This window comes from Molossus molossus, unplaced genomic scaffold (genome assembly GCF_014108415.1).
Source record: "Molossus molossus isolate mMolMol1 unplaced genomic scaffold, mMolMol1.p scaffold_m16_p_8, whole genome shotgun sequence".
Lineage (NCBI taxonomy): Eukaryota > Metazoa > Chordata > Mammalia > Chiroptera > Molossidae > Molossus > Molossus molossus.
Window position 1 is genome coordinate 77804824 of NW_023425402.1, and position 66918 is coordinate 77871741.

Below are 66918 nucleotides of genomic sequence, written 5' to 3' on the forward strand. Positions count from 1 at the left end.
CACTGGGGTATCCTTAGCCCCTAGCAACCGTGCTTTATGTCGAGCATACAACTTATGTTTATCCAATGTTTGTAAAAATAATTGATGCAAGATTGTTGCCTAAGATTCTTATCAGAAGAACAATATTATATTGTATAATCTCTAAATTTTATTCCATGGATAATGTAAAAATAATATAGAAAATATGTAATGACACCTTTAAAAAGAGAGAAGATGTTTGTTTTTTATAGATACAATTCTCATAGCTAAAGCCAACAGTCAGGGTTATAACTTTATAGCCCTCTAATTGAAAATAGACTAAATCACAAACTCTTTAATTACGCTAGTTTTCAGTTTAGGAAGGTTGACTGTAAGCAGTCAACCATGAATGCCATTGACAGGAACTTTTTGGCACAGATGTGGTTTTCTACAAAGAAAGGTTAAAAAAAATCACCTGGCCTTATCTCTTCCTTGCTGATAATGATTTTTCTTGTTAAGTTTAAAATGGTTTCAGAGTAATTGGTTGTGTTTGTTAATTTAATTTAAGTAAACCACTTATCTATCTCATCATTAGCATAATGGAGTTTCCCCATAGCTCTGTAGAAATTGAACTAAATGGGTTGGGGCAGGGAGTGTTTTTAGGAGGAAACAGAGGCAATACATTGCAAGAGAGCTGAAAAATTACACTTCCTGATTAAATTACCTTGTTTTTAAAGACATTAGTAGAAAAAATGCTTCGCCTTGGCACCTGTTTCTTAGAAAGGGTAGCAGAGACAAAAGAATGTAGCATCTTCAGAAGTTAAAAAGAAAAAGAATGTTAAGTACCAAACAGGGATGTATGGGACTGGATTGATTCTTTCAGGGAATTCTTGAACTGACTAGGAGGAGTACTTTCTCCAACCTAAACCTAAAGCTGATTACACTACTCTGAAAGTTAAAGTCTGAGTAGGAAAGAATTAGTGGAATATATTTTCAACTACTTATCTTTTTGTAAAACAATCTCTAAGGCCCAATAAGAATGTGTTTTTGTTGCTGTCTCTCCACATCCCTTTGGTTTTTTACATCAGGAGGCTCTATTGCTGCCACAGCTTAAGCTCTTAGGAGCACTGTTGCTAGAGTCTAAATCTGCTTCCTTGAAACAAGGAACTCTTTCAAGAAACAGGCCTCTTCAGAAGGAAGCTGAGTCAAGACTGCTTAAGTTGGGTTATTACTGGAACGTAGGTAAACTGCCTTCATTCAAATAATTTATTCTTCCTGGGTTTGATGCTTGGCAGAGTCCTTAATTTTAGCTCTGGGGAAAAATACAAATAATCTCTAAGAGAAAATCTCCTTAGCATTTTCCTCCGTTGTCACCCAATGTCAAAACAATAATTGTGGAGGGTAGAGTCAAGAATGAAAGGGGGCATTAGAGCATGAAGAGGACCCTGTGAGCAGAGAAATGGGCAGGTGTGAACACTGCCTAGGGCCCAGGAAAACCTGGAAGGTGGTACTGGATGATGGGAGTCTCATGACCAGTTAGTCAGAGTGCTTATAAGAATTGGATGGCTGAAGAATATTAATGGGTCAAATAGCAATTGATGGACTTAAACCCTGAAAACCAAGGCAAGGTGGCCAGAGCTCTTGGACCAACAAGAGGAAATAAAGGGTAGGGGTAAAAGAAACTAGCTTTACCGAATACATATAATGTGTTATACTGCTTTTCTCATTTAATCTGCACTATAAACCAGTGAGTTATAGATATACATACCAGTTTTACATAAGAAAACTATTATTCAAAGAGATTAAGTAAATTTCCCAAAGTCAAAGGCTAATAAGATTCAGAACCGGAATTCAAACATTGAAAATGTTTGACCTCAAGCCAAGTGATTTTTGAAGTAATTGGGATATATATTTTCAAGTAGGATAAAAGTCCATGATGAGGCGTAGCCCATCTCAGGCCTACATGTATAAATGAGTCCACTTCACTAAAGGAAAAGAATAGAGTAAGAGGAGATTCAGCAATTATTCCCACAGTGTGAATAAATGATACTTCAGGTCATTAGATCAAATACTGGCAATTGATAAAAAAGGATGAAGACATGGATCAAGTGAGATGAGGAGAAGTGAAACACACACACACACACACACACACACTGAAGTAAACTGTTCAATTATTCCAAAAAGTCATCAGAATATTAGGAATAGCCTCATTCCTGTTATTATTACAGATATACATATACATACATGTATATACAAACATTATATATGGATATAGATATAGATGATATAGATAGATATAGATATAGGTATAGGTATAGGTATAGGTATAGGTATAGGTATAGATATATATGTTGGAAACTAAGCATTATATACTTAATAAAATAAACTACAGAAGATGCTAGCTGTTCTCTTCACTAACTATGCCCCAGAAGGGTCTGTGTACTTATTATTATTATTATTTTTTTTCATCCTCACCTGAGGACATTTTTCCATTTTTTTGTACAGATAGAGTGGGAGGGAGAGAGAGGAAGAGAGATAGAGAAACATCGATGTGAAAGGGACACATCGAGTGGCTGCCACCGGCACAACCAACCAGGGCCGGGGACAAACTGCAACCGAGGTACATGCCTTTAGCGGGAACCGAACCCGGGTCTCTCCAGACCGCAGGCCGACGCTCTAACCGCTGAGCCAAACCGGCCAGGGCAGGTCTGTGTACTTACACTCACAGCCTTCTTCAGCCTGGAGATGCTGGCCTATGTCATGTTTGGATTTTGATCTAACACTTTTGGATAGTTGATCAAATCATTTCTTCCCCTGGGTATCTTCTGTCTAGTGTGCATCCATAAAAGTTTTTTTGTAATTTTTTTCTTTATTGATTTTAGAGAGAGAAGAAAGAAGAAGGAGAAAGAGATAGTAACATCAATGAGAGAGAACATCAATTGGCCGCCTCCTGCATGCCTCACAATGGGGATTTGGCCCACAACCTGGGCATATGCCCTAACCAGGAATTGAACCGGCGACCTCTTGTGTCGATGCTCAACCACTGAGCCACACTGGCCGGGCTATAAGACTTTTATTACTCAATTTATTATCCCAAATAAAAGCAGCAGTAGATACATTCAAAACATAGCACCACTTAGAAAGTGTTTTTCACAAAATTTTATATCAAGCCAATTACTTTTCATTTCTATTGCACATTGAATTATAATAAAAGTTATTATATTTTTTGTTTAGCATTCTAATTTCTATAAACTCTTGCTAATTAAGCTATTTTTATTAAACTAATATGCTTTTAATTGACAATAAATATATCTCAAGGTACAGATAGTTATCCCCAAGTGACTTTATCCCTAAATTTTTATTATTTCCCTATAAAAATATTTTAATATGTTTACTTATATATTTGCTTCTAGTCTACTCATACATACCCCACACTAAACCTTTAAGCTATTGTATGAATGAGAATCCATTTTCACCTCAATTTACTCTTATACCTTAATGACATATAATCTCAGCACCAAAAACAGAGTACCTTGACTACCTCCCTGGCCCTTATGTCCTCTTATACTCAAACCTCATACCACTTCCTTTTTGTGACCCTGTTAATCAAGTCACTTTTTCCTGATTCACAGGGCTAGGACAAAAGAAATTTAGGCCTGAATAGACTGGTGGTGCTGATAGATGCTCTATGTGAATAGGTTTTGAGGATTTTGGCTTCCAAACATAATGCTGTAACTGGTGACATGCTTGCTCTTACAACCTAAGCAACTAGAAAACTGATTTTAAAAATGGTATAACTATCTTTGGAAATTAGAGAACAAACTGACAGGACACTGATTCATGAGAGAAAGGAAGCAAATAATAAGAAGAATGAGCACCATGCCATTCTGTCTAGAGGGATTTTTCAAACAATGTTTATGCAAGGGGAACTCAAGAAAAACAGCAGGCTTGCTGCATTAAGGATAGAGAGCAGGTTCAGGTTGACTGAAATGACACACTGTGCACAGTAGAGCATCAGGGAGAAGGAGGTATAGAGAAAAAGAGTTTCAATAAATATGCATAGAGTCATTTGCTGAATATTACTCTGTGGTTACCTACAATAGAATTCCATGATGCAAGAGAAATAACTGCAGCATTATAACCTGAGCAATTCCCGAGCATTTTCAGTGGATTCTGAAGAATGGAGACTCTTCATTGAACACCAACGTATTCATGAAAACTAAAAAGGGTAGAAAAATGGGTAAAACAATGGGTAATGAAGGTTAAGGATAAGCCTTAGAGGAAAAAACTCATCCATCAATAACTTGATTTCCAGAAAAAACCTGAATGCTCTTATTTAAAGGAAGACAAGAATTACAGCAATAAACATTGTAAAAAAATGTCCAACATTAATTAAAAATTACCAGACATGCATGGAAACAGAAAATGTTTCCCATAAAGATCAGTCAAAGATCCAGAAATGGCAGAGATGATGGGATTAGCAGAAATGGACTTTACCTCAGAGGAGGGGGGAGGGGAGGAAAGATGAGATAAACCAAAGAACTTATATGCATGTATGTGTAACCAATGGAAGTAGAAAACAACGCTGGTGGGAGAGGGACCGGATCGGGAGGAGGGTGTCAATGGGGGAAAAAGGAAGAACATCTGTAACAAAAATAAGTTATTAAAATAAAATAGCTATTATAAATATGTTAAAGGATTTTTTAAAAGCCATGAGCACAAAGAGGAAGAAAATGTGGAAGATAAAAAAAAATAACAAAAGGGTGGGTACACTTAGAGAAACGTTGTAAAATATCTAAAATGAAAAACAATAAAATGCCATATTTAAAATACTTAAAGAAAAAAATTAAACACTAAAAAAAAACAAATTGAAATTTTATGTTCAGTGACTAAATTTCTTATATCATAAGGCAGAGCAAAGAATTTTTTAAACAAATAAAATCTAAGAGGATTTGTTGCCAGTGATTAACACCTAAACAAAATTCTTCAGCTTGGCTGATGTGGCTCAGTGGATTGAGCATCGACCCATGGACTGGGAGGTCCTAGTTCCATTTCCAGTCAGGGCACGTGCCTGGGTTGTGGGCTCTGTCACCAGTAGGAGACATACAGGAGGCAGTTGATCGATGTTTCTCTCTCACCTCAATGTTTCTCTCTCTTTCCCTTAAAAAATCCATTAAAAAAAGAAGAAGAAAGTTCTTCAGATAGAGGAAAAATAATAAAAGCTGGAAATGTGTTGGCTGTTTTTTCTTTCTTTCTTTTAAATATAAAGAAAAATGAATGGATAAACAGGTTGCAGTAAAGTTAAACAATGGAATATTGCAATGAAAATGAATGGACTACTGGTGAAATACTATGGAACAATCACAAAAACTAAACATTTCCTAACTTTCTTATGTCACAGAGCCAGTATTGTCTGTCATTTATTCATGGTCTTAGGTCAAAAGAAATACATAAAGGTTTGATTATGTAGATAGAAATGATTCATAAGTATTTAAGTGCTAACAATTTAGTGGTGTTTGAAAAATTATATACATTCATCAAAAGAAAAATAATATTTTTATTTCACTCTTTTAAAAACACAATTATTTACTGATTGAATTTATGTACCTGTTGGCACTGCATAACTTTTTATAACAGAATCAGATTGGACCCCACCATCCTCACTGACTTTTCTAAATAAAGTATCATGCAGTACTTACCTTTTTCTCCTCACACAAGAACATGTTTTTATTCATTTTAGAGAGAGAGAGAGGGAGAAAGAGAAACATTGATGTGAGAGAGAAGCATCTATCAGTTGCCTCCATATGCACCCCAAGTGGGGATCAAACCTGCAACCTGAGTGTACACTCTGACCGGGAATCAAACCCAGGAATCTTTGGTGCATGGGACAACACTCCAACCAACTGAGCTACACCGACCAGGGCAGTACTTACTTTTTTATCACAGCTATAAATCCAACCTCACAAAGATTTGGTGTTATCAATAGGAATCTGACACAATTTAATGTTGAAATTGTGCATTACTTCAAACTAGTAGTCCAGATAGTTTTTTGTGGACACCACTTTTCCCTCAAAAATCTAAAATATGTGATGGTCCTGTGAATTCTCCAGTCTCCCTGTGAGACTCTGTGCATAGTTTTAAAACTATGATAAAAAATTATGTCAGGACATTCTTGAATGCACCGTATGATTCTATGTATATGAATTTCTAGAAAAGGCAAAACTCAACTATAGTGACAGAAATAGAACATCTTTACTAGAAGCTAAAGATAGGCAGATATTTCACAACAAAGAGGCTTGAAAGACTGTTTTTTTGAATAATGTTGATGTTCTTTATCTTGAGTATGGAGGTGGTTATACTAGTGTATACATTTGAGCTGTACTTTTCTTTATTGATATTAGAGAGAGAGAGATAGAGAAAAGGAAAGGGAGAGATAGAAACATAGATGAGAGAGAACATCAATTGGACACCTCCTGCACGCCCCTCACTGGGGATTTAGCTTACAACCTAGGCATGTACCCTGACCGGAAATCAAACTGGTGACCTCTTGGTGCATGGGTCTACGCTCAGCCACTGAGCCATATCAGCTGGGCTTGAGCTGTGCTTTTAAAGAGTGTGCTATATTGTATGTATATTATATCTCAATAAAGTTGATTTTTAAAAAGCAAAAGTTACTCTTTTGAGAAAACGTATACAATGTCATTGGAAGGCAATTCCTTCTAGAAGAGCCAAAGATAGGTTAGAAATCAAGATGACAGATATACAAGACATATATATGATCTTTTTCTTTTCTCTAAGAAAATAGGAAGGATGGAAGTAAAAGTAAAATAGCCATGCTGTCTTCCTCTGTAGCTTGTAAAGGATACAGAAATATTACTATCATGTAAAGTTTAAACCTATTTCTTTTACCTTAATCACACTAATTTTTTTTTATCAAAGCCAATAAAAATCAGTATGAAATATCATTTCAAAAGAGAACTTATTTTGTAAACCTTGATAGAACATTTCCTGATTTTGTAATGAGTTTTAGAAAACTTTAACTTTCATCATAAGTAGATTATTAGATAGCATAGTTATCATCCTTATACTTTGCCTACTGCAAAAATTTATTTAAGAAAAAAATCTTTAATTTGTGGCCAATTAAAAACAAGGTGTTGTTACTTTAAAGATTAAAATGAGGAACACATCATTTAAATTATTTAATATAAGGTAACAAAAAATTTTTTAAGTATTTTTTTTTTATTATTTTAGAAAGAAGAAGGGAGAGAGAGGGAGAGATGCTTCTTTCCTAAGCAAAAACATAGGCTAAATGTTTTGAGATACTATCATTGCTATTTATTTCAACACTATCTTCACTTACTTTGCTGAAACACCTTTAGACCTTTTAGTGAATGTTCAATTCTGTGACAGTGTCTTGAGGTACATGAGCCACTTGGCATTCCATTTCAGCTTCAAATTCAGAGTAGTACTTTCCACAGGCATCTTACAAACTCTGTGTATTCTGATTCAGTGGTTTGATGGATATCTGTCATTGATTTATAGGAGCTCCACGAAAATGACACAGATTGTTTTTGTTACAGGCCATGTTCTCATGTTTGTGTTTGGCTCAAACAGGTCTGACTTCCATTTGCTGCTTTGACTTATGCCACTTAGCAACATTAGGTCTTCAGTGCATGGCACAGTGGGATCATTTAATAACAAAACCAGAAGGGAATTTGAAAGATCTTAACAATAACATCACCTTACAAGGTAATTTCCCATAATTTTTCTCACCAAAATGAACTTTTGCCACAGAAACATTTATTTTCATTTAGAGATAAAGAGCCAAGAACAGACTCCCTCTAAATGACCAGGGCTACATACTCCTAGAATTAGAGTCTGACCTTTGGTTTGAGGGACCCTAGTCCACTGAGCTTACCGCCACAGCATACTTGTCCTGAAAACACATTTGAAAACACCTTGCAACTCTACTTAGAGGTATGAAGTATAAGCCTGACCTTTATATTAAGTTATTTGGGAGAGCTTTGGCTGTGGTAGGGAAAAAAAGTAATATGATTTGATGCAAGCAGTTAGTTCTCACTACAAGTTCAACACAGATTATAGACATAGGAATTGACAGTCTTGCAGAGGGCATGTGGCTGGAGCTTAACGTGGCTGTGTAGGAAACCAAAACTTTCTTTCTTTGCTATTACTATTTTACTAACGTGTGCTTCTTTCTGGAATTGCATGCCTCTTAAATAATAATATACACTAATTCTCTTCATTATTTACTCTGAGCTTTCCTTTAAAGTCTAAATGTGCTTTTGTAAGCATCTGTTCTTCTAACTTATTTTATTAACCCATGTCTTTGGATGTGTTGTGATTAAGTTAGAGGTGTTGTGTGTTTTCTTTGTATTTGGACAAATATTTGGGGTCTTTCAGTGACTTAATGGCATTAGTTACAGTTGAATAATATGAAAAAATAAAGCTATTTAATTTTGTATACAAAGAAAAGTATCTGTAGCATGTTTTATGGACCTAAAGGATTAATGAGAGGAAAGGTCCAGGGTAGCAGCATTGTCCTGAAAGGAGTACAACAAAGAGTCAGAGGGTCAGTTCCTAGAATGTTGTGCTGACTTTCTACGTGTTCATGAGCTTGCAAACTACAGAGGGAAGCTTATGATGGTGGAGACATCACATGCAGTTGCAGGGGGTAGGGAATATACAGATTAGAAAACAGATTTGAGTTCTCAATCTAGATTTGTTACTAACTAGGAATTTGACTCTGGGCATGTCACCTAACCTCTCTGAGATTCATGTTTTATCTCTAAAAGCAAGTGAATATAGCTCACTCTTAAGGCCCTTTTTAGCTCTCAAGAAACAAACAAATAAATAAAACAAACAAATAAATAAAATCAAGTCTTTTCACATAGGGTTACATTTCTGACACTGATTGTAATTCAAAAAATTACAAAATTCAAAAAATTCAAAATTTCGAGATGCTGGATAAATTAGCCAAAGTATGTAATAACACACAGAGAGTATAATTTTAAGGGCATTTGAGAGCTAGCAGACAAATGTTCTAGGCCTGGCTTTGATGCAATTGGCGACTTTGACAAATTTATGCATTTCTCTGGGGATTAGGTTCATTTTCTGTAAATGCAGTTGAGCTAGAGGTCCCTGAATTTTCTATTGGCAATAATATTCCTTGTTTTCTTGCCTTTTTTCCTAATGAAATAACTCAAGGACAATCTAAGTCCTTAGATATATAATCTCAGTTTCCAAGACATTTCTATGAAGAGTTTTAACAAGGATATACCAGAATGAATCAGTATACAGATGCTCTTCAAGGTCATTGTTTCAAAAAAAGCTTTACCCTATTTGAATAATTTATCAGACTTTATAAAAACTAAACATAAATAAAAACTTTAGGTAGTTATTTATTTTCTACAGACCTTCATCTATTAAGAGGAGGTGAAGTGTGGGGGAGGGGGAGGGTCTGTCTATGCAGCTCATATCACTTGGACGAAATGGAGAACTAACAGAATTATTAAGTGCTTATATATCGTGACCTATATGACATGAATTATGGGATGGCTATTGAAAGCAAAGAGTTTTGTCCAACCATTTATCTTTTTCTTTTAAAATGTAAAGCACAAACTTGAAAGAACCAGAAATACTTTATTTGGTGGAACCATACAAACAGATGAGAGTTTAGTTAATATTTTTCAAGTGCTATCATCATTGTAAATTTAAGCAGATAAACATTAACAATTATTGTTAACAATTAATCATGATTGGTTTGCTTAAATTCTAAATATAATAAGTTATCATATTTTACTTTTTATCAAATAATGAAAAAAAATTCATAATGAAAGTGAAACAATAATATAATGTAGAAAAGCACTCAGAGAAAAAACATCCAAAAATATTATTTTAGAAATTAATGTTGATGTCATATTCATAATAAGATATTTTGTCAGTGTTCATAGTACATCTGTGTATCAGGTTGATGGTCTTGAAATTCCTATTTTACACATAAGAAAACAAGCATGGTGTGTTTGGTAAAATTTCCAAGGCCACACATTGTATCAGGTTAATACTGGTAATATAAATTGTCTCTAATATTTTTCTTATACACTCTAGTGCCTATTACAATACAATGCTCTAGAAAGAGTAAGTGCTCAATAAATAATCATTTAATATGAGAATTTATGAATAAATCATTCTGTTCTATACAATTAAAAAAACAATTATATTTCCTCTCTATTTCTTTTACTCACTAAATTGTAAAAGCTGTAGGGGCAGTTGAGCAATAAACTCTATCCACTGCCCTACCACCAACTTCCATTGCTACATGAAGGAGTTTTGAGGCTGTACCATGTGGTCAGTCCTGACAGGACACATTTCCAGGCCCCCATTAAGGAGTGTCATCAATCTTGGTTCATTGTAATGTTAGCTTTTGTGGTGTGAGCTAGGTCTACCAGCATGTGGCTAAGACCAACTTCTTTCACAAAAGTCACTGAAAATCCATTATTAATAATGATCATGTTACTCATACCCTAGCCTAATGATATTTTAGTAAGACAGTGTTCCACATCTTGGAATTAAAGAACTTAGTTTGTTGCAGTCCTTGAAAATAAATCACTTGGCTAGTATTGGCTCTGGCTACCTCGCCATAAGGTAAGTATAACGCTAAAAAACACAACAAAAAAAACTCAATTTATTTCCTGAGTTAATTTGCCATAAGTTGAGTTGCAACTGTAAACATGAAAAGATCACAGTAGCATAACGTTTAGAGTTACTAGAAAAATGTGATAAAGATCACAAGTATTTATGTCACTGGGAGACAAAAGATGGAAAAGCCACAATAGTCATTCCCAATGATGCATTGTCAAGTAAGTTAAAGATTGTCATGCATTTCATTGGCACTGATAACAAGCCATCTCATGATGTACTTCTTTTAAAAATGAATTCCTTCCACTTTGATGACATTCATATTTTTCCTTTTTGAGAAAGAAGAGCGATTTAACTCCACAGAAGGATCCTATTAGTGCAATGAAAATACTTTTGCATCTGTCACTCAGATTTAGTGATTGATCTAAAACTTCACCCAGGTGATGTTATCATCAGGGCACAGTCTGGAGAAATCTGAAAATTCTATGTCTCATTTGCTTATATTTTACACCAATAATTCACCAGGCCTGCCTAATTGGATGGTGCATTTCCACTAGAGTGAATGTCCTAATTGTAATTCTCCTCATTACAATTCAGGTACATCTTAGAGATAAGATTCATCTAACATTTCTATTCCTTCTTGTCATGTCTCAAGTTCAGAGATATTCTGAGCTCTAAAACAACATCACAAGGAACTTCAGCACTCTTTGGTGCAACCCAGTCTTAAAGCATAGCCACAACTAAACTAAAAATAGACATAAATAAAATTAAACTATTAAACATCAACTTATTGGTAAATTGAGTTCAGATACTTACATGATGCAAAAGAGTAGCTTTTATATAAGTTCCTGTACTCTTTAAACTTAAGCATAGTCTCTGTTTTCTTTTAAAAGTACCTATCTAATTGAAGTCAGGAATTTTATTTTGTAATTGTGTCAATTGCATTTAAAAGATAATTATTAAGTAAACATTAACTGATTTGTCCACAACTCTACAGTAAGTGAAAATAGAAAAATATAAGCACCCACGCCAACAACAAACACAAATAACAGATTCTTGGGCATCAGACCTTCCAACATGTCTGCTTATTATTCAATCCCTTCACCCACATTTTTCTTTTTTCTACACCAGGCAGAATAGTAAAATATTTCAAAGAAATTCCTCAAATTCCTTTATTTCAATTGCAGGTGCCACTGTGGACAAATGAAAGATTCTATTCTCAAAGTCTTCAAGCATTTTTAATGGCGGCACATGTGCGTCTATTGTCCTTGTTGCTTCTGTCCTGGAGGACCTGGTGGGCCAGAGCTCTCTCCAGGGCGCTGTGCAGGAGTGACAGGAAACTGAAATCCATAGCCGTTGTAACCATTCAAGTACACACACTGGAAGAAACTGATGGGGCCTAAGGAACAGAGCATGATGACTAGTTAAAACAAGCAGAACAAAGTGGAGCACAGCAAAGCGGGATCCTACAATGTAGACATGCCTTTGGCAGCCGGACAGCTTCGGTAATGACTGACAGCTTGCTACACCTCTTCGTGTTTTGGATTCCTCATGTGTAAAATCGAGACATCAACAAAAACCTCAAATAAATGTGGAAATTAATAAGTAAATACCCACGAAGCTGTTACTAAAGAGATAATAATGGATAATAAAAATGGCCTAGCATAAAAAGTCCAAGTGCTCACTCTATAGAAATCTCATGATGTGTACCGCAGCCAGGACAACTGTTTCATAGGCTTCATAGCACGAGTTGATCAATTTGTGAAGTAACCAACATTGTATTTTAATTTTTTCAAGTGTTTTAATAATACCACAGAGAGCCTTGTGGTTCCTAAACTTTTGAGGGTTTCCACTTGCCCTTACTCTGGAGGCAAGCCCTCATGTGAGATGCTGTCATTGCTCATTGAAGCAATGCCTCCAGGTAGTGCTCTGTTGTCAGAGCAGAAAGCAACACAGGAAAGGAGTTCAAGCCCAGTGAGGCGGTGTGCACAGTGGCTACAGGCAGGAGCTCTGGGCTCCCTGGCAGCAGCTTGTTCAGAGATGGCAAGGTTAGCCCCTCTTCACAGTCAAGCACATCTACTGACTCTTCAGTATTTTCCATCATGTCAGTTTGAATTCTGTCACCCAACCACAGCCATTTTGCAGATAGCCAGGAAAGAGAATGACAAGTGAAGCTAGTTGTATGGGGAATATGAGAAAGCTGGCCAAATAAAGGAAATAAAGAATAAACAAAAGCCTGGGTAGAAGGAGACTGGGGTAGCAGCAGTAGTAATTATTCTGATTACCCTGGGTGGCAACTGATTTCAGTTCCTGGGTTTTCAATAATGAAAATAGTCTGGAGAAATCATAAAAGGAAAAAAAAATTCTTTCTACTTCATCTCATGCAGAATTTTTTGCCATTTTGGTGTAGTACCAAACAGATGCAATATCACAACTTGCCCCCACCCACAAGGTTGTAGCGGTTTGGGGGATAGGCTGCCAAGAGGAATAACAGTAAAGCTAGGACTGTATAAAGGAGGAAGGGGAACACCATTACCAAAAAAAGAAGTGTCCATCAAAGACAGCCTACCTTCCAGATGAAACTTACCAGAAGTAGCTTCTGTTCTGACCCATTTATTTAATTAGTGTTGAATAGGCTATCAATAAGAGCATCGCTATAGGTGTAAATTTTAGAACTTAAATAAAAGTGCATGAATATCAGACTATAGGACTACTTCATAGTAAGTTGAAAATAGGAAATATTGTTTTGCTATAGTAAGTCTGCCAATTGAATTAAATGTCAGACGTTTTTACTAAAAATATTGAATTGTTTATTTATTTTTAATTAAACTTTTTTTTTTTGAGATCATTGTAGGGTCATGTACAATTATAAGAGATAATGCAGAAGGATCCCATGTATCCTTCATTCAGTTTCCCCCAATGATAATATCCTTGCAAAATTATAGTGCAATATTCCAACCAGGAAATTAACATTGATACCATCTACCTATCTTATTGAATTATGTTTTAATATTTATTTATAAGACAAGAGATTTTAAGTATTTATATGATATAACCACAAATTGTTACCAGTATGTAAACAATTTGGAAAATGTTTCTGTATAAATCAGAAACATGCCCAGACTGACTTTATAGATTTTATAACAATGTCTAAATGTATTGTTATGATTGCTTGTTTCCTTGTATTTCTTGCATCCTGATAATTTGAGGGAGTATAATGAGTCTCTCTAATATCTAAATGGAGTTTGGGAAACAGTAGGCACTTAGTATTTGTTCAATGAATCACATACTAACACAGAGTAAGAGGCATTTGCTAAGGTAGAGGGCATTTTTATCATTTCCTGCAGAAATACATTTAGGAAGCATTGTAGAACCCAGAGAACATTGTCATCATTTCCTCAGATAAATGTCTGTTCTTTACTTTAAAAGCATTATGTAAAACAAACTTGTTATACCTATTTTTAAAATTGCTTCTTTTATTCTGTTCAGCAACAATTTTAATGCATATCTGAACCCAAAATTGATATTCAGATGGTATTGCTTTGCTATCTGAAGAAAAGTGTCTAATTTGGAAGTAGTGGAATAATGAAAATCATGGGCATTGAATTTTGTAGCTGCATGTGAACATTAATTGCATTCTAAAATCAACAATCCCAAAAATGGAATATTAAGAGTCTACCATATATCTAGAAAAATAAAGAAGAACTTTCAATCAATGACCTACACCTACATTTTTTTCTTTTTGATATTAAAAAGTTTAGCATATCACTTCAGCTGTCTTATTATAAAGCAAACAGTGACACATCTAAGCACAGATTCAGCTGCAGTGCTCAGGATCACAGCTGTGTGGAATGGTTTGCGATAAACGCCACTTCAGTCATGGCTTTGTAATTCTTCCAAATACGTGTCTCTTGCCTGCCACGAAAGTGATGGACATCTCTTGGAAATATAAATGACCTGCTTTAATGTTATCCTTCATGTCTGCTGAAAATCTTTTTATTCTGATACTGGTCTTCAGAGGGTTTACTTTCAATTTATATGTACTGTCTTCACTATAGATCCACTTAACAGTTTTAATCTAATTATAAACTTACTTTTTTGCTTCTGTGTGGAAGACACATCTTCAGCTTCTTCTAGTGGATACAAAATAAGAAAGTAAATAACTTTTACATTTACAGCTGTTATACAACAAGTAGGTAAGGGACTGAAAGTGTCTGTACAGGTGTGAAAGAAACAGGAACTCCTTGCCCTCTTTATAATATACTCTAGGTTCTTATTCAGATTCTGTTCAATCTTTCACTATAAAATTTAATAGGAGCCAATGAAAATTAAAGAATGTAGCATGCTACAGGCAATTGTTCAAATAGGAAACTTCCTGATGTGTTGGATATTGGTGGGTGAAGGCTAGCAGACACACATTTCTTCCTTAACAAAGAACTTTCATGCTCAGTTGTAGTATGGTAAGGGTAGAATCTGGTTATAAGATGACCACTGTAGTAAAAATAATTCTAATTTTGGGAAAGCTATAGTCTTTAGTGATCATCCTCTCCATGAGAGAATAGCAGTAGATCCCTTCCTTTAGTTACCTGACACGGGGACTTTTTTTTTTTTTTTTTGCAGTTGTGATATGCACCATGTGTTTATCTAGAGATGGATAATTTGAAGCTAGTCATGTGAACCTCTTTGTTCTGGTCAGAAGTTCTTAACTGGTCTCCATAGATGGGCTTTGGAGGGTGGGGTTGCTGTAAAACTCTGAAATGTTTAAATGTTAAGATGTGAGTACATGCATGTATGTGTGTGTGTTTCATCCAAAGTTCGGTTTTAGATTTTATCAAATTCTAAATGGATTCGAGAACCTTCCTTCTCAAGGTGTGGTCCATGTAGCAGTAGACCCACCATTATTAGGAAATTGATATAAATGTATTTCTTAGGTACTAACTCAGACTTATTTTATTTTAACAAGATTGTCAGGGGATTCGTGTATAAAATAGTCTGAGAAACAATGGTTCAGAAGTCAAAAACATACTAAGAGTTGTGCTTAATAATTCATTTGTTTAAAAAATCTAAAAATTCAGTATTTAAAATGTATTTTAAGAAAAGTATAACTCATTTTTCAGAAGACTTGGGTACCAATTTCTTTTATCTGTTCTCAAAGCACTATTTTCTACACTGTTAATTAATTCTGGGCACTGCCACAGAACCTACATTTTCATGCTAAGAACAACTCTTAGGAAAATTCTTATTGTCCACAGGCAAGTTTAGAAATAGAATAGCAACTATTTGTTATATAATAAGCCAAACTAAGAAGCCAGAAAACTCTTCAGAGAAAAAATGCATTAAATTAGTTGAAACCCTTGCAATAAAGATTAAGGAATTCAGTCCTAGGAAGACTGACTCAAGATCATTTATCTGGTTACAGCAGATTTTTCTGAGGTTTGAGGTCCTTTCTTCCTTTCTTCCTCCCTTCCTTCCTTCATTTTTTCCTTCCTTCCCTTTTCCCTTTATGCTATTGCTGCTATTATAGGTAAGTTATCTTAATTTTTAAAAATAAAAGTATGTCAAACTCATATTTGAATAATTATGTGCTCCTCCTGCTGTCAAATAACATCTTCTTAATCCTTGGTGATATGATAATTTTCAAATATTGCCAATAAATGAACATTATTTCATCTAATAACCACTTGTAGTAATTATTAGTTACTTGTAATAGTTACTTGTAAATAAATCAGTGTCTAACTGGTAACATCAACACATGAAGACACACACACACAATGGAAAAATGTGTTTGTTTAATAAACACATCTACCGTATAAACATTGCAGGAAAAGGTAAGGGCTAGGCTAAGAATAGTTCAATGAAATAGGCAGTTGAAATATTACCATCTTGAGAAAAAATTCATAAGTGAACTTAAGATAATAAAGTCACCTTTAGCTTTCTTTGAAGCTGGAACATCTTCAACATCTTCTAGAGAGTAAAAAGCAAAACAAACAAAAAAAAATACAGTTTACTTTCAAGATTTCTCAAGGAAAAATTATTATAATTCATAGGTTTTAAGAGTCACAGGGTCTCTTAATTTATAAACTCAGCATCTAGTGTTTCTACCAATAAGAGCCTCTAAAGCAGTGGTTCTAACCTTCCTAATGCCCCGACCCTTTAATACAGTTCCTCATGCTGTACGTGGGTGTATCTGCATGAGGGCGGACCTGCCTGGAGATGGATAGAGGAGCGGTGTCTTGGTTCCTCAGACCATTGGAAATATGTGTTTTCCAATGGTCTTAGGTGACCCTTGTCAAAGGGTCTTTGGATCCCCAAAGGGTTTGCGACCCACAACTTGAGAACCGCTGCTCTGGAGAAATAAGGCAACTTCTCCGACGTAGAGAGCGTGGGGAGGAACTGAGTGCCGTGATGCCAGGACTCGGTCTGCAGGCTGCAGAATCTGGCTGAGGCAAGGAAGCCCGCAGTGACCTTCCCAACTGCGCCGCTCCTCCTCTGACTCCTAAATCTCTTTTCAAATCCACCATCACTTTTGGAATTCAAAGAATTTTAGGTAAATGGATTCTCAAACTCAATATAGGTCAAGAGGAGAACATCTGTTCACATATTTTATTAACAGACTGACTTTTGGTAATTGTAAAGGCAACGAAAAGTCATTAAATGTTGAATTAAAGCTTAAGTATATAAAACATGACTTTTAAGATGCATTATTTATATTGATTGATTTTTGTGCATTCTGCTTAAAAGTACATAGTAGAATAAGGTGGAAACAACTTTGTCAGAGATAATTCTAACACAATATAATTAGATGATCTTTACATTTTCATATCCACTTTTAGTACTTGTAATAATCTGACAGATGGTCAGTTTTGTATTATTTATTTATGTTTTGCACACCAGCAGTTCACGAATAAATAGAAAAGGTAAAATGTCAGTATGCAAATTTTCTCAAATAAGAAAGAAAGGTGACCTTTAGGAAGAGATGGTAATATGTAAAGGAAAAAAATGAGAAGTAGAAATCTAATTACTAGTCTTTATCTTCACAGTAAATTATTAAAGTTTTAACCTGATACATTTTCTTAAACATTTAAATAAATTCTTAACTTAGTTAAACACTGGAATTGCACCTGTATTTAAAGAATGATGTGAAAGTTTAGATAAATCAAATAACAATATTTAATTGTGTAATAAATATCTGGTAATGTCTATGGAAGATGTTTACAAAATTAAAATATCTTTAATAAATGGTGTTGGGAAAATTGGACAACTCCATGCAAAAAAATGAAACTAGACCATCAATTTACACCATACACAAGAATTAACTCAAAATGGATAAAAGACTTAAATGTGACTCATGAAACCATAAAAATCCTATTAGAAACTGTAAGCAACAAAATTTCAGACATCATACACAGAATTTTCACTCATACATCACCTAAGGCAACAGAAACAAAGGAGAAAATGAGTACATGGGACTAAATCAAACTCAAAAATTTCTGCACAGCAAAAGAAACAATCATCAAAATGGAAAGGCAACCCACTGTATGGGAGAGCATAATTGCCAATGATAGGGGTTAATTGTCAGATAAGGGGTTAATTTCCAATATATAGAGTGCTCATACAACTCAACAAAAGGAAGACAAAGAATCCAATTAAAAAATGGGCAGAGGAACTAAATAGACAACTCTCCAAACAGGACATACAAATGACTAAGAGACATATGAAGAAATGCTCAGCATCACTAATCATCAGAGAGATGCAAATTAAAACAACAATGAGATATCACCTCACACCTGTCAGAATGGCCGCCATCAACAAAGTATTAAACCAGAAGTGTTTGCAAGGGTTTGGAGAAAAGGGGACTCTAGTACACTGCTGGTGGGAATGCAGATTGGTACAACCACTATGGAAAACAATATGGTGTTACCTCAGAAAATTAAAAATTGAACCTGCATTTGACCCAGTGATCCCACTTCTAGGAATATACCCTAAGAAGCCTGAAACACCAATCAGAAAGAATATATGTACCCCCATGTTTGTAGCAGCACTATTTACAATAGCTAAAATCTGGAAACAGCCCAAATGTCCATCAATAGACAAATTGATAAAAAAGTAGTGGTACATTTACACAATGGAGTACTATGCAGCTGTAAGAAAGAAAGATCTCTTTTCCTTTGAGATACATGAAGGGACCTGAAAAGTATTACCCTAAGCAAAAGAAGCCAAACAGAGGAAGACAACTATCATACCATCTCACTTATCTGTGGAATTAATGAACATAACAGTCTGAGGAATGAGGTAGTCCCAGAGACGTGGAAATGGGGTACAGACTGACAATCCTCAGAAGAGGGAGTGGTGGGGAGAGATAAACCACAGAACTTATATGCAGAGAGAGTGCATATATGCATGAACAATGGACATGGACAACAAAGCTGGGGACAGGGTGGGGAGGGAGGCGGAGGGGGGAATCAGTGGGAGAAAAAGAAGAAACATCTATAACAAAAATAAATTAATTAAAAAATAATGCAAGGTCCTTGTACAAAAGGAATATACATTTTATTTTGTAGATTATAGCACACTTAAAACTAAGACACCTATTCTCTGGATCTGTTACCTCTTAGGAAATAAATATGGGTAGAACAAAAACCTTAGATTATTCTCTTCCTCAAATTCTAGTTTTAGAGTCAATGTGAAAATTATCTTGAAATTTTCCTATAATTTGTTCATTTAAGAAACAGTTACTTTTCAGCTATAATAGTTACAATGATCTGTTTTTCTATGCCATGTACCCTTTAGCTATTTTACATATGTTTTTACTGACGTCTCACAATAAATTTATAAGATAGGTAGAATAATCTCTATTACAAGAAAACATTGAGGTTAAGAGAATTTAAAAATAATTTCTATTCAAGCAACAAAGTATTTTTGTTTGTTTGTTTGTTTGTTTTGGGTACATGCCCCTAGCAGGAACGGAACCCGGGACTCTCTGTTCCACAGGCCGATGCTCTAACCGCTGAGTCAAACCAGCCAAGGTTAAGCAACACATTTTTAAAAGTGCTAGAAGATAGGAAGCTAATTTTCCTCAACTTCTAGACTCTTGTGGTTTACCTAAACTATTCTATTTCTATGAGCAAAGTGCCTTGAAAAAAAAAACAAAAAGAAACATAATGTTACCTGAACGCAATTGGCAGTCAGGTAGAGAAAATGGACATGTACTCAAACAGATGTAAGATACTATGAACCTCATGGTACTATGTCACAGTTGTCAAAATAAATAGATGTTTTCAAGGGTAGAATGGTCACTTTCTTCTATGGAGATCAAAAAAGGTTTTTTTGAAATCTATACCATTGGCAATGAACTCTGAAGTTTCATTTACTCAGAGGTGGGAAGAATATTTCAGCAAAAGAGAATGACAAGACCAAAGTTTTGAATGCAGGAATGTTAAGAACATAAAATTTACATTGGGTTGAAACCTGTGATAGGTATGGAAAATGATTATAGAAAAAATATATGTTTAAAATGTAGTTTAAGCCTGAATCATTGAGGCTCTAGACTCCCAGGTTAAGAAATGTAGAGTTTATTCTAAATTTGCCTCGAATAAATATTGAACATTTATTATATAAGTGGTCGGATCAATTCGAAATATTGGAAAAGTTTATCAGTAGAAATGAAAAGGAAGAATGAGAGATATTATTGAGAAGGTAAGTTGGGCTTCAGAACAATTTGGGGTCTTCTCTACAAGGAGATAACAGTAAGTTTGGATGAGTCCACTGAGGAAGAGGGCAGACAGGTAGGAAAGAGAGCTGAGACTGGAAGAACTCAGCTTCTGGGAAAGAGGCAGCAGAATCCCAATACTGAAAATAACACCAAAAACGTCGGATATTATGAGAGCCAAGTGATGAAAACATTTCAAAAAGTGTGGGAGACCAGCAATGTTGAATGCATCCAACTGGTTGAGAACAGAGAGGTGAGAAAGGTTATTAAGCTTTGTACTTTAGAGCTCTGGGCTGAGTCTGAAGTACCTCTGTAAGGAAAGTGTCAGGGTACAATATTCCGTTTGCTTCAAGTTAAAGCCTGAAGAGGTGGTGAAGGACCGGTGGGAGACTTCTTTCAGAACTGTGATAATAAGTGAAAGCAGAACAAAAGCATAATAGCTTCAGGAAGCAAAAGGAATAGGAAACATTTTACAAGAGAAAGTAGTATGAAGATAATTGTAGGCAAAAGGAAGAGGATTTCTTAGAGTAAGAGCTGAAGATACATAATTGAGGAGCAAAGAACAGGGGTTGCAAGAAGTAATGGAGTCAAGGAAATCATGATTTTTGGAGAAACAGTGCTTCTTCATCTGAGAATGGTAAGATAGTGGTAGGTAAAATGATGGGAAAGATAAAAAGAATCGCAATTTAGAGAGAAGGGACATTTTAAATAATCCACATTGATGCATAGATTGTTAATTTAATTTATTTTTTTCTTGATAAGATAAAATTTTCTGTGTTGTGCCCAGACTGCTCTGCATATTCTTAGCAAACATGATAAATAAATAAAAACTTTCTAAATAATCCATGTGTGCACCAGAAGGTACTATATGTGTATTTCCATTAGCAGTCTATTTGGATTTGTGCAGTTTCAAGAAATACTCATAGGTAAACATCTGGAGTCCTTCTGCACAGACACAAAGGTAACAGCACAGATTTTGTATTCTTTGTCACTCCTCTTTCTTTGCCTAATTCCCCACATCACTTTGTCTTCGCAGAAATACCAACAACTCCAAATTATTTTCTCAATTGATTTGCTGGGTTATGTGTAAATAGTATGATGAGATATTACAGTCTAAGAATTTACATGGTTTTTTTTCCAAGACATTCAAAGGATCCACAGTAGTTCAAAGCATCAGTGACAGCCAGTATTTTTACTCTTAGATATGAAAATGTTCTATGCATACTAGTATTTAAAATAATCATTAGTTTTAAAAGAAAATTAACTGATACACTGAGCAATATCCACAGAATTCTTGAAATTGACTCAAGAAATAATAAAGTACACAGAGACGGTTCACATTGGAATTTTGCACTCAGGGAAGCCAATGGTATTCAATAAACATGTGCTATCCTTTTTGAGTGTCTTTCCTGTTGCTGTGAGGATAAGACACAACTGTCTTCAGGGCAGTGTCAGAGCAACTTAACATCACCAATAAATGAATGAGGACACACTGCTGGTATCCAACGACTAGTAATGAGCAGTGACAAACGTTCTACCAAATGTGCCTTCTATACGGACTTTCTCTGGGGTCTAGCAAAAGGAGTAATCACAGAGGCTAGCCTGGCAGCTGGTACTCATTTAACAGATTTCAGCCTAAAGTAACTGCTTTATTTATTTTTACTCCTATAACAAAATGTTCATGAATTTAATCACCCAAATAGTGGGGCTGTTTTAAATCCACCCCATAATAAATGAGATGTTTTTCTTATTATGATTTTACCTCATGGCTTTATACATTTTGACACAAAAGCTTTAATGAGCAAAATGTGTCCTTAACTAGGGAAGTAATCCAGTCTTTTGCCATAATAATCACCATCAGCATCATTATCATCCTCATCCTCATGGGTACCAATTAATAACCACTAATTATGCACCTATAATTAATTATGCACCTTATTTTATCTTGCTTGATATTCCCCAAATTTCTTCTTATTATAATGCATATTGAAAAAATAAGGCCACTAAGCACAGAGATGTTAAATAATGTTCCAAAGTTTAAGCAGCTTACAAGTCGTAGTTGGAACCCAATCCACCTGAAGGCAGTGTCCCTGACAAACACTGCCCCATAACATATTTTTTATTTCTATCATGAATTTGGTGCTAATTTGTTTTTAATAAAAACAACACTGATGTTAGTATTCATCAACATTCTATTTCAGAAAGTGACTGCCACTATAATATTTCATTCCAGCAAGGAACTTACAACAGAACAAATCAAAATAAATCAGCCATATTTCAAAAGCAATCATTATATATCCTGAAGTAACATTTAATTAATATGCTACAAAAAGGCATATTTTCCTTGTTCAAATAATTGTGCATTTATGTATTAACTGAGAATGGTTTTGTTCTAAAGAAGATTAAACTAAGGATTCTATAATGAAAGATTGCTAAAGTTTTAATAACAAATTTAAGTTGATACAATTGCCTGGAAATAGCACATCAGATAGGTTACTTTTTAATTTTAAAAAGTAAGGCATGAAACTTGGTTAAAACAAGACTTGTGGGTAACATTAAAACAACAACTCTTGGACACATAAACTTCTGATAATATGATAGGCAACAACTAAATCTACAATCCCCCTCTTCTGCTCTAAGAGGGGGAAAAGTCCTCCTGACACATGAAAGAAAAGTCTCCCTGTTGCCAAGTGCTTATATTAAAACTGGAATTCATACACTAAGTGTGTAAGGCGCAAAGTTGGGGTGCAGACATTTCCTGTTATGTCAGGGTTGGAGGGATGAAAATAAAACTGTCCCAGGAGATTTTGAGAAAAGAACAACATAATATTTAAATCTCCTCCAAATATCCCATTAAACAGAGAACAAAACTCATAAATAATATAAGAAAATGAAATGAAGTCTAAAATACATGTGAATTGGGAAAAAGAGTCTAAAACATACCAGGTATCAGTATTTGCAGAGAGGGAAGCAATGAGGACTGAGAGATTGGAGATCAGGGAACCAACAAATAGCCAATAGATATTCTCTCAAAAACGAGTCTTAAAATCATCGGCTGAGACTAGAAGAAACTTTTCCCAGTCCAGCAGCGGTTGAGCATAAAGGGCCCACCATGATGTCTGAGTGCCGGTGCCAGCAGCTACCCTATGACCTTGGGAAACCTGTGAGCCAAGGCTCATTCCCAGGACAGTACCCACTAAATGGCAAGAAACTGATAGATGTGGAATAAAAGTTGAGCAGGACAGGAAAATAGAGACAAAGAAAGATGAAGTCAGATAAAGTAAAGGAAAGAGAAAAAAATATAAGGTCAAAATCAGTTTCAGTCACAGAAGGAAAAAAGGTCATCATGTGTGTGAGTCTGAAGAAACAACAAACTATCACAAAGTACTTCAGATACTGAAATGTTCATACTCAAAAATTTTAAATATACATGAAATGTGTTAAGAAATAAAATATGAATTCATAAATAAGGGCAAGCAATGGAAGATTATGAAAATAATCAATAAAATTTGAAAAATATGAAATATAATAAACATGATACATTGTCTAATAAAACCTTATTATATAAGTTAAAGAAAATATTACATAGAGCTAAAGAAATAGTGAATGTGTTATCTTTATATAATAACTTCTTTTTTTCATGTAATGATTAGGAATTCAAGAAAAGTAATTCTTTTGGCCACATTATTATTTTATAATTTACTGACTTATTAATAGTTCCATGATTGTCTGAAAACAGTAAAATATTCTTTCAAATGGGAATCACATACTTGGGAAATTAAATACTTTTTGAAACTTTTCAATGAAGGTACATATAACCAATAACAAAAAGGTTATGTTTTCATAATGATAAATAGTGTATATTAATTATGTTTAATTATATTATTTAAAGAGTTTTTAGTCTAAGACATAGAAACATGTACATTAAGAATAAGACTATTAACATTTACATTCATGGAATCCTTTTTAAATTTTTATCTTCTGCTCATTTAAATTTCCAAATTGCCAAGGTAGTTTAATTCTGTATCTAAAATATTCACCATATTTTAATATTGTTGCAAACTTATTATTCATTTGCCACATGTATATAAGAAGAGATAAATACAGAATCAAAAAAAATGAATGAGCATTTTAAAAGTTAGAAAGCCTTAAAAAGCAAATCCTAAATGTAAGCTATAAAGGAAGTTGTCTGAAAAATGGAAATCCTGGCTAGTCTGCTGGGATCGTTTGAAGTTTCATTAAAAAGTAATTAAGTTGTAGAAAATATAAAGTTTTATCAGTGTGGTTTCATAAAATCAAGCTCATTATCTTTGATATAAAAATTATATCTCAGATACTTTATAATGATCCCAAACCTGTCTATGAAGAGAGTTTTGGTGCGGCACTAAATGGCAAAATGCTCACTATTCACAAACAAGGGAAATGTTACAGAACAAGAGGCCAAAGTTAAATTTCCACATAGAATTATTGCAAGAAATGTTCTTACTCTTTTTCAATTACACATTTTGAGGGGAAAGATAACCTAGCTTTACTTGAATACTGACTATCAGACAATAAGAACAAAAGAACTATGGGTTGTTAAAAAATTTTTTTGGAAACCCCAGTGCCCATTTTTATGAATTTATTATCAGTGTCTCAGCTCTGTGAAGAGGCTTATAGCTCCTCTAGGTGAAAGGTCTTCCCTTGGCACCATCTGCCATTCATTTATGTATTTTTGAATTCTTTGTTTTATTTCATATTGTGATCCAGGGCAAGTCCCTGCAGAGGAATGTTTTAAGATATACAGTTATTTGTTTTTCAGAAAAAAAGATTAAACATCTGAAAATAATATCAGGAAAAAATGGTTGCTCCATTGAAAATTCAATGACCAGGTGCTCGCTTCAGCAGCACATATACTAAAATTGGAATGATACAGAGAAGATTAGCATGGCCCCTGAGCAAGAATGACACAAAAATTTGTGAAGCGTTCCATATTTTTGTGGGCCCACCCAGGCTCATCCAAACCCAGTAGAGGGAGCCACAAACAGCAGAACACAAACACCCACAGGGAAAATTTGGCAGGCTCTAAAACCCACTGAGATAGCCAAAATGGTGAAACAAAAAAACAAATCCCAAATGAAAGAACAAGAGAACTCTATCAAAGATGAAATCAATGAAATGCAGCTAAGCAAATTATCAGAGGTAGAGTTCAGAGCCATGATCTTGAGGAAGTTCAACAGCGTGAGTAAGGACATCAGCACCATGAGTGAAGATATAGAAACACTAAAAATCAACCAAGTGGAAATGAAGAATGACATAGCAAAAATTAAAAACACATTGGAAGGACTAACCAGCAGAGTAGAGGAAGCTGAGGACTGGATTAGTGAATTAGAAGACAAAGTAGGAAAAATCAACCAATCAGAAAATCAAAAGGAAAAAATAATTAAAAAACAGAAAAACAGCTTAAGAGATTGTGGGACAACTGGAAACTTTTGGAGGACTTCAAAGGAGAAATCAACAGCAATACAATCAACAGCAGGGGACTTCAATGCCCCGCTGACATCACTGGATAGGTCTTCTAGGCAAAAAATTAACAAGAAAACACAGACTCTAAATGACATGCTAGATCAAATAGAGTTAATAGATATCTACAGAGAATTGCACCCCAAAACTAGAGAATTCACATTCTTCTCAAGTGCACATGGGACATTCTCAAAGAAAGACCACATGTTAGGGCACACAGTAAGTCTCTACAAGTTCAAAAGACTGAAATCATATCAAGCATCTTTTCAGATCACAAAGGCATGAAACTAGAAAAAAATTGCAAGAAGAACATGCAAAGACATTTGAAAACATGGAGGCTAAATAGCATGTTATTGAACAATGAATGGGTTACCATGGAGATCAAGGAAGAAATTAAAAACTTCCTGGAAACCAATGAAAATGAACACACAACACAAAATCTATGGGATGCAGCAAAAGCAGTTCTGAGAGGGAAGTTCATAGCACTACAGGCCTACCTCAAGAAGCAAAAAAAAAAATTCTAATAGATTATCTAACCTCACAACTTAAAGAACTAGAAACCAAACAAAAAGAAAACCCCAGAGCAAGTAGAAGGGAGGAAATAGTAAAGATCAGAGCATAAATAAATGACATACAGACCAAAAAAAAAAAAAAAAACAATTCCAAGGATCAATGAAACAAAGAGCTGGTTCTTTGAAAAGATAAACAGGATTGATGGATCTCCCAAAACTGGACCGGGAAGAAATAGAAAACTTGAACAGATCAATAACAACAAAAAAAAATTGAACATGTAATCAAGACTCTCCCAGCAAACAAAAGCCCAGGCCCAGATGGCTTCATGGGGGAGTTTTACTGAACGTTCAAAGAAGAACTAATACCCATTTCACTCAAACTATTTCAAAAAATTCAAGAAGAAGAAAGACTTCCAACTCATTTTATGAGGCCAGCATAATTCTAATTCAAAACCTGAAAAAGACACTACAAAGAAAGAAAACAACAGACCAAAATCCCTGATGAACAAAGATGCCAAAATCCCAAACAAAATACTAGCAAATGAAATCCAGCAATAAATCAAAAAAATTATTCACTATGACCAAGTGGGATTCACCCCAGGGATGCAAGGCTGGTACAATATTTGCAAATCAATAAACATGATACACCACATAAACAAAATGAAAAATAAATATTATATGATCATTTCAATATACGCTGAAAAATCATTCGACAAAATCCAGCACCCATTTCTGATAAAAATGCTCAGCAATCTGGGAACAGAGGGATCATATCTTCTACATAATAAAGGCCATATATGAAAGACCTACAGCCAACATCATACTCAATGGACAAACACTAAAAGCATTTCCCTGAAGAACAGGAACAAGACAAGGATGTCCACTTTTACCACTCTTATTTAACATAGTATTGGAAGTCTTAGCCACAGCAATCAGACAGGAAGAAAAAATAAAAGGGATCCAAATTGGAAAGGAGAAAGTGAAACTGTCATTATTCGCAGATGACATGATACTATATGTAGAAAACCCCAAAGAGTCCATCAAAAATTTACTAGAGTTAATAAATGAATTTGGCAAAGTAGCAGAATACAAAATTAATGTCAAGAAATCGATGGCATTCTTATACACCAATGATAAATTACCAGAAAGAGAAACTAAGAAAACAATCTTATTTACCATTGCGGCAAAAAAGATACCTAGGAATAAACTTAACCAAAGAAATAAAGGACCTATTCTCAGAAAACTACAGGTCATTGAAAAAAGAAATAGAGGAAGATTATAAAAAAATGGAAGCACATACCTTGTTCATGGATTGGAAGAATTAACATCATTAAAATGTCCATACTACCCAAAGCAATCTATAGATTCAATGCAATCCCCATCAAAATACCAATGACATACTTCACAGAACTAGAATAAATACTTCAAAAGTTCATATGGAACCCATAAAAACCTTGAATAGCCACAGCGACCTTGAAAAAGAACAAAGTTGGAGGGATTACATTATCAGATTTCAGGTTATACTACAAAGCCACTGTAATCAAAACAGCCTGGTACTGGCACAAGAACAGGCATATAGACCAGTGGAACAGAACAGAGAACCCAGAAATGGACCCAAGGTAATATGCTAAATTAATATTTGACAAAAGTGGCAAGAGCATATAGTGGAGTCAAGACAGCTTCTTTAATAAATGGTGTTGGGAAAATTGGACAGTTACAGGCAAAAAAAAGTGAAACTAGACCATCAACTTACACCATACACAAGAATAAACTCAAAATAGATAAAAGACTTAAATGTGACTCATGAATCCATAACAATCCTAGAACAAACTATAGGCAACAAAATTTCAGACATCATACACAGCAGAATATTCACTGATACATCACCTAAGGCAACAGAAACAAAGGAGAAAATAAACACATGGGACTACATCAAACTCAAAAGTTTCTGCACAGCAAAAGATACAATCATCAAAATGGAAAGGCAACCCACTGTATGGAAGAGCATAACTGCCAAGCATATATCAGATAAGGGATCAATTTCCAATATATAGAGAGTGCTCATACAGTTCAACAAATGGAAGACAAAAATCCCAGTTAAAAAATGAGCAGAGGAACTAAATAAACATCTCTCCAAACAGGACATACAAATGGCTAAGAGACATATGAAAAAATGCTCAACATCACTAATCATCAGAGAGATGCAAATTAAAATAACAATGAGGTATCACCTCACACCTGTCAGAATGGCCGCCATCAACAAAGTATTAAACCAGAAGTGTTGGCAAGGGTTTGGAGAAAAGGGGACTCTAGTACACTGCTGGTGGGAATGCAGACTGGTGCAGCCAGTATGGAAAGCAATATGGTGTTACCTCAGAAAATTAAAAATTGAACTTCCATTTGACCCAGTGATCTCACTTCTAGGAATATACCCTAAAAAGTCTGAAACACCAATCAGAAAGAATATATGTACCCCCATGTTTGTAGCAGCACTATTTACAATAGCTAAAATCTGGAAACAGCCCAAGTGTCCATTAGTAGACAAATGGATAAAAAAGCAATGGTACATATACACAACGGAGTACTATGCAGCTGTAAGAAAGAAAGATCTCTTATCCTTTGAGATGACATGGAGGGACCTGAAAAGTATTAATTATCCTAAGCAAAAGAAGCCAAACAGAGAAAGACAACTATCACATGATCTCTCTAATTTGTGGAATATAATGAACAGAACAATCTGAGGAATGGGGTAGTCCCAGAGATGTGGAAGTAGGGTACAGACTGACAATCCCCAGAAGAACTGGTGGCTGGGGAGAGATAAACCACAGAACTTATATGCACGTATGCATGAACAATGAACATGGACAACAAAGCTGGGGACAGGGCAGAGAGGGGGGAGGGAGGAGTCAGTGGGGGAGAGAGGAGAAACATCTGTAACAAAAATAAATAATTAAAAAAAAAAAAAACATAGTACACAGTAGGCACCTGATATATGTTGAAGTTAGTGGAGGAAAGATATTTACCTTTTTTTTCTAGTAATTGCAGTAGGTAGGATATTGAATGTCATGCTGCCCTCAAAAATGGGGTTTAAAAATCTTATTTTCAGTCCCATTCTGGAGAGGCTGTGTGACTTAGGCCTGGAATTGCACCAGGTGAATTGATCATAAACCGAGGGACATGTTGAGACTGCCCCGAACACTGAACAGTACTGGCCGATTGTACGCTGGGCCTTGTTTTCCCTTCAGCCATGTGTTGGCAGACGTGAACCAGAGGCTGGCATGGGGTAAGCATTCTCAGCTGCCTCTACTCCCAGCAGCCCCCAAATCCACGGCCGTTGACTTCCCACCAGAGCCAGGTAAGACAATGAGTTGAAAGGTGGCAATGTCAACAGGAAATAAAACATTTTTACTGAAAAAAAAAATTCAGTGACCTGTTTATATTGCTTTTAATTTTTAGGCTAACAGATCTAATAAATATACTACTATACTCTAATACCCTTTGATGTGTTTCTGTAAACTCCATGGAAAGCAAATTATTCATTATGTATTTACTATACCTCCAAAGAAAAAAAGATACAGAATAGAAATAAAATGAATATTTAGAAATTAGAAAGCTATATTTTAAAAGGAACCCACAAAAGAAACATTAATTAAACCATATAGTCTATGAATCATCAAAAATTTGATTTTGCTATGTTACTTTCACTGATGTTATAGAGAGATATTAGTGCACTGCTGATTCTTATCAGCATCTTTTCTTATTTCTACAATAAAAGCCCAGATGTGTGAGAATTCAGTCCTCTGAATGGTTTCACACATCTCAATCAGAGTGAACCATCAGAGTACAGAAAGAGACACCTCTCTTCTGTCTCACACTAATCAATTTCCAATTTTTAATACTCCCCTTTCCTGGCCAAAAAAATCTGGGAATAAGGATGGTATCAGTGCATCCATCACCAAAGTGGAAAAAATTACCTACTGGAAGTGGAGGACCTGGTCCCTTCCAAGAAAACAAGAAATACTGGTACTAGGAGTGTGGTTAGAGGGTGTGGGTAGAACAGATCAATGGCTTTAAAGCAGGAGGTGCTTTGTGAACTTCCTTTAGTAAAAGACAAATAAATGACCAAAAAATCAATAAGAAGTCTAACCTCCCCAATATTATACATATATCTAATGCTGAAAAGAGGGTTCAGAAAAATAACAATGTTGTCTGTGTTAAATCTAGTCAGTGTCAAAATTTAATCGAATTGTAGGACGTCCAGCTGGTGTCACAGAGAATTGCTTGATGTGGAAAAAGTATCCACACATCTTGTATCAGAAGGGCTGAGAGTGTGGTAGTTTGTGAGTGTAAAGGAGAAATACACAGAAGTAAGTTTTCTTTACACCCACTTTTATCTTTTTCCAGTTATCCAATCGTATTCATTCTCCAAGGTATACATTCTGGAATTACTTCCTTCATGCAGCCTGCCCTGACTAATGTGGCTGTAGGGGAGGGTGTGGAGTAGATAGTGTCAGAGAGCTTGACTGAAGATCAACTCTAAGTTTTGCCCTTCCATTAGTGAGGCAAGTCTGTATCCTTGTAATGATTATCCTTTTTAGAATTCCTGAAGCAAGTTCATATGGAGTTTCAGTTTTTGCAATCAAAGAACTTTGATATATGCAGCTTTCAGGGATTGAAATGTGACTAGTAGAAGCTGAAATGTGCCGTAAATATAAAATACACACAGAATTGCAAAAGCTCAATATAAATAATAATGTAAACTATCAATACATTTCTATATTGAATACATGTAGACATAGTATTTGTATGCATAGAGTTAAATAACATTATTAAAATTATTTCTTTTACCCTTTCATGTGTCAACTAGAAATTTTTAAATTACATGTGTGGCTCACATGATATTGCATTAAACAACACTGATTTAAAATGATTTGTTTTTCCTAATTTGGAAACATAGAAATAAAAATTACTATTACCTGAAATTTAAGAAACTTATAGAAAAGTTTAGTTGTGTCCTGTCAGTGGTTCTCAACCTGTGGGCCGTGACCCCTTTGGGGGCCAAATGACCATTTCACAGGGGTTGCCTAAGACATAACAGTAGCAAAATTACAAGTATGAAGTAGCAAGGAAAATAATTTTATGGTTGGGGGTCATCACAACATGAGGCACTGTATTAAAGGGTCACGGCATTAAAAAGGTTGAGAACCACTGCGTAGAAGCCCTACCTGTACCTAGATCTTGATGTTTCAGAGTGTTTTCTAAGAGCTCTGTCTGTTTATGCTATACAAGATTAGATCCATTCCTGTGTCATTCTCAGAAATGCAATTATATTTAAATTAATGAAGATTAGAAAACAACAAAAATAATTACCTGACCATATATGCTCTATTGCAAACGTTTAGTGATTAAAGATTTAAAGCAGAAACAAGATTATTTTGTTTCATTCTACTTTAATCACTGAAAATATTTATATATTTGAATGCAAGTCATTTTAATCTTTAGACTCAAGAACATGATAAGGTATTTCTGTTATAAGTTGTCATTTCAAATAAGGTAGTTTTTTTTGCTAAGTTTCAGCATAAGTAAGATGAAAAGTTAAAAAATTCTTGTCAGGGGGTTCAGTATAAAATGAATCAACCTCTAAATACATTAAAACTATAAATATTTTATAAATTCCAGCTTAGAATTTTTACTGTGTACCAAAGAGAATTTATCATCAATAGAAGCAGTACTTACTTGATACTCTTGCAGGTTTTTTTGCTAAAAAAAAGAAAAGATTAAATTTTGTTTAACTCAGATAAAATACAAAGAAATTATACATCACTGAACTATATAAAAGTTTCTAACAACTTTGACTTTTTTCTTATTGTCTAAGAATTAATAAAGAAATATAACTATTGCCTGAGAACATGGATCTTTGAATATCTTAATTGCTTTTAAGTGAGATATTAAAAAAGCTATTAATCATTGAATGTGTCAAATATGTTTATGCTTTTTAAACACCCTTATTAAAATCAGCAGGACTTTTTTTAAAATTAAGTGTTTTGTTTTGACTATAATTATACCTCATTTAGAAAATTACTTTGGATGGTATAATTAATCTAAATATTTGCTTTAAGTTTCCAAAATTCATAAAAATGTATCATTGAAAACTATTTTCTTTTCAAAGGTGAATAAAGACAAATAACTACCAACTCAACTGTAAAATCCAATCTTAGAAAGCAACATGCAAAATCAATTTAATTTTCTATAACTATTTATTTATTAGTTTCAATAAGAGATTATAATTCCTTAAAATAATATGGTTTTCCATTAAGTTGTAAGTATGTAAGACAAAGATATAAAGTGAGATGATTGTCTCAAATACTATAGCAGACATTCTAACTTCTTGAAAAAGAAGAGGCTTGTTAACATTTACATTCTACCAACATTTGTCTAATTTAAAAGACTAAGCTTGAAAATACTATTTCAAAGAAATCTGCATTACATTATTTACTTTGAGACTTGTCGAGTTTGTAATATAGACTTTATTCTAAAGTTTCTAAGAATTACAAATTTATAAAAATTAAGTAATGCCAAGAGAAAGATAAAAAAAATATTTCACTTGATATCCTTATGTTTTCAGTGCTATTATAGCAACACACCTCATACATGAAATTGTAAAACAAATAAAATAATTCAGAAAAATACTTCAGTAAGTCTAATGTGTCATTATTTTTTCTTTAAAAATACTAGGCTTGGCTAAAAAGACAGGAACTTAGAAAGGACTCAAACATTTATTGTGATATAAGAAATTATCTGTTTAATTAAAAAAATGAATGAAAATGTGCCTATACTCTCAACTAGCTCTGGGCTGGGCTTGTGCTTTCATATACAACAATTCTTTCCTGCTGTGTATTCATAACATAAAGATTTCAGAAATGATGCATGCACAGAGTGGGAATAGAAAGGAGTATCCATCCAATGTCTGAATCCCTTGCACAGCCCTCTAGTCATAGTTTTAATAGACTACTTCCTCGGGGACAATGTGGGGAACATTTTATCTTTAGGCTACTCTGTTTGGTACAAGGCTTCCCCTTTTATTTGTCACAGTGTTATAGGAGGATAAAATATGATTGAATAGGCTTAACTGTTAAGCATCACACTGACTTGGAGCCAATTCCTGAATCTACCATGTAAATACTCTGAGATGTTAGACTTATTTTCATTACACTTGCATCATCTTTAAACTGGGCATGATAATTGGTCCTGTACTAAGGTTTAAATGAACTAATAATAGGAAAGGATATGGCTATGGATTTTCTAAGTAATTGGTTTCTTCTCATTCTTCTTGCTGATAATCTTAAACGGTATTAACATTTTGGAAAAAGTTCCAACATACAAACTGTGTTCCTATATCTTTCTACAAATTTGGTTTGCTCTCTTATTCTAAATTTTACTCCTTAATATTACTGATAATTATATGCCTAAATTATTAATTATTTTATGTCTAAAAATGTCCTGTCATTTCAGGTATACATACTTCAGTAAGCAGCAACAGAGAACTAGTGAAAAACAAGACACACCCCTCCCTTATACACACAGAGATCTCTACGTATTTACTATGATTGAGCAATCAAACAGGAATGAGATGGAAACCGATATTTAGTGAGTGACAACCAAATATGTAATGGAATTGTTACATGCTATTTCATTTAATATTTACAACAAGCCTTTGGGGGAAGTCATTATTCCTGTTCTATAGACGAGGAAACTGGGACTCTGAGCAGTTAAGAAATTTTCCCAAATGTCACACAGTTACATAGAGACTCAGATTTGCATACTGTTTTCAACAGATCTGTGTACTTCCTCTGGAAAAGTAAATATTTACCTGATTCTCTGACTTCTGAAGTTTCCTCTTTAGAAAAGAAAAATACAATAGTGAAAAATGAAGGAAAGAATTGTATTTTTATTTAAGTACCAGACAATTGAGAATCAACTGCAGACATTTTCGATTGAATTTTAATAGTAATGACAATAGAGGCATATACTCAAAATGGCAAAGAAACATACTGATAGCTAATCTTTCTGAAAACTGTACCTGGAAATCTATTTTGAGAATAGAACCATTTTACAAACAAACTTAAAAGTTATTCATATAAGTTAGAATTAATCAATTCTAAGTTGCTTGGTTGGTTTTCTTAATTATAAATAAAAAATTACAAATTATAAATCTCCATCACATAAACGTTTAACTTGATCTTCATATATCCATGCATCATACATTTATTGACTATATTTTAAAGCAACTTCATGTACAGTGCTTACAAAATGCAATGGGTGGGATTGTGGGGTGAGATTGAACATATCACAGAAATAAACTCAACTCATGGTGACTGCAGTTGGCGTAGTGAGACAAGATATAAAATGTAATTTATGCTTAGCCTATGATAATGTCGAACCAGTGTTTTGTTTTGTTTCTTAAGTAAATGTATAGACTAACAATATTTAAAAATATAACATGTCAGGTTTTTAAAAATACATCTTTCCTCACAAATCAGCTAAAGTGATAACATATTCCATAAAACTAATACATTTAATTATCAGTGGTACATAACTTTTTTAGAAGCTAGTTTAAAATTCAAGAAAAATGGATTCAAATATTTACAATAATTAAGACAGAAAATAATGTTTCATAGATTAAACATTATTTTCAAATGACTATATTTTATATTAGCATTCTAGTTTTGACTTTCAATCTTTAATTTTTATTATACACTTCACATTAGTGGCCATAATACAAACTGAGTAGACTAGAGATTTTTTTCCAACTCAAAGGCAACATTTAATGTTTTGCATTGGCATAGAATCTATATAGAAGAAAATTGTAGCTGCATTTGTAAGAATATGTTATAACACTCTTAAGAAACCAGGTTAGTCTTTGCCATTTTAAAACTTTATTTATTTTTTCTTTTCTTTAATTTTTCAATTTAAAAACTTTAGATACAACTTCTAGATACACTCTTGATTCAAAGTACATATTTTTACTCCAGGGTAAAGTCTGGATCATTATTTCACAGTATTCAATAAACATTGCATTTTTATAAAATTATATAACATTCATAAATTTTAAAGATTTCATAAACTGTTGCATTTTTATTATTGTTTGAAACATCAAAGTAAGACAGTAATTCTAAAATACTAAAAACAACTTACCTTTCAATTTTGAAAAAAATAAGAAAATAAAAAGCAAATATGTTAAAATGAAATAATTGAAGACAGATATTATATATTCTGAATTTTTCTTAACCCAGTAGTGACTAGTAGAGGGAACTCCATACTGTGTTTACTCAGTACATCCTAATCAACAACTGAAAGTAAATAAAAGAAAGATGTAACCACTTAATTCTGCACAGGTCATTAGTTATCATGGCAAATGTGTTAATTTCACAGGTATGGCAACAAAAAATCATTTTAGGCATTTCTCATATATCCTGATGTGGTATAATATATGTATTAGGTGCTCAACTAATACATGTTCAAGGATTAATAAATACAATATACACAATACTTTCTCAATCATAATCATTTGTATTGTTAATGGCATAATGGTTATTGCATTAATATATTGTACTTTTTTACTTCATGTACAATGCAAATAATTATACATTTAAAATAATTAAATAGCAAGTTCTTAAAATTCTAAAATGGTGCACTTACTTAAAGTTGGTTTTGGTTTGTCTAAAAAGTAAAAATGAAAAAAAATTAGTGATAATTATTATCCGTAGGTAAAATATCAGCCATTTTTATTTCCTATTTCTGTTTGTTCAAGTTAAAATAGCCAAAGGCTAAACTTATACTTAAAATGAGCAATAAGCAATGCATTTTGAGTAATTTTTAAGTCCTATCCCCAGTGAAGTCTCCAAATGAGAAGTTGTAAATCTTCTTCATGGTCTCTTCTTTATTCTGGTGAAACATTGTCTTTGATGTGATGCAATATAAATGCTCACGGTAACCTGAACGCCTTCTTGTTTCTTAATGGCACAGAAATGTGCATTCTGTCACTCTCCTTACAGAATACATATTAACATTAATTAATATTGACTATTTATATTCTCCCAATCTAGTGTTTGAAAGAAGAACCTAACTTTATTACATCTTAGGAAGAATAAATAAGAGGTAGGTGAAAAGCGCAAAGCTATACCATCTAAATGCAGGATCTCTTTCTCCAGTATAACTTGTCTTCTGAAGGTATTAATAAAAGCATTAATTATTCAGCCTTATATCTCAAGATCAATTAATTCATTAAAAAGTAGCCAACATTTGTTCATGATTTTGAAGAATTTGAATCATCCAAAATTAGGTCAACTAATTAATTAATTAACAGTAAGCAATACAAATTGATACAACTTTACTTAAAGAATAATTTAAAAATCTATAACAATTACATTGAATGTACCATTTTACTGAAAAAAAAAAGTTATTTTAAGGACTTTTACCCCAAGAGTAATTCACAAGACTAGATAGGTAGATATATTCATTATTGTATATTATTAAAGAAAGCTTATTAGACAACTCAATCATATCTCAATCAGAGACTAGTTAAGTAAAATATGTACAACTACATAAGATAATGCTATTAATGAGGTAAATTTTTATCTACTGATATAAAAATATCTTCAAAATATACTCTTAAATATAAAAATCTAGGTAAAGGGCTATTTATACTCTGTCATGATTTGTATTAAAAATGGGAATATATGTTATTTCTATATACGTATGTGTGTATGTATTTATATATATTGCTACAAGGCTACATTAAGAAATAACAGTGATTACCTATAGGATATTATTAGATACTTTGGGAGTGGGAACTGGTATAATAGGAAAAGACACAGAAGAGGGAGGGATATTTTCTCAGTCTACTACATGCCTTAGTGTTTGAACCGTGACAAATACTATATATTTCAAAAACTGATTAATATTCTTAAAGTAATTAAACTAGTACAGAATGGGATAATTTCTATTAAGAAAATATATATTGTTGAAATTCATGATTAGTTTTTAGTGAAATACTGTATGTGCAAATTGAAAGGATATTTTACAGTACTATAGACAGTGAATCAATGTCATAAATATAAATGATACTAATATTGACAACAGTAAATTTATACTTTGAAAGGGTCTTGTAAATATAAAAGAAAATACTATTTTGTTAATACTGCTGTATTATAATACCATGTTTGGCAATCCATATATATTGGTTATAATATCAGCAATATATTTCATTGTCAACACTATTACAGCCTCATGTCAGATAAACTAGATTTTACCACAGAACCACAAGACTAAGTTCCCAGAAAACAAAATGCAAAGCATTTTTATGCTTTGCTTTCATTTTCAAATTTAATAAGACTAGTGAATTAAGACAGTGTAAACCAAAAATGCAAAAACACCTGTTTTTATAGGTGGAGATTCTTTTTCCAGATGTTCAACTTTCTCTAGAGAGAGAGAAAAATAAAAATTAACTGGCAATCTGTGGATTGTTTGTGTAGCAAGCTCTTCATATTTATTTATTTGCTGGCTATCCTTATTAATATGGGAAGCATGCTCCCAAAGTCATTTGCATATAACTTGGAACACAGAAAGCATATTGCCACAGAAACACATTAAAAACAAGGTCAGGTTCATTCCCAGGGCATTCTGTAAAGCAGTTGTGAAGGCACTAGCTCTCGTGGGGCCGTGTGGTATAAAAAGAAGAGGATAAACTACAAATAGAGGGGAATAATAAGAGGATTTTTCTTTCTTTGCTGAAGGTTGAGTCATTCCATGGGGAAATTTTAAAGCAGATGACATTTGCCTTTGGTGTATTACAATCTCCTTTTTTACCTCTCTGACTCCTTCTAGTACCCTTCTTGCTGGGTCAGAAACAATTTAATACTGGACATTTGTTTTTTGTTGAAATGTTTATCTAGATCTGCCCTATTCCAGAAAGTACCTCATTGTATTTGTATTTTTCTGACCCACACACACTCTTTTCCCAGATCCACTTAGAATTCTCACAGAGGAATGTAAACTAAGTCTAGAACATGACAAATGAAATAAAAATGTATATTGATATCTCTCTTAGTCCTCTGAAAAATATTTGAATTGGAAAAAGAAATAGGAGATCACTCTCAAATGAAGCCACATAGGGTAGGATATTTTGAATAAAGTTGAGAATATTTAGAAATAGAGATCATTGCCAAGTATTAACTCTTTTTAATCACCTCTAGGGTTAGTTTTCCTGAGCTATTACTGATATTTACCCATCTTTTGTTTATCTCACTCTTGAATTTGGAGATTCTCTAAAAGTACTACCACTCCCCAACATGGTGCACCAACAGTTAAGAAGGTTTGAAGATGAGAGACCCAGGCTGTCATAAGACTAAATTGGATATGTGTAAATTAGAGATTGACAGCATTTAAGAGCAAACATATATGAACTTAGTTTGCATAAATGTTAGTATTAAATAAGCATGCAAAATAAAAGAAAATTAAGAAGTTAATATGCAAGTTATTCAACTGTTATAGTAATAGCATACAAATTTATAGTAATAATACTATAAAATGTTTTTTTCAAAATACATGGAACAGGTTCTAGGATGGGAATATTTAGTCTCCATACATTTGTAGCATATCTCCTAAACAACTTATATATCCTCCTAACTGGTCTCATCAAATTCATCTTTGGACCTTGTCGATCTATTTTCATACAGGAGCCAGAGAATATATGACTAACAGCTACTCATGCCTTCATTAAAGCTTTCATTTCACAAATATATACCAGTTAAGAACCACCATCACAATTCTGATACAATCTTAGATGTATCTATTCCCTTTGTGACAATGGGCAAATGTTCATGCCTTCCTGAGCCCAACAGTCAGTTTTAAGCTCTCTATGACTCTAATAATCTCTGTGTCATTCCTGAACAATAAAATGGCTGATCTTTAAAGTCCACACCCATGAAAAAAATTCCATGATTTTCATAAACAAATCACAAAATGTTTATAATTTAATGGATTTCTACCTACAATATAATAAATTCTTCTTAAATAAACAAAACAGTATGTGACTCATAAGAATAGTAGTATAGAATTTCTTATTTTTTTTTGTATTTATTATGTATGTTTAAAAGATGCTCATCTACCCTAATTTTTTAGTGGTTTTTTTTTTTTATAGCTCATGTGGACTCACTGTTTTAATATTAATAGTAGTGATGCAACTTCCAGATATTTCTTTTGTATAATTATTGTTAACTATTAATTAGTAGTAAAAAAAAAAGGATGTTAAATCAAAGCCATAGCAATGACATCAATTTATTAGCTATATAGGTATTTTAGTCTTAGGAAACACTAAAAATAAAAACTAAAAAAAAAAAAAAATGCAAATTGTTAAAGTTGAAAGACCAAGCAATACTTTTCAAGTTTTATTCTTTTCATCTCTTACTTGCTGATTTAGGCTTGACTGTGGAGACTAGAGAAAAATAAATGCTATATTGATGAGCATAAACCATGAAAAAATAACTCTTTAGCATTTATACTTAATATTCTTAGGTTTTAGATTTCCTTCTTATCTTAAGCTTAGTCCATTTTCTCTGAGCCCTATTATTTTACTGTAAATAAAAAGATTAATCACATTGCTAATGAAAAACTAAGGCACACAAAATGTATGTAAAATTTAAAACAACGCATTTGGAACACAAATACATTGGGCTACTTTCGTTATGATCCTCAATTATCTATGTAACTAAATGAGATACTCAGGAGGCCAATATTAATATCTTAGGGTGAAAATTAGGGGCACATTAACTGAAATTATGAACTTAGGCAATGGTTTAAATAGAGTATAATTGTCATAAAAGGTAATGTGAAGTCGCCTAATGGGTTGTTTTCTTTCTCATGTAATAATAGCCTATAATTTCTCTAAATCGTTCTTTTATGTGTTCTATTACATTTTTCTCTGAGAAACTGTATTTACATACTTATTATCATGATTATCTCAGTTGAAAGAAATTACTTCACAGACATTATTATTGAAATTATTTTTAATAAGAGGTGGAACTCGATTAATGATCAATGTGGGTAGGTTTCTGTCACAGAATTAAATGGTGGAGATCTAGTGTTTCAAGATGTCAGTGGGAATGGAGACTTGGTTCTGTCCATCCTTACAGAACTGCAAGAGTGCATGCAATTCTTTATTTTTCTCACATGAAATAATAGAGGATAGACTGTTTATTCCTTTAATATTACACATTCTGCTGATAATCCTTTAGGGCAGATTTTAAAAGTTATACAACCACCGAACTCTGCAGAATTCTCATGAGAAGATATTATTCTATTCAGTGCATAAATAATAGATGATTTAAGTTGTTTTGTGTGTCTTTAAAATTTGAGAAAATCTGATTTGGAGAAAAGATTAAACATCAATTAGTACATGATAATTAATGCTATTACATGGATTTCCTCGTGGATTGTATGTAAACTTAGGTCAATCCACTTTAATAAAATAAAATTATGTTACTCCAGTTTTCCAGTGTTAATTTTGTTGAGTATGGCTTTAGTTATTTACAAGAATTTGGAATCTTAGTATTTATGCACTAAAAGTATGCAAACTTCATTGAAGATGTATGTGTATATCCGCATAACAAAGAACTGATTCACAGAAGAAAAATATGAAATATCTATTTACCTGTTTTTTCTATTGTGGTAGCTTTTATCTGCTTGACACCTTTTTCTTCTGTGATAGAAAAAAATGTTATCACAAGTAGAAATTTTAAATGTGTCAATACAAAACAATGACATATTTCAACCTTGATATTTTGTATTCTCTTTGAAATAACACCACTACTAAGAAAAACATAGCTGTTTCCTTCACAAAATAGCAAGTGCTATCTCAATTTAAATTGGAGGGAAGCACAAACAAGACCTGTCCATCTGCACATGTCCTTTGCAGCTATCTTGCCATAGGAGTTTTCCTAATGAAAACCAGCCCTTAGCCTGCCAACACACCCCTTATCCTTTGCCTTTACTCCATTTCACTGTATTTGTCTACATAGAAGTATTGTTTTATAAAACATGGATCCCCTTCTCATTATTGATTTAGAATAGGAAGAAGCAATTTTCTATCTTTGCTGTTCAAGGTGCCTCCCTGGGAACACAGATTAGTCTGGAAACTCAATTTTTTTATGGTGTAACACGGGGGCAGGGCAAAAGTGGTACATTTATGGGATGTTTTCTGTTCTTTATGCTTTTATTGACATAGTCAAAGATTTGGGTCAAAGTAGAGAGATTATTACAATAAATCTATATAAAATTAAACTATTCAAGTATTCAGCATGAGAGTCAATCAACTGGTCAAATATCCAAATGGGACAGCTTTATTGGGAAAAAAATGTAAAGGGTATGATTTATTACTGAAATAAAAGAAGGGTGTTTTCAGAGGGTAATGCATTTGTCATACACTTGAAGACTAAAATCTCCCATTCTCTCTGTAATTTCACCAGAAATGACTGATATCAAGAAGAGTGAAGAAAATAACAGGTTTTCATTATTCTTTAAAAATCATTCCCGAGGTTTTGCTTATGTTGAATTAGACAGCTATTCTCTCGTTCCCACACTCCAGCTCTGTTTTCTTTATTTGTATGGTTTCTGTTGTTGATGTCTCACTTTTTTTTTAAACATAAGCAAATAAAATCTTCCTGACTCAAACCCATTGTAAACAATTCTTTAATGTAAAAGTTTAAAAATGTAAGCAAAAGTTTTCTAAGATATGTTTAGAGAAAGTATGTTTTTAACTTTTAAAGACCTGGGACAAACCATATTCACAACATTGAGTAAATAATTCAGCATGGAGTGAAGTACAAAATTCTACATAATAACTGAGTTTTGGGGCTGACTCAAAATTAAGTTCTTATTTAATTAACTTAAATAAAATTAAATTAAAACTTTAATCGAGTTTCTCTGCTTAAATAAAAACTAATTAGTAAAGTCATCTTGTTAACGTCTGTGTTTATCTTTATGATCAGAACACATTGGCTTACTTTTATTTTGTCCAAAAATGTAAGACCAGAAATAAAAAGAAAAAAAGAAAGATGAAGATGGAGTAAGAAAAAAAGGAGGACAAGAAGTAGACAGAAATGTTGATTTCCTTCTCTTGTTTTTTAGTCTGAGATGGTCACGTTTGAATATGCCAGTGTGAATTACAAACATTTCTAAGGATGGCTTGGCCCAAACAGAACAAGACAAAATAACATATAGAGCCTATTAACCTCAGTGCTGGCAAAGATGTCTTTGTGCTTAACTATGTCTCTGACAGGAAGGAAGACTAGCTGTGTAGTTAGTTACTTGGGACTGGTCAAGTCCTTAGTACAAAACACACTGTGAAAATGATTAAAATTGATGTTCTAGAATCTGGATGACTTAAGACATAAATCCAATCTAATAATTTTATAATTGACACCAAGCTCATCACTCTATTAAAACTAAAACATTTAGAGGCAATTTGATACTACAAATACCACCTGCAAAATACCTGGTTTACCATGAGAAACAGTCTTTTCTGGTTTCACTGTATCTTGTTCTAAAAAATAATAAAAAGAAATCTTTTCAGGTGTTCAGCTTTATAAACTAACACACAGTGAATTTTCTCTGTGACTTAGGTCAATAATTTGTTAAGTAAACAATTTCCATAAGTTTGCTCATGGAAAAAAAAAATATTCTTGATGTTTCATGTCATCCTAGTTTACATGAAAACCTTAAAGGTTTTAGTTGCATAAAAATAATATACCAAAATTATTATTTACATTTAAGTACCCATAATATCCAAAGATCAGGCTATAATACAGCATCAATACTGAAACAGAGAGCTTAGACGGTGGTTGGACTAGAGTACAATGGTCAAATAAAGTAATATGAAAATATATATTAAAAATATTTCAAAAAGTTTTGTAAAATAGTTTATATGAGCATTACAGATAAAATTTATATATACACTGTGTATTTGCACTTTTTTAGATGAAGCTAAAATTTTATTTATAAAAAATAATAACATTCAATTATATTACTGCAAAACTACACTATTTATCAATAAAGTTTTAAATGGTATTATGACTAACTAGCAGTTTTAAAGGTATTAGGTTCCTGGTTTAAAAAAAAAAGGAAAGAGCAGGGAATATGTAAAGTATTTATATCTGATAATATATGCTAATCTGCGATGAATAACTATAGTCATAAAACTAAATCAGAAAACAACAGCTAAGCCTCTATGAGGCTTGTTACATTAAATATATATTGTGTATAAGAGCAATTAGACTTAAGGTTATAGTCAGCTGCTAGGTAAGATCTGGTAAGAATTAAATGGGTAATATAATATTGTATATATATCTAGACTTGGATTCTTGAACTTGTTGATATTGAAAAATCCTGCTGAGTAATATTTTTATAATGAAGAAATCACTCCCATAGAGCCTGAGGGTTTTTGTAACTTGCCTCAGGTAAATAGCTAGTTGGTACCAGAGCTAGGACATAAACACTAAATAGCAAGATAAACTTGGAAAATCATCCTGATTTTAGGTCATTGTTAACTCTTAATAAAATGATTGGTAGTCTGAAATAATCTCTTATCGGGAGCACCCAGGATTTTGAGTAAATCAGACATGGGTAGAATCCTAGCTCCAATATTTATTAACTTGAAAATCTTAGTAAAATAACAATTTCTGAATTTGGTCTATTGAGTTGTTTCCACAAATATTAAATATGAGTAATAACTCTCTTGTTTCATGTCTCTCATAGTTATTTGATGAAAATAAAAATTATGTTCCATTCCTGAACTCATAGAAGGTGTTTAATAACTATCAATTATATGTAATTATATATAACAACAATAATTGTCCTCTTTACCTTCAAATCTCAGTAGTCTATGATTTTTGCGATTTTATGACTCTGGTGTGTTATCAGAAAGAAATCCACAAATTAAACATGATCATACTTGGTTTTGAAGAACCCCAAGAAATGCTTCCTAAAACTTGAGTCTCTTCTGAAGCTCATTTAAAGCCACATCTTTGTATTTTTGCCTATGGGATATCCCCATTCTCAACTTATCCAGTACTATAAAACCACATTGATCAATGAAGTAGAAAAAATAATGAGGATCTGGGAGACTTTATGTAAACAGCCACTGGTGGGTGGTAAGCCTCTTTTAGTTCTAAAATGACAATATCAGCTCTATCAATCAGAGAATAATAATATTGATACCTGATTTTTTTTCCTTTTTTACTTGAGGCTCTGGAGGGAAAACAAAATGCAGAAATTTAAAAATCTGAAAAAACAAACTAGAGCACAAATTGATTTCTGGAAATTATTTTGTTTACTATAATTGAAAAAGCAGAATTGCACTAAAAATTATTCCAGTTTCATGCCAGTTTCTCAATGCTGGGCTATTAAACACACAGTAAGAACCATGCCATACACTAAGTTGTTGCTACTGCTAACTGATTTTAACCTGAATTTTGTTTTCTCAAGATGATTATTATGAAGAGTAGTTCCAACATCAACATGAGATAATTTGACAAGAGTCGGAAGAGTTTTGTGTTTTTTTGTTTTTGTTTTTAATATATTTTATTGATATATTTTAGAGAGAGAAGAAGGGAGAGAGAGAAACATTGATGTGAAAGAGAAACACCAAATGGCTGCCTCCTGCACGCCCCCTACTGGGGATGGAGCCTGCAACCCGGGCATGTGCCCTGACTGGGAATCGAACCTGGGCCTCTCAGTTCATAGAATGACACTCAATCCACTGAGCCACACCTGCCAAGTGGAAGGGTCTTTTTGAAATAAATATAATTGGGTACTTAAGTGATTTAGAAATTGGCATAAATAGTCTAATGGCTTGAATTGTGTCCCATCAAAAGATATGTTAAAATCTTAACCCCAGTACCCAACAATGTGACTTTATCTGGAAATAGAATTGTTGCAGATGTGATTCGTTTAGGTAAAATGAAGTCATATTGGAGTAGTGTGGGTCCTTAATCCAATCTGACTGATGTCCTTAAGGAAAAGAGAAACAGGGGTAGAAACACACAGGAAGATGTCTATGTCCTGATGGAGGCAGGGACTGAAGTGATGCTCCTACAAACCAAGGAATACTAAGGATTTCTGGCAAATATCAGAAGCTAGAAGAAGTAAGGAAAGATTCTTCTCTATAAGCTTTAAAAGAGGTGTGGCTCTGCTGGCATCTTGATTTTGGACTTGTATCTTCGAGAAATATGAAAGAATAAAATGTTATTGTTTTAACCTACCCAGCAGATGGTACTTTATTCCACCCTTCCAAGGAAACATCATTTTGGTACTGGGAAGTGGGGTGCTGCTGTAATAAACACCTATAAATACTGAAGTAGATTTGGAGTTCGGTAATGGGTTGAGGCTGCAAAATTTTTGAGGCACTTGATATAAAAAGCCCAGATTTCCTGGAAAAGACTATTGGCAGAAATATTGATGTTAAAGAATATTCTGCTGAAGCTTTAGAAAGAGTTGAGGAAACCTATAGAACAACCTTCTGTCTCTTTTGAGAATACATATGCTATCATGAACAGAATATTGTTAGAAATAAGAATGTTAAATGTAATTCTGTTGAGATCTCAGAAGACAATGAGAAACCTGTTATTGGATACTGGAGAAAGGGTGATGTTTGGTATAAAGTGGCAGAGAACTTGGCTAAATTGTGTTCCTTTGTTGGCTGAAGGATAAAACTTATAAGCAAAGAAAATGGATATTTAGCTGAGAAAATTTCCAAGCAGAGTATGAAAGAGTCAACCAGATTTCTCCTTGCTGCTTAGAATAAAATATGAAAGGGAAGATAAGTTGAAGAATGAACTATTAAGCAAAAGGACCCAGCACCTGATGATCTGGAAAATGTTCAACCCATCTAAATAGCGTGCATTAGAGACAGGGCCAATTGTGTGGCTGGACAAGTTTTTGCTAAAGTGGGTAAAGAATGAATGTGTAATTCATGGATCCAACCCACCATCTCAGCAGAAGGCAGCAATCGAGATGAGGTGATCCAGGAAAGATCTGTGGAGGACCTTCCTGCACAAAGGCTTGGACCCCTAATAACTGAAAGCATGACTGGTCATGTTTTTGAGAATATTATACAAACAGAAGCAATACAACCTGGTTAGGAAGGGAAGATATGGGATAAAATAAAAGAATAACAACTCCAGGGCAGAACATTGGATTCAAACCTGGGCTGATAGAACCTCTTCATGTAGAGAGGGCTGGCCTGCCATCTAGGTGGTTCAGGAGGGCAGGGCCACACCCTACAGGCCCACAGGACACAGTAGTGAGCCAAAGAGGATTGTCTCAAGCTTTGAAATGTAATGGAATTTTTTTGCTATGTTTTGAATTTACTTGGAACCCATGGCTCCTTTTTTTTCTTTCCAATATCTCCCTTTAGGAATGGAAATGTCTATCCTATTTCTGTCCCACTGTTTTATTTTGGAAGCAGTAATTTGTTTTCTGATTTTATAGGTTCACATATGGAGAGGAATTTTCTGCAGGAAGAATTATATTCTGAGTTTCATGCATAACTGATTTACATAATGAGACTTGGGACTTTAATGAAATTTTGGAGTTGGTTTTGGAGTTGATGCTGAAATGGATGAGACTTCAGGACTGTGAAATGGGGTGAATATATTTTGCACCATGTGAATGACATAAAATTGGGAGCGGTCCAGAGAATAAACCTCTGTGCATTGAATTGTACCTGTCAAAACGATATGCTGGAGTTCTAACACCCAGGAGTCAGAATGTGATCTTATTTGGAAAAAGAATCATGGTAGATATAATTAATTAAGAATTTGTCATATGGGTGTAGGGTGGGTCCTTAATTCAATATGGCGGGTGTTATAAGAAGATAAAAGGTACAAAGATAGAGATACAAATAGAGACGATGTCAGAAACTGATGACAGAAACTGAGATTGGAGTGATGTTTCTACAAACCAAGAAGACACAAGAATTCTTCTTCCCTACAACTGTCAAGAAAAACACAGTCCCATTGACATCTTGAGTTCAGATTTCTAGCTTCTAGAACTATGTCAAAATAAATTTCTGTTGTTTTAAGCCACCTAATTTGTGGAATTTTATTACAGCAGCCCTACAACCCTAGTATAGTTATGGAACATGAACCAAATTTTTAACTGTTATGAGACTATGAATTCTCTTTGCTCTTTTTAAAAGTTTCTGCTGCCTGCTAGAGCACTTATAAATTTTTAAATACTCAGGAGCACCCCCTCCAAAAAAGAAAAGAGTGAGAGCAGCTGTTTTTCTAACAGAATGTTTATATCTTATATCAGCAAATAGAATCAGCAAAAATAGTGGTTTTGTAGGACTGAACTCAATTAGTCAACTGTTTTTTCTAAACCCTATAAATTTGTCAGTTTTTGTTTTCTTTTGTTTTTCCCCTAGTAACAGGTAGTACAAAATATATACTATGTTTGTTTTATTTTAAGAAGTTAGTCAAGGATAAAATTTTAGTGTAAATATTATGCACTAGGGCACAATATTAGCAAAGATGCATTATTAATTATAAATATGCAATTCAAGTATAAATTTATTAAAAAATATACATACCTGGCTTCTCTTCTTTTTTTACTTGTGGCTCTGAAAATATAGAAATGCAGTAATAATGATGACTATATAAAGATATTTATTTCTTGTACTCATGCATACACAAGTGAGAAAAAGTAGGTTTATAGTTGTTTATATGGAAAATAATGCAACTATTATTAAATAATAATATAAGAATTAACATTTGAGTAATCACAACTGTAAACCTACTTTTACCCACCTATATCATTTACATATTATTCAGTTTTTAAATATTCCATGTTAATTTTCTTTCTCTTATGCAGCAAATTAATACAAACAAATAAAAGTTCTTCATTGTCGATTGCAAGAGTTATTTTGTGAAAAAATAAAATGTGAAGTAAAAATTTAATGAGAAGTTAATTGAAGGTACTGGTTTGTCCCTCCAGCGAATAAAGGAGAAGGAAAATTTTAGCATAGCATATTCTCAGAAGAATACTTAGGATAATAGGCACATTGTCTTTACAGAATAATTAAGTCTTGGATTTAAGCAAAATACTCAACAATGGAATACTCAACATAAGATGATTAAAAGCATGCATTTAAGATTTGTTGTATTTATTTATTTATTTATTTAGACATGCACATGACATACGTGGAGGCTTAGGCTTGACTTCTGTACCTAAAAAAGTTAAAAAAAATTATTAAAGACTAAATCACTCAATTCTTATTGAATTGCCACTGAATATGATAGAACATTATAAATTTGAAAATCAAAATCAAACAATATAGACCTCAGTTATTCTTTATGGAAATTTTATGGGATATGTAATTTAATGTTTATGCCAAGTTACTAATTAAAAAGTTATTTTAAATAACAAAACTTTCAGTTTAATTTTATTGCACCATTAAAAAATAATTTGTTCACAAACTCTTGTGTGCAATTTTATATTCATTTTTCAATTTTATATTCATAAGACAAACTGTTTTTGAGACATTACTTTTAACCCTTCAGTATTCAAGATGAAAAATCCAAGCCAATTTTATTTATTTATTTAAAATATCTTCTTATTTGTTTTTCAGACAGAGAGTAAGAGAGAGATAGAAACATTGATGTGAGTGAGATACATTGATCGGCTGCCTTCTGCACACTCCCTACTGGGGATCAAGCCCAAAACTCGGGCATGTGCCCTGACCAGGAATCGAACTGGAAACTCTCAGTTCATGGGATGACACTCAATCCATTGAGCCACACTGGCCAGGCCCAAGACAATTTTTAAAAATTTCCATTAAGATTATCAATATGTTATCTGTCCCAGTATAATACATTAAAAAACAACTGCTGCTGAATTTAGAATTCTAATGACTAGAAATATCATTTGCTTTTATGGCATGAGAAATCCTAGTACAGGGGTTGGTAAATTTACTGTGACAGATCAGACTGTATATGTTTCTGGATTTAGGGCCATATGATCTCTGTTGCAACTATTCAGTTCTGCTGTGGTAATACAGAAGCAGTCATATGCAATATGTAAATGAATAAAAATGTCTGTGTTACAATAAAATTTTATTTACAGAAACTGGTGGCCAGTGCACAGGCCATTGTTTGCCAACCTTTGTTCAATCCATAGTCAGTTTTAATTTTCTTTTTGTTTTTATCTCAACAGATTGTGACAGTAAAAACAAAGAAACAAACAAATCTCCTTTGAGTCTGTCTTCTTTTATACATCCAATACTCTTCTATCACTGCTCAACTCAGCTTCTAAGATTGCCATTATTTTTTGCTCTTTGGTCACCTCTTAGCTCCCATTTCATCATTAATTCACTACAGTCTAGCTTCTGTTCCCACCATTCTATTCATCAGGCTTCTCTGATCACCAGTTCTACCCTACCTGCCAAGACCCAGGAACATGTTCAACTCTATTGACCACTTTCTCCTTTCTAAATCTCTGTTCACTTAGCTTCTCATAGGATGTACTTAACATATTCTGTTGTAATGGAATAAATATTAATACTGCTGTTTTGACTCTTAAAAATGTATTAGTGACTTCTACTTTTAGCTAAGCTGAAATAGCAGAGACCCATTAGTCTTCACACTTGAAACTATAGAAAACAGACAAAATATATAAAACAATGGCTTTAAAGATATGGGCATCAGCCAACAAGGGACAATGATCCTTAAGTGATAGTAAACAAATAAAGTGCACCCTATAATTCTTCCAGCTTAGTGCCCTGAGAAAGTTACAAGGCCTCAGTAAGTGATGGAGATAATTAAATGGAGCTAGAAATACAGAAAGGCCAAGACAGGTCAGAGTAATGTAAAGTAGAGAGCCGCAGAAAGAAGGGAGAGAGGAATAGAGAGATAAAATGTTCTGGAGATTGGTAGAAGGCCCCCTTAAGTCTTGAGAAGAGCATGAACCAGCACGTGTATACAAAGAAACCGAGGCCAGGATAGAAACAATGGAAAGAACACTATAGCTTTACATAGCAGGTGCTGAAGTTAGGTAGTGTTAGTTCTCCAATTTTGTTGTTTTTCTTTAATGCTGTGATGGCTACTCTAGATTTTTCCCATTCCATATAAAATTTAAAATCAGTTTGTTAATATTCACAAAATACCTTGCTCTATACAATGACATTTGGAGGATTAACCAATCATATTTATTTTTGAGAATGCACCCCTGTGTTCACTGCAGCATTATTTACAAGAGTGAAAATATAGAAGCAACTTAGGTGTCTATTCATAAAGGAATGGATGAAGAAATGTGATACATATATACAGTGGAATATTGCTCAGCCATAAAAAAAGAATGAAATCTTAGCATTTGTGATAACATAGATGGACCTACAGGGTATTATTCTAAGTAAAATAAGTCAGACAGAGAAATACAAATACCATATAATTTTACTTATATGTGAAATCAAAAAAAACAAAATAAGTGAAAAAACACAATGAAAACAAACTCAGATAAAGAGAACAAATTGATGATTGCTAGATAGGAAGGTGGGTTAGGTGTATGGGTGAAAAGGGAAAGAAATTATGATGTACAAATTGCCAGTTATAAAAAAAAATGTCATGAGAATATAAAGTACAGCATAGAGAATACAGTCAGTAATACTGTAATAACTATGTTTGGTGCTAGGTGGATGCTATACTTATTGGGGAGATCACTTTGTAAGGTATATATTAAAAAGAAAGAAAAGAAATAGAGGAAGTTAGAGTAGGTGATTTCAAAGATTTCATCTAGGTCTAAAATCATATATTTATGTTAAATATTACTTTAATTCTAAACAGTAAATCATTTATTAGGGAGACACAGTTTAGATAAAAATCAACCTGAAATGTTGCAGCTTTAATTTTTTTTGGCTTTATTGCTCTTTAGTAATTCTCTTTACCAAATTCAGGTACATTTTCTGCTGGGGGAGCATGTTTAATTCTAAGAGCAGATGAGCAAACCTTGTTTTTAGAACGAGTGAGTGTGTTCCAAATATAATCTATCTATTTAGTACAGAGCTGTAGATATACATCTTAGCCTGAAAAAAAACCTATCTAACACGCACTTTTGAATTGACTAGAAGATTAATATCTAAACTTTGTACTCTGTATGCTGAATAAGCAAACCATTTGGAGGAGGCAAAAAATATCATAAGAATTTTTATAGGATCTTGAATCATTTCCAAATTCTTATTGCATTTTACTAGATGCCATCATTACTCAGATATATGTTTTATGAGTTTTTCTCATCTTTAATCAAAATTAAAATGGAAAATACACAAATATGTAGAATACATTATAAAACTTCAAAAAATTCTTTCTGATCTCTATGTAAATTTGTGTAAACAAATGTTTCTTTTTTCCTTTTTTCTATAGAGCTATTCTCATATAGGAACAGCCTCATTTATCAACTATACAGTATAAAGTCACTTGTTTGAAACCATAATATAGTGTTATTTACCTAATATTCAGAAATATATTTCTAGGGATTTAATAAACTAATGTGAAGCTTAGAATCATCTATGTAATGCTGAAAATTAGGGAATGAAATTACAATTAATGCTTGAAAATTGCCCTTAGTATTCTGAAAGACATTTGGTAAGGAAAAAGTGCCTCTGACAATTGGAATTAAATTTATGGAAAAAATTTCATTTCATGTTAGGGTAGATAGAAATGCCGTCTAGTAGGTAAGATGTAAATATATTGTTCTTGGTTTTCTTTAATTTTAAATGCAGCAGTACTTCGCAGAATGCTAAGGTACTTTAGGGGAAGTTCTTTAAGGTTTACTTGTATTGAGGTTCGTGGCTCCTACAAATATAAACCCAGTAAAACTTTTATGCATAAATTACTTTATCATCCTCATTGGCTTGGGCTAAGTTTTCTAGGCACCACGTACTTTGTTAAACATCTTGAAGCTGCACTATAATAAATTAAATTATTATGGAATATTTTTTATTTGGTATTAGCATTCTTTCTTTGACCATTCTGTTCTCATAATCCCTCTGAGATAGTTATTTTATCTTGGGTCTCAAATATGTGGTGAGGGATCCTTTGGGTCCTGCCATTTGATAGTTAAAGGGATTAAGTTATGTAGATTAAACAAATAGCAAATGTTTGTTTTCGCCATAATCAAGTATGAGAGATTAGAAGATGTTAATAGTGAACCAATAGAAAAATAGAGGAGGTTAATCAGAACCATTATTTTAAAGCCTTTTTTTCTTTCTTTCTGGATATAGAACTTGATGTAGCATTAACATCACACTGTGATTATTAAACTATTCGATTATTTATTCAGCAAGCATTTACTCAGAATTTAGTACATGCTAAGCACTTTAGTCCCTCAAGAATATTTGGCTTATAAGGTTTAGCTACTAATTGAAACAATTGTTGTGGACGAGTTTCATTCTGGTAACAATCATAGAAATTCGATTTGGTTAAAATGCTGTGCTAGCTGCATCTCCTTCAAGGAGCATAGAAAAAGACAGACATTCCAAACATCACACATATCCTTTGAAAAGTTGGGGGGGATAGAATATAAAGCGATATATGGGTTTATTTCACTATTGACCCACATATCTAACTTGCTATAGAAAAATAAATATACCACAGAAAATTTAAACTTCATAAATCCCAAATTGAATGCATGATCTATTAATCTTTCCTCCAAACACATCCCCTATATTATTAAATAACATCATGGTCCACTTACAGTTGCAACCAGGAGTCTGGAAGTCATCCAAAAGTAACCTCCATGTTCTCCACCCTTTTGCAGAGGCCTGCTGATTACATGTCCTAAATATATCTCGAGTGTATTTCCATATTTCCACTTGTACTTCATTTTCTTCTTAGTTTCTATCCCCATTGTATCCTCCAATACATCATATTCATTCACCCCATTTCCTTCCTTACCTGATGTCCTTTCCCCCTCCTTGTAACCTTTCACCATACCCCCTCATTTATGAAGACAGCTCAGTTATTGTCTCCCTCTGGAAGCCGATCCTGCACGCCTTCCAAGATGATTTAGATGTCCCTAATCTGTACTCTCAGCATCCTACGTAAGCCACCATCACTGTGCATTGCAATTACTTGTAATACTTTGTAATTATTTATTCATTTGTCTTCCCCAAATAAGTTGTAAAATTCATTAGGCAGGGACTGCAACTATCATCTTAGTATTCTTAGCAACGTGGATTGTCTCAAACACAGTCAACAACAATTATCTTTAATGAACAAGTAGAAACTCGACATAAGTAGAGCATTCCTTTGCTGAGTAGTGTGCAAACTAAACAAACTTCCACTGGCAACTCATCGAAGATGCTGTAAATATATTTGAGAAAAGGTTGCAAAAAAGAGTTATTTTAACTCCGTGGCCCTTCGCAGAAACACAGCAACATAAATCTTTCCTTTTCTTTTTCTCTCTGCACGGTAGGTTTTTCAAAATTGTGTATGATCACCTTGCTTTGATATACATGAAAATAGAATGTGAAAATTTGTATACGGGACGTCTCAATATTGGTTATGGTTATTTTATTGAACTAAAGGAGAAAATTATGTCATGTTTAGGTGTGACTATGGCGTAGTTTTTGTCTGTAATATAAAATGTATTAAAGATCATTTTCAATTGATTAGCATCACTTAGTACAGCATGTTTTAATTATTAACATTTACTGAAATATATTACCCTAAATACTTCTCTATTACATTCTGATCCACTCAGGGGTTCTTAGAAAGAAAATGAGACAATAAGAAATGAGTCCCCACTATGATGTAAACCCAATAAGATTTAAACCTTGTTTTAAAGGTCAGAGCATAGAGTGAGGATGGAGAGCTGGGGAGGAGGAGAACAAAATAAAATATCTATACCTTGATGGGCACACCTAAACTGGCCAGACATGGCCCAAATATACCTCTTTTTCTGCTATGTTTTTTATTGGTCATATCAATCCCAGTACTTGAGCTTGAGAATATTTTGTTCTAAATCCAAGGATGTGAGAATAGAAGAGATGATCATTAATATTTTTTTTCTACTACACCCAAATAAATAGTCCCATATTTCTTTCTAAAGATGTTCTCTGTTTTTGATAGCTCAATTTGTCCTGCATATGAAAGAAAAGGAAGATTTCAGATGTTTATCCAGAAGAGGTATTTAAGATATTTCTCTGGAATATGATTCAGCTAATAAATATCAACCCTCTTAAACAACACAAGTGTGAAACACTGCATCACAAGCTTCTGAAATATTTCCACAAATAAGCATCATTGTGTTGATCCAGTAAATTAAAACAAACAAACAAACAAACAAACTTGAGTTAAGAGCATTGTTTAAAAAACTCTGTCCAGCCAATGTGGCTCAGTGGTTGAGCATTGACCCACACACCAAGAGATCACTAGTTTGATTCCTGGTCAGGGCACATGCCCAGGTTGTGGGCCAAATCCCCAGCGGGGGCAATGTTCTCTCTCATTGATGTTTCTATCTCTCTCTCCCTCTCCCTTCCTCTCTCTCTCAAATTAGTAAAGAAAAAAATTTAAAAACTGGATGATATATTGACTGTTATAAATAATACAAAAACATGTTTAGTTATGAAAGAAAGAAAAAATGAAGATTGAAAATAAGTTCAAATAATTATTGAAACTACCATATTCTAGAACAGCAAAGCAGATATAAAGCAAGAACTATGTTAACATGGGGAAAACTGGATTTATATAAATTTTGTAATAGACTATCAGATTAACTCACAAATTAGCCTGGACACAGAAACCTTTGGTAGAGTTGTCTTCTTCATCTGCAAGTGTCTAAAAAGCTTCTGAGTTTTCCTTTTAATTTAGAAGAGTCAGACCGTCAGCTTCCTCGGTGGCGAGTCTAAATGCCTTCTCTAGGGTATTGCTTTTGCCACCATGAAAGATCCCAATTCAGATCTCATTACTACCACCTTTTTCACTTAGTTTTAAATTGAGTTAATATTGGGAAGAAAGATTTTTAGTGAAAATTTTATTAAAGGGAAAAAAAAAACACACCTTTTTTATCCTTACCCGAGGACAATTTTTTTTTTTTCATTTATCTTCAGATAGAGTGGGAGGGAGAGAGGGAGGAAGAGAAAGAGAGAGAAACATCGATGTGAGAGAGACACCCACACAACCCCAACGGGGACTGGGGACAAACTGCAATCGAGGTACGTGTCCTTAGTGGGAACTGAACCCGGGACTCTCTGGTCTGCGGGCTGACACTCTAACTGCTGAGCCAAACCGACCAGGGCAAAAAAGAAAAACCTTTTTTAAAAAAAATTTCCCCAAACTACAGAAGAAAAAAAATTCTGAGGAAAGACTGAAAACTAAGACTTTTGACTTTTGGAAGAGTCTGAAATATATCTACTGAAGAAATTAAAAGATGCACTATCTGTACATTGAATTATAATACTTTCTTTACACTAATGAATAAGTAGAGTTTAGTAATTTTAAATGAAGCTATTTTTATTTTTCCTTTTCCTCTTTATAAGAGGACTTCCCTAGAATCCACAGAGCATGTGTTTCTCTTTCAACCAGTAGATAAAAATTGTACCTGTCATAGATTGATTCAACAACTACTAATGGGACTACACTTGACTGATTGATTGAATGACTAAGAAATATTTTATTTCCCAATCTCTAGAAGATAAATTTATTCAGAAAAATTCAAGACTACAATATTGAAGTCACCATAAGAATTAAAAAAGAGAGGATTTTAGTATAGAAGTGGTTAATATTTAGAGGTTAAGCATAAAAATGGTTATATCCTTTTTTCTCATAAAATAAAAATTACTTTTATTTCCAAAAGTCAAATGGCCAATGGAGGTCTCTTTCATAGTTTAAAAGACTGTACCGCATTTTAATTCTGGAAAGTTATCTCATGTACTTATTAGTATACATTATAGCTAGCATATTAAATATTAATTTTGTGCCCAAAACCATGAAAAGCATTTTAAATGAAATATTTAAACACTTACAGTTACCCTCATGAGACCAATTTCCCCATTTAACAGAGTAGGAAATAGGATTCCATGTCTATTTGACTATATAACTAAATTCTTACATTTGTTTATTCAAAAACTAAGCTCTTACTGTGTGCCAGGAACTGTTTTAGGCACAGAAAATACATGAAATAAACCAACAAAAATCCCTACCCTAAGGAACATATAGATGACAACCCTGTTGTGTCATTCATATCATCCAGATTTATTATCTAAGGATTCCCCTAGGTTCCCAATTCCAAATAAGTGTACCATCACTCCAACTTTATTTTGTTCTCCCTCTGCACCTCCATCTCTATTTATATTATTCTGAGAATAGAATCGTAATAGTATATTTGAGGTTCTATCTTTTGTAGTAAACGATATCCAGAATTTGTTGGCAAAAGAAAGGTACACTTTATTTAAGGTTGCCTTGAACTCAAAAAGGAAAATTTGTGATATTGTTAAGTCTTTCACCCACTGCCTTACAAATCAAATTGGGTATGTGAGTGATGTCATTGATATGTTGAAAGAAGTCAGGTCATCCTATTTATGAACTTTGTAACCTGAGAATCCATTTGATCTTTATTTCAGCTTCCTTGCCTATAACATGGGTAAAATTTTGGAACCTAAATACAAGATCACTATGAGATCAAATTATAGTATGTAGATATGTGAATAAATTATCTTGGTTATCAGATAAATTGCTTTACCAATGCTATTTTTTTTTTTTAATTTTCCAGGATTTGGATTAGTAGGTACTCAACAAATGACCTTGGACTAATATAGTAAAGATCATTAAATTTTTCTTTATTAATTTTATGTTTCCTTGTGGTAACAAACCCTTTTAGCATATTATAATGGCACATACCTGACAGTTACTCAGTAAACATTAGTCTATGATAGAAATGGTGGTTGACCTGTGCCTCATACATGTACATGGCTACCTGTAGAGATACTTATGAAGTATGTATCATGATTGCCCCTTCCTAGCAATTACTCAAGTTTTCATGTCAGTATAATTTTAATACTTTATTAATTTTTATTAATTTATTTTTTTATCCTCACCCGAATATATTTTCGCATTTATCTTCAGATAGAGCGGGAGGGAGAGAGGGGGGAAGAGAGAGAGAGGAACATCAATGTGAGAGAGACACAATGAGTGGTTGCCACCCACACCACCCCAACCAGGGTGGGGACAAACTGTAACCGCCTAGCGGGAACTGAACCCAGGGCTCTCTGGTCCACAGGCCAACACTCTAACCGCTGAGCCAAACCAGCCAGGGCAATACTTTATTTTTATCTTGAAAAAGAATGAGCATCCTCTCCCCTAAGAATTTATAGTATAATTTTCTAAGGATTTTTTGTTGTTGTTATGGGAAAATAATAAAAGAAAAATTTGAGATAGCAAGGCATGAGTATAAACTTATTATACATATTAGCATATCTTCATTGTTCTTATTGCCACAGAATTGAACATTGTTTCCAGTCTTTTCCATTTATTTTTTTAAATATATGTTCCTCACTAGATTTTTTTTTTTTTGTCCTCACCAGAGGATATTTTATTTTTATTTTTTGTTTAGATAGAGCAGGAGGGAGAGAGAGGAAGAGAGAGAGAGAGAAACATAGACATGAAAGGTACACATTGAGTGGCTGCCACCCGTACGACCTAACCAGGGCCAGGGACAAACTGCAACCAAGGTACGTGCCCTTAGCGGGAACCGAACCTGGGTCTGTCTGGACCACAGACCAACACTCTAACCGCTGAGCCAAACCAGCCATGGTGGTTTTTTAAAACTCTATTATCTTTGCTCTACTGCTTCCCAAGATCTTTTAAGTAAGTGTAAGACATTACTTCTCTGTGTATTTAGCTGAACACTACTATTATATCACAAAAGAAAAAATATATCATAATTAAATAACTTGGAGAAACATTGGGTAAAAAAAACGTTCTGCTGGTTTCTTTGCTAGCAAACTTCCCAAATGTGCTCCAAGAGCTTTTCCCAAACTTATGTAACCTTGACACCCTTTCATGTACCAATTACATAACCAGTCATCTATGCAAAACTCTTTGCAAAATGCAAGTATAACAAATAGCTTACTTATACTGCAGAACATTTCTCCCTATTGCAGTAAGAAAGAAAAACTCTATTAACAATATGTTATTGATCTATATTCATAGTCAAACTATATTAAATTATATGATTTTTAAAGGAAGGACTCAGTTCAAGATTTTAAAATTAAAAGTGGTATCATGTGACCCACTGGGAAAATATTCCTCAAACTGAAGTAACAAATTAGAAGATCTTTATTAGAAGGAAAATGGTTTGATCTCAGTGGCAATTTAACAAGCTGGAATAATTTTAGATGTTGTAAACATAAATCCCTTATCTCTTGTGTCTTTAAAATGGAATTAGCATATGCCTAAGTTTTAGCCTTTTCCCATGTATTACTTGCCTTTAGAGATACACGAACGCTGTAAACTTGTAAAGACAATTGCTCTTATATCTGTCTTTGACAGATTAGAAATGATTTGACCTACAGTTTCTCTGATGTCTCATCTCCCTCTTTTTTCTCTGCCATGCTGTTTTCATAACTAAATGCACTCTCTTTTTCCTTTCAGAAAATATTTAAAATAATAGTCTACAATGCATGCAAGTATATAAGGTGTATTTTCTGGCCCCAATTCCTGACCTCCAACTAAATACCTCAAACTAGAGTAAATATAATAAAACTAAATGGGTCTTCCTCCCATTTCGCTCCACTGGCCTGCTCATAAAATCACCATTGATGCCATATTATACATTCCAAAGAATACTTTTCAGTCTTTATCTTACCATAAATTTCTGCTAACTTGGACAAATGAACAGCTTCCTCTTCCTTGATATTCTTTCCTCTCTAACTTTTAAGAGAATTCTCCCCCCCCCCTTTTTTTTTCTGTTTTTATTTGTTGTTTTTCTGCTTGCTTTTTAACTCCCTCAGGGTCTTCTCCTCTATCCACTACTTAAATATTAGTGTTCTTCTTGATTTGCTTCCTCAGCTCTTGGTCTTCTCCTTTGTCACACCTCCCTTGGAAGATGTCAGAAACTCTCATGGTTTAGGCCAGCATCTTTGCTAGAACTTCCAAATCTACCACTGTTTTCTCCCTGGTGCCTGATAAGCTAAATATGTATCCTACAGGTACTTTTAATTCTTTCTCTCCCCCACCTCATCCTTATTAAATTCTAAATCTAAGAAGGCAGTAACTTGACTGTGTTTCATTAAAGTTTCTTTGCACTTAGCATATTGCCTAGCATGTAATAAGTGCTCAACAAACATTTTTATAATAGATATAGCTTTCTTTTTCTAAATGTCACTTTTTTTTGAAATGCCAATCACAGTATATAACACTACGGTCCACATACTTACTATTCCAAGACAGAAACCTGCAAATTATCTGAATCTTCATCATCCTCCCCCCAAATTATGCCAATTTTACTTCCTAAATACTTCTGTAATGGCTCTCTTCCTTTTCTTCCTGCTAATGCTTTTTAAAGACCTTCTAATAGCTCCAGAGTTTCAGTGCAATAGTCTCGTCCCCCAGAAAACTAATTGCCTGAAACCATTCACATCTTTTTATTTTCAGTCTCTGTGATTAGCTAAAATGAACAACTTATAATTCTAATGTAAGCTATTATTTAATTTTTCTTAAGGACTTTAATTGTTCTCAATTTCCTTTAAGAAAAGGTCACAACCTTATTCAGGAAACCACAGTTTTTGTCGCTGTTCCCTTCCAGCCTCACCTTCTCCAATCCTCCGCTCACACTGGGTGATGACCCAGGGGGCCCGAGTGCTCCTCACTGTTTCCCACCCCCAGCTGGGGCTTGTGCTTTCTCTCTCCCCAGAACACTGACTGCTGACCCAGGCTTTTTTCTCCTGGCTAATCTTTACCCTTATCTAACACTACTCCTGTATCTTCCCCCTTGGGAATTTTTTCCTGAACCAAAAGGCTGTAGAAATATAATTTTCCTCCGTGTTTGCAAAGTACATTCTACACAATTTTTCTTGTTTGATTTTAACTACTCATTCTCTTTTTGTTGCTATTAGCTCTTTATTTAATGATCTCTGCCTTGATACAATATATTTCTTGAGCATTTAAATTCTTTATCCTATATCTCTAAAATCCAATAAAGTAGTTAATACATAGTAGGAATTCAATAAATACTTATTGAACTTAATTTAGCCATTGATTCCACCATAATTTTGTTCATGAAATTGAGATTTATTTATTTTTACAATTTATAGAAGTCTTACATAGTCAATGTTTTCTTAAAGATGTATATAAAGTATTTAAGTGGTGTGTGTGTGTGAGAGAGAGAGAAAGAGAGAGAGAGGCATCAAGTATAGATTCTCTTCATTTTATCTATTTGGTTAAAAGATTTAGTTAATGAATATTTCTATTGCAGAATCTCTATGGTAACTTTTAAATAGATATTGCATTGTATTTATTCTATGTAATGACAGAGAAATTGAATAAAATAACAAATTAGAAGTTCCTTAAGTAATATGAGCCAAAGATACTTAGTTGATTGACAGGTATTAATACACACTGTTCTTTTTTTGCTTAAGTCATTCACCCTGTGTGTCAATAGCTTAGACAGCTGGTAAAATGTAAAGACATTTTACCCTTCATATACATGATCTTCTAGAAAAATATGGGTTTATTTCTTCCTTTTTTTTGTTTTTGTTTTTTTTTTTGTTTTTTTTTTTTATCCTCACCCGAGGATATTTTTCCATTTTTTGTACAGATAGAGTGGGAGGGAGAGAGAGGAAGGGAGAGAGAGAGAAACATCGACGTGAAGGGACACATCGAGTGGCTGCCACCCGCACGACCAACCAGGGCCGGGGACAAACTGCAACCGAAGTACGTGCCCTTAGCGGGAACCGAACCCGGGTCTCTCCGGACCGCAGGCCGACGCTCTAACCGCTGAGCCAAACTGGCCAGGGCTCTTCCTTTTAAGCTGGAACAAATGCACAGGTAAGCCCAGTGCCTGTTTGCCTATGTTGTCAGGAGAAAGGAATAGCTCTTTCCTCAGTAACTGATGGGATACACAGAGTCCAGAAATCACTCATCCAGTGAGATAGTGGATGGCAACCAGTGCTCAGTGTCGGAACCTACTGCTAGTTAGAAAGCAACCGTTTAAAAACATATGTCTACTTTACATTAGTCAAATCTGTGATAAGAGAGTAGCTTGATATGTTTCTTTCCTGAAGATAAGAACTGTATTAGATGTTTATAAATTCCATACTATTTATTTCTCAAATTTTAATGTGCATATTAATAATGTGGTGATCTTTTAAAATCCAACTTCTAATTCATCAGTTATTGATAAGACCCAAGATCCTACATTTATAACACACCACCAGGTAATGCTGATGTTGCTCTGTGGACCACACTTGGAATAACAAGGGTACAGATAATAACCTTTTATACTTTTTTTGTTTTTATAGCTCTTAAAAGCACTTTCAATTACATTATAACATGATTCTCACAATAAGCTTGTTAGATTAGCGTGAAACACATTGATGGTAACTCTCTTTTATAGGTAAGAGAGACTCAATACTTAGGTAATTTGTTGTAAATCACTCCTTGCCTATTATCCTAGAGTACTTCCCTCTATACCAGACTGCCTCCACTGAACTTTTACGTTAAACACTTTGCCTTTGTATGTGCTGTTCTTCAAAATCAAGACTTGTCAAAAGTAGATTTAAAAATTACTAACCAGTGCTCTCCTTTATATAAGAATAATTTTGTTGGCCTGTTGTGGCTATGGTGGCTTTTGAGTGATTGTCTGTCTCAGAAATTAAAGAGGACAACACAGCTCACAGCAGATACGATATAGGAGCTTAGACACAAAGCTAGAAGAAACCCATTCAACAAATGTGGATACCACATGATATGCCAAAAGAAAAGATGTGGAAAAAGACAAGGCAAGAGAACACATGGTGTGTGTTTATAACTAAAGAAGAGTAGTTGAGAAACTAAGTTGCAAATTGGAGGCAAGATAAATAAGTAAGAACTTATTGTTGTGGATCTGGAGAAAAGGGAAAAGATTAGAAAGACACTGAATAAACAAACAAAATGCACATAACTGATGATCTTTTAAAAATGTTTATGGGGGGAGGGTTGATGGTGGCAGATTAGACAAATAGAAGCCACCTGAGAAATATGTCAGGGTCAGTGAACCTAGCATTGTTCCCTATAGATATACATTCAGAAAAGATAACTAGCATGTGGTACATTTACATAATGGAATACTATGCAGCTGTAAGAAAGAAAGATCTCTTACCCTTTGAGACAACATAGAGGGAACTGGAGAATATTATGCTAAGTAAAATAAGCCAATCAGAGAAAGATAAATATCACATGATTTTACTTATTTATGGATATAATAAACAGAATAAGCTGATGAACAAAATAGATCCAGAGACACAGGAGTAGAGAACAGACTGACAAACCTCAGAGGGAAGTGGGGTGAGAAGGGCAGGAAGAGATCAACCAAATAACTTATATGCATATATATATATATATATATATAACCAATGGACACAGACAACAGTATGGTGAAGGTGGGGTGAGGGGTTGGAGGAAGAGGGAGAGTGTTAAAGGGGGGGGGGAAGAGGGACATCTAAATAAAAAATGTTAGCAAATTAAGTATTTTTTAAAAAGATAGCTAGCATAGGCTTGTGGTAGACCTTTGAAGAGGAGATGGAAACAAGGAGTTTGATTGGGTCATGAGTTCATATATGAATTCAGGCAAGAGATAATGAGCTAGAACTGGGGTCTTACCAGGAGAGAAAATAAAAGGAGAGAACAAATTTGGGAGACACGTACTTGGCACCAACTTGGCCACTGGGATGTGAAAGAGAAGGAGAAGCTGTAAATAACTCAGAAATATAAGTCTTTGTAACTGAATCGTGAGTCATGAATTCTATTTCTTGAGATAAGGAACAAAAGAAAAAGACAATGGAAGAGATGTTGAGTTCATTTTTAAATAAAGTGAGGTGTTGGCAGAATAACCTTGTGAAGATATTGATTAAGCAGTTTGAAAGGCAGGTGTAGAACTCTGAAGCATTTGTTTATAAGTTTTATTTTTAATGACTAAAAAATAAATTATTGCTTATTACTTATGTGTCTATTTTTGTTTTTAAGTACAGTTCTACTTATAATTAATGTCAATTGCTTCCTGAAAAGAGCACTTAGCTATTCTCTAATTACCTAATGAAATGCATGTCTACTTGTCATCATTTTCTTTGGGGGTGGGGGATGTAAAAAACAAACGAGTTTAGTAGCTACTAATATGCTATGTAAAAAATAAATAAGTATTGCAATGTTGCTCCAGTATTTAAAAACATAATCATCTTTTGTTGTCATTTTGTTTTTAACACTGGGAATTAAAATGATTTAGACTTTGACAAAAAAATTTTTTTTGTTTTATTTTTGAGAAATATGAGATGGTGAATGTGGTCAAATATTGCCCAAGGGTCAGCATAATATGAACCAAAAGAGCATCCCTGGAATCTGGCAATAAACATGTTATTGGTCACCTTTGCCGAAAAAGATTTAGGAGAAAAGATCACTCAGCAGGAGTCTCCTATTTATTATACACTCAGCTCTCATTTAATCTATTCTCTCATTAAGCTCGCAAAATCAGGGGAAGTTTTTCTTCCTCATAATTAAGCTAATTCCCTCAATCTATAGTGTGTATCCCAACACTTCTAATATTTGGTGCAATTTTCTCCTAATTAATATCTCCCTCTGGGTTTCTTGCTCCTCCTCTTCCTGGACAATTCCACCTGATCGGAACATGAAAATAACAAACATCTCTCATTGGTTCTACCTGTTGGGATATATGTTATCTCCTTTAACAATAAACTCCTGAAAAAAAATAGTTTCTGCTCTGCTTCCATTTATCATGAATAAATTATCTTGCCAATTTCTATAAATTGGTTTCTACTTCCATGACTCTACTGAAAATGCTCCCCCAAAGGTCACAGAATGACAGGCTTTTGTAAAATATAAGGGCTTTTTCTCAGTTACCATATCCTTTGACCTTTCTGGGACATTGTCACTGCTGCCGTTTCCACGTTCCCTTAGGAATGCTGACACACTGTGTTTCCTGATCTCCCAGGTGGCACACGTTCTTTCTCTTCACCGGTTCTTTATCTTTTCCAAGACGTTGTCCGTCATTTCCTTCTTCCCTTCCATGTTTCTTTTTCTTTAAAAAACAAAACTCCTTTTTTTTTTTCCTTGGCTTCTGCTCAAAACCTAAACTTGTGGATGCAAAGCCTAGCCTGAGGACTCAAAGCGAGTGTTCTCAATTTCCAGGTGTCTCTAGGATATCTCTGTGTGGACGTCCCATTAGCATCCACGCTGCCTGCGTTCCCTTCGCAAATTCTGCATTGGCTCACCTTCTCCACTCTCTCGTGCTTGAAACCTTGGAGTTGTATATAGTTAGTGTCCTCAGTGACTATTCTTGTCTTGTGAAAGAGCATGACAATTACTAAAGCAGCGTTAGCACTGTAGAGAGAGTATGATTGTGCTTTTAAAGCATATATATTTATATAACTGAAAGAATATATAAGAAGATGATAATAATATTTCAATGGGTTGCTAGGTTCTGTGATTTTTTAAACTAAGTTCCTAATAATTTTACATTGAATATAAGTTTTGACTATAAATAATCTTGAAAGTAAACAAAATTCACTTTCTCATTGTTTCTTGTCTATACCAATTTCTCCAACCTTTATTTTATAATACTGAGATTACTATAAACGTCTTTTGGTTTAAATCCCTGACTCAATATTATTTCTACAGGATTTCACCCTGCATGCCATTATAAGACTTACAATACCACTTTCTTTTTCTCATTCACGTCCTAAGAATCCAGACTTTTCATTTTGGCCTTCTAAGCCCTTTTCCCAGGGCCACATCACTGCTCAAGTCTGCCATCTCTGTTCCTCATATGGCCCCTGGAATCTCCTTGGTTCCTCATCCTCCCCTCACTGTCCCCTTCTAAGGTAAAACTCATCCCTGCCTCTGGGTTAACTCCTAAATAGAGTTACCATTGACTGAACTGAACCAAATGACAGGCATCACCAGGTGAGTATGATGATCTTCAATAGACAAAGAAACTGAAGCTCAGAAATGTTAATTTAAGGAAAGTGACATTCTTAGCATGTGGCAAAGAGAGTCAAATTCATGTCTTCCTAGTATAAAGTTAGCAATGCTTCCATTAGCCTTTATAATCACCTCCCTGACTCAGTTGTTCTTATATATTTCTAAAATTCCAGCTAAATCCATCATCTCCTTGAAGTTTTCGCTGATTGCCACAGTCTATAGGAATGGCTCCTCTCTCTATACTCTTAATATAATGAATTGTCTTTTAGACATCATTTTAGTAGTTCATGTCTCTTTCTTTGTACCCTCTTGGGATGGAAACAATCTCTTATAACTTGTTTGTAAATTTTGTAACACTAAGCACAATTCTGGACATATGGAAGTGATATTAGCATAATATATGTTTTCAATAAACTGTTGATTGATTATATTTTATAATAAAAGATGCCATTAATGCTGACTTTTCTTTTTTTCTGAGGAAGTTAAAAATAATAACATAAAAATATACATAAATATTTAATGTAAACTAATAATAAGAAATTTATAGTGTATATATCACTTTTTCCATTATATACCAACAGTAAACTAAAGCACACTGATATACTTAGAATAAAAAGTGACATAATGTACCTTTTATCTGGTCAGTAAACTTTCACTGACACCAGTAAGTATACTTACATTAGAACAATTTTTTCTATATAATATTCTATTTCTGAAGATATATCTAAAGCTCAATTATAATTTTTGATGTAAAGACTCAATATGTCATTTCATCTCTATTATGCATTTTTCCTTAAAGTATAAAATTGCCAATTTTCTCATTTAGCTTCCAGAAAATGCATGCTTTCAAATTATATTAAGTCATTTAAAAATGATTGTTGATTCACTGAAATTAAGAAAAAACAATTTCCTTTGCTATGTTGCCAGTATCTTTAAGAGAAGTGATTGTAATAATTCAGGTTAACATTTAACATATACATAGAAAGATAAAATAAGAATCACTTAAATATAGGTTAAAATTTATAAAAATGGGTATATACAAATATTTAAGACCAATGTTATGAAGTCTAAGTGTATGTAGTGTCACTTTTACCCTTTGGGAGATAGAGATATAACCTTCATATATAGATATTTAGACATATAAATGTCTTTATAAAGATATAAAATATTTGGAATAGGGTTAACCCTAAGAAAACTGTAATTATTCAGAATTTTTCTCAATATTTTTCATCTTCTTTTTCTGCATTTTCCTATTTTTATGATGTTTCTTCTTCTAACTTTTAATACCTGTCTTAAGAGTACCCAGCTAATCTCTTAACTTACACCCTCACAAAGCTTGTTTTCA

General features: G+C 33.7%; 1 protein-coding gene and 1 non-coding gene across 2 annotated transcripts; one reads left to right on the top strand and one right to left on the bottom strand.

Annotated features, from left to right (window-relative positions):
• Nucleotides 1-9802: 9802 nt before the first annotated feature.
• On the bottom strand, nucleotides 9803-53376 carry LOC118620747 (triadin-like). The gene is made up of 13 exons (XM_036247757.1): nucleotides 53340-53376; nucleotides 48594-48620; nucleotides 47984-48013; nucleotides 42890-42937; nucleotides 41048-41095; nucleotides 39806-39832; nucleotides 37773-37817; nucleotides 36037-36057; nucleotides 34208-34234; nucleotides 32074-32097; nucleotides 16540-16578; nucleotides 14709-14747; nucleotides 9803-12013 (listed from the first exon to the last, which is right to left on the bottom strand). Exons 1-13 carry the CDS (start codon nucleotides 53374-53376, stop codon nucleotides 11874-11876), a joined length of 552 nt encoding a protein of 183 aa, XP_036103650.1. The 3' UTR covers nucleotides 9803-11873.
• LOC118622038 lies at nucleotides 25195-25301 on the top strand. Its single transcript, XR_004957876.1, has one exon. It is a non-coding gene; the product is annotated as a U6 spliceosomal RNA (small nuclear RNA).
• Nucleotides 53377-66918: the final 13542 nt, after the last annotated feature.

Coding starts and splice junctions, on each gene's coding strand:
- LOC118620747 (XM_036247757.1), bottom strand. CDS start 53,376: ATGGTGAAAGGTTACAAGGAGGGGGAAAGGACATCAG. Junction 42,938..47,983: donor AAAAAAAGAAGAGAAGCCAG/GTATGTATATTT, acceptor ATTATTTTTTAG/AACAAGATACAGTGAAACCA. Junction 41,096..42,889: donor TGTTTCTCATGGTAAACCAG/GTATTTTGCAGG, acceptor TTTCTATCACAG/AAGAAAAAGGTGTCAAGCAG.